Genomic DNA, 71,552 nt, shown 5'->3' with positions numbered 1-71,552 from the left:
ACTACATGTGAAAAAATAAATGAATTTGCACAAACATAATGATAAATGAAAGAAGCTAAATAGGGGCAACTGGATGGCTCGTCAGTTAAGTGTCTGACTCTTGATTTTGGCTCAGGTCAACGATCTCATGGTTCATGAGATTGAGCCCCACATTGTCAGGCTCTGAGCTTACAGCCTGGAGCCTGCTTGGGATTCTCTTTCCCTCTTTCCCTGCCCCACTTGTGTGTGCATGTGCATGAGCGCACTCATTCTCTCAAGACAAATAAATAAACATTTAAAAAGGAAGGAAGGAAGGAAGGAAGCAAGCAAGCAAGCAAACAAGCTAGGGGCACCTGGGTGGCTCAGTCAGTTAAGCGTCTGACTTCACTCAGGTCACAATGTCACCATTCCTGGGTTCAAGCAGTGCATCGGGCTCTGTGCTGACAGCGCAGAGCCTGCAGCCTGCTTCAGATTCGTGTCTCCCTTCCTTTCTGCTCCTCCCCTGCTCATGCTCTGTCTCTCTCTCTCAAAAATAAAACTTTTTTAAAAAGAAAAAGAAGAAAGAACTAAACAACAACAACAAAAAGAATATACACCCATAAAAAGTATACTTGTATACATTTTCTTCTAATATTTAAGAATAGACAAAACAAACATAAAGTAATAAAGGTAAGAATACTGGCTTCTCTGCAGCATCAGAAATTAGCTGGGAGGGATCATGAGGGGGCCTTCTCGGGGCATAGGTAATACTCTGTATTCTTGATCTGGTTACACAAAAACCTAAACACACACATATAAATTTAAATTGTACACTTGATATTTATACACTTCACTATATGTATGTTATAATTCAATAGAAATTTTTGAGAATAGGGGCGCCTGGGTGGCTCAGTAGGTTGGGCGTCCAACTTCAGCTCAGGTCATGATCTCGAAGTTGATGAGTTCAAGCCCCGCATCCGGCTCTGTGCTGATGTCTCAGAGCCTGGAGCCTGCCCTCTCTCTCTCTCTGCCCACCCCCACCCCACCCCCCAGTCGTGCTCTGTCTCAGTCTCTCTCAGAAATAAATAAACATTAAAACGATTTATTTTCAACAAGAAATTTTTGAGAATAAAAAAGAGGGAATAATAAAGAGGGTTCAAGAGGATGGTCACTGTGGTGGAGGAAAGGGTTGGGTGTGGAAGAAGGCAAACGGCTGTGAGGTTCTGTATTTTATTTGGGGATGGTGGATTCACAAGCGCCTACAAAATTATTTTAAAACATCAATTAAATAACTCAAAAGCACTTTTAAAATAAAATAATACAAATAATCCACATATCTGATAGAGTTGCTATGGAGCACGTCAATCAGAAATCTTAGTTGCAAAAAAAGAAAAAAGAAGAGAAATCTTAGTTGGAAATAAAAGAAACCAACTCTCTCCAGTTTGAGGAGGAAAGAAATTCGATAAAGGATCTTGGGTAGCTCACAGAAGGTCCCTGAGAGCCAGACCGCCTGTGAGAGCCAGACTGTGTACAGTTAGGGACAACTCCCGACCGAAAGCACCTCGAGACTTCAGGCCAGGAGCCGTGCCAGGATCGCTACTGTGGGGATGGGTACCGCAACTTGCTTTGCCAGCCCTGAGCTCTGGATGCTCCCAATAGCTACCACGCTTACTTTTCATGCCTCATTTGTGAAATAGAAACAATATTTTATATATGTGTGTATATGTATTTAATTCATGTATATTTAATATATTATATTAGGGGTGTGTGGACATGCATATGAAATCACGTGCAGAGAATGCTGGGCCAGATGCCAGGCACCCTTTAAGAACCCACTCAATCAGGGTTAGCGATGGTAATGTCAGGTAGCAGCTGACAGGACTTGTTTTGGAACACAGGAAAGACACCCCCAAAGCTTCTCAGGAATTCTTGCAGGAGACCTGACAGGCAAAACCAAACTGCTTTGGCTGACGGGGCTCAGGAAACATGTAATTCTTTTTAAAAGCTATTTTAATAAAAATGTGTTATACTATGATGCCCATGATTTCATTTAATTTTCATAATTTGCAAAGGAGAAGGACTGTGAGAGCTAACCATTCTCAGGATTGACTTCAGCTCTGCAACTTCCTGCCTGTGTGGTCAAGACAAGTGAGCATCTCTCTGAGCCTTTGTGTTCTCATCTGTAAAATGGATAAAATAATTAGATGTCATGAGGCCCAAATGAGAAAGGACATATTGCCAAGTTTGGTACAGAGTGGGTGCTTGTTAAAGGTAACAGGAGCAGGTACCATTATTATCATTGTCACTATTATTTCTCTTATAGTCCATGTCAGAAGAAGGCCTGGTCATGGGACAGGATGTGGCACCGCAGAATCTGGAGCTATTGCTCAGCCTCGAGGGTGAACAGGTTTTGGAGCAGAGTCAGCTAAGAGGGAAGAGAAAAAGTCCATGACAGTGAACAGAATGCAGGATTCAAAGATGATGGGGCAGGCGGCTGGGTTAAGCCAGCAGTTGGCATGTGGTAGCCTGGCCGAGGCCAGTCCTGCAGGAGAGGAGACAAAAGTACTTAGGGCCCCAAGCCTCAGAGGCTGAACTCACTGATTCAACAGAGCAGAGGTTTGACCCAGTCTCCACGATTAGGCAGAGCTGGCCTCAAATTTCAGTTCCAGCATCAACATCCCTGTGTGACCTTAAGAATGCTTGGGGGCCGTCTGAGTGGCTCAGTCGGTTAAGCGTCCAACTTCGGCTCAGGTCATGATCTCGCAGTTCGGGGGTTCGAGCCCCACATCAGGCTCTGTGCTGAGAGCTCAGAGCCTGGAGCCTGCTTTGGATTCTGTATCTCCCACTCTCTCTGACTCTCCCCTGCTTGCGCTCTCTCTGTCTCTCAAAAATAAATTTAAAGAATTAAAAAAAAACAAAAAGAATGCTCCTTGGGGGGCACCTGGGTGGCTCAGTCAGTTAAACATCCGGCTTCGGCTCAGGTCATGATCTCACAGTTTGTGGGTTCGAGCCCCACACTGGGCTCTGCACTGATGGTAAGGAACCTGCTTCAGATCTTCTGTCCCCCTTTCTCTCTGCCCATCCCCCGTGTGTGTGTGTGTGTGTGTGTGTGTGTGTGTGTGTGTACGTGCGCTCTCTCTCTCTCTCTCTCTCTCTCTCTCAAGAATAAACAATAAAAAAAGTAAAGAATGCTCCTTGCCAACTCTAAAATTTATTTTCTCCCCTGCAGAAAGCCTAGTTGTTTTACTTCTCACCCCTGTGCCTAACATCCTTCTAGGATGATTGGTTCAACATCACAGCCTTCCTTGGCCTCCTCATCCTCAATGACCTTGGTCTCCCAGGGTCATACCTGAACACCAAGACTGAACCCTTGATTTCCCTTCACCACCTCTTCTCCTTTCTTCTGTAGAGGCCAACGGCAGACCACCTAAAACATACCACAATGACATACTGATTATTTTGAATTGAAGCTACTTGGGAAGTTACCAGTGCAAGGACACTCAGACCCTCCTCTGTCCTGCTGAAATCTGGAAACAAATCTCTCATATGAAAAAAAAAAACTCTCTTGGGGTGCCTGGGTGGCTCAGTTGGTTAAGCGCTGACTTCGGCTCAGATCATGATCTTGTGATCCGTGAGTTCGAGCTCCGCATCTGGCTCTGTGCATACAGCTCAGAGGCTGGAACCTGCTTTGGATCCTGTGTCTCCTTTTTTCTCTGCCCCTCCCCAGCTTGCTCGCGCTCTCTCTCTCTCTCTCTCTCTCACACACACACACACACACACACACATACACACACACACATACACACACACACACAAATAAACATTAAAAAATTTTTTTAAAAAGAAAAGAAAAAACTCTTCCTGTACTAGGGAATAAAGACATCCTTATCACCAGAGATAGGAACTTTAAAGCCCTATTGCTTCTCAGCCTTTTGGCTAAGATCAAGTGTAGTATCTGTTCTTATCAGGAACTTTAAAGCCCAGAAAGCTGTAGAAATAAACCTTGATACTTTCTTTACTATCCTACTACCTCAGCACAAATTCCATTTAGAATTCCTTACCAATTAAAGTTCCCAAACATCTGTTTTCTTTCCCTGTCAATTCCTCACAAACTTACTGTCTCTTTGTCTAAACTGTATAAAAGCTGCCTGTGGTGGTCATTCATTCAGGTCTCAATTTCATCAGGCTTCTGTGTGCACAAAATAAAACTCCAGGACTTTTTTCCTGTTAATCTTTCGAATGTAAATGTGAGCCTTAGTCCAGGTGGAAGACCTTGAAGGGCAGAGGAAGAATTTTTCCTTCCCTAGACATCACTGACCTCACTGAAACCACCAATTCGCTGGCCCTGATACACTGCTCACACATCCCCTCGGTTCCATGTGCCTTCCATGGACTCCCTGCTCTGTCACTGTGGTCAGCTCCCTGCCCCACCCTCCCTTGGGTGATCCCCAACCCAGAATGAGCCCCATCATCTATCTGCCTTCTCTGGCAGCCATCTTGAATACAGCTGGAGAAAACCACACATCTTAGCTTTGTTTGACTTTTGACTCAAGTACATAAACACCAATGGGGTCTCAGCCTTACAGGATAACGCCTTTGGCTCGCTCTATCAGACACCTGCTTCATACATTCTCCTCTCCCTCAAACCTCTCTCAAGAACTCTCTCCATTTTCAGCTGGCAATGTTGTCTTAAACTCCTGGAGGAAATGGAAGCCAAGAGAAAGATTAAATGAGTCACTGTGTGTAAGGTACTAAACACAGTGCCTGGCTGTCTAGGAAAAATTCATGGTTTTCCTGTATTCTCATACTGCAACTATCACACTCACAATACTTCTGACACTAGATGTGTGGGTTTTCCACACCAAGCAATTCTGACACTAACTGTCTGGACTTAGCATGGTTCCTACAGGCTAAGGGCTCCCTCAGTCCAATAAGACACCGACATCAGACATCAATCACAAGTAGTGGGTCCCCAAGTTACCACAACTTCTGTCACACTTGGCTACAAATTGGAGGGTCCCATGACCCCCTTCTCAAGTTTGGCAATTTGCTAAAATGGCTCACAGAACCTAGGAGAATAATTGACTTACTATTGCTGATTTATTACCAAGGGTATTTTAAGGATACAAATTAACCACCAAATGAAGATACACGTAGTGTGACATCTAGAAACATCTGCCCTGTGGAGTTGGGGTGTGTCATTGTCCTGGCACATGGATGTGCTTACCAACTCAGAAGCACCCCACACTCCAAACTTCTGGGATTTTTATGAAGTTTTCATAACAGATTTAATGATTCTTCTTTTTTTTTTTTTTAAAGATTGTATTTTTAAGTAATCTCTACACCCAACATGGGGCTTGAGTTTACAACCCCAAGATCAAGAGTCACATGCTCCATTGACTGAGCCGGCCAGATGCCTCTTCTTAGTTAATGATTCTTGGTCATTAGCTCAATCCCCAGCACCTCTGCCTTCCCTGAGGTTGTGGGCTTGCAAGTTCCAAGCTTCTAATCATAGCTTGGTCTTTCTGGTGACCAGCCCCCATTCTGGAAGCTTTCAGAAACCCAACAAGAGTTGACTCATTAGAATACACTATCACCCAGGAAATTCCAAGCGATCTAGGAGCTCTGTGTTGGGAGCCAGGGTCAAAGACAAAATATTAGAGCAAAAGATGCTCTTAGTGCTTTTAACACTTGGAAAATTACAAGCGTTTTAGGAGCTCTGTGCCAGGAACCAGGGTCAGAAACTTATATATAATTTTTTTCTATTATTTCACACTGGAATATAAAAAATTATCCAATAAATATATTTTTGTTATTATTATAGCATCTATCTATGTCATGCGTGAGCTCTAAGCAGCTTCCAGTACAATTGTGGATCCTCCATTGGTAATGAAAAACTCTTCTCTGAGTCCTATGACACCTCAGATTCCAGCTTGTCTTCCCACCAACTGTTTCACCTGACATCTAAATGCTGCTGTCCTCAAGGACTGGTTATCTTCTCCATTAAAGTGATATAATTCATTTCCATGGCTTAACATGAATAAGGATTAATAGAGTGACTTCTGAACACAGAGAGTCTATATATTTAAGGAGATGTATTCCGAAGACCAAAGCTTCATTTGATGGGTTTTTTTTAAATTTTTTTTTACATTTATTTATTTTTGAGAGACAGAGCACAAGTGGGGGAGGGCCAGAGAGAGGAGACACGGAATTCGAAGCAGGCTCCAGGCTCTGAGCTGTCAGGACAGAGCCTGATATGGGACTTGAACCCACAAACTGTGAGATCATGACCTGAGCCGAAGTCAGATGTTTAACCGACTGAACCACCCAGGCGTGCCCCCATTTGGTATTTTTACTGTTACTATTGATATTGGCATGGTAATTTTGGAACTACTGAATGTATGTATAGTATAGGATAAAGCAAATAAGTAAATATGTTATTATTAAGAATGAGGATGGGGGCGCCTGGGTGGCTCAGTCGGTTGAGTGTCCGGCTTTAACTCAGGTCACGGTCTCATGGTGTGTGGGTTCCAGCCCCGCGTCGAGCTCTGTGCTGACAGCTAGCTCAGAGCCTGGAGCCTGCTTCAGATTCTGTGTCTCCCTCTCTCTCTGACCCTCCCCTGCTCGCACTGTCTCTGTCTCTCAAAAATAAAATAAAAACCATTAAAAAAAGATAAAAAAAAAAAGAATGAGGATGGATGTGAGGGCGATCTGGCTGCGACATCTGTCACCCCATTGATCGCCAGGGTTGATTCGGCTGATCTGGCTGGCTAGGCGGGTGTCCCCTTCCTCCCTCACCGCTCCATGTGCGTCCCTCCCGAAGCTGCGCGCTGGGTGGAAGAGGACGACCATCCCCGATAGAGAAGGACCGTTCTTCGGTCAAGGGTATACGAGTAGCTGCGCTCTCCTGCTAGAACCTCCAAACAAGCTCTCAAGAATGAGGAGCAGCTGGATGTTTCAGTCGGTTAGACACTAAACTCTTGATATCAGCCCTGACTGTGAACTCCCATCATGAGATCAAGCTCTGTGTAGGGCTCTGTGCTAGGTGTGGAGACTGCTTAAGATTTTCTCTCTCTCTCCCTCTCTCTCTCTCTCCTCTGTCTCTCTCTCTCTTACTCTGTCTGCCCCTCCCCAACTCATTCTCTCTCTCTCAAAAAAAACATAAATAATAATAATAAATAGACCCAGCCTGTCAATTTCTACAAAAAGCCCACTGGAATTTTTAATTGGGATAGCATTGAATTTCTAGGTCAATTTGGGAGGATTAAGTCTTGTAACCCATAACACAGTGTATTTCTCCATTTATTTAAGTCTTTTAGTGTTTGTCTTTTTAAAATTTATTTTCTCAATGTTTTATTTACTTTTGAGAGAGACAGAGAGAGAGAGACAGTGTGAGCAGGGGAGAGTCAGAGAGAGAGGGAGACACAGAATCTGAAGACAGCCTCCAGGCCCTGAGCTAGCTGTCAGCACAAAGCCTGATGCAGGGCTCGAACCCACAAACCCTGAGATCATGACCTGAGCCAAAGTCAGACACTCAACTGACTGAGCCACCCAGGCACCCCTTTAAGTCTTTAAGTCTCTCAGCAGTGTTCTGTAGTTTTTGGAGTACAGAGATATTTCATATCCTTTACCAAACTTATTTCTAAGTATTTCATAGTTTTGGATGCTACTATAATAATATTTTTATCCCAATTTCTAGTTATTCATTGCTAGTACAGAGAAATGCAATTTATTTTTGTACATTGATCTTATTATTAATTCTAGCAGTTTTTTAAAAAGCAGATTCTCCTCATTTATTTTTCTACACAGGCAATTATGTAATCATATTTGGAAAATTTTCAGTGATTATTGCTTCAAATAATTTTTCTCTCTCATCTTCAGAGACCCCAGTTAATGTATATTAGATTGCTTGATGTTATTTCACAGCTCAATGATGCTCTGTTCATTATTTTTAATTTTTTTATGTTTATTCTTTGAGAGAGGGAGAGAGAGAGAGAGAGAGCACAATCCAGGGAGGGGCAGAGAGAGAGGGAGATAGAGGATCTGAAGTGGATTCTGTGACAGCAGAGAGCCCAATGTGGGGCTCTAACTCAGGAACCTCATTGTCATGACCTGAGCTGAAGTCGGAGTCTCAACCCAATGAGGCACCCAGACGCCCCTGAGTCAGTTTCCATTCATTTTTCTTCTCATTATTTCCTGCTTAGCATTACTAGAACATTTTTCTATTGAATGCCAGCTAACAAGAATGTTACCTGTTGACTGCTGGATATTTTTGTAACTGTATGCATATTCTTCAACTTTGCTCTGAGATGCAGTTATTTGGAAACAGTTTGATCCTTTTGAGTCTTGCTTTTAAGAATAGATAGGACCAGGGGCACCTGGATGGCTCAATTGGTTAAGAGTCTGACTTCAGCTCAGGTCATGATCTCACAATCTGTGAGCTAAAGTCCTGCACTGGGCGCTGCGCTGACCGCTCCGAGCCTGGAGCCGGCTTCAGATTCTGTGTCTCCCTCTCTCTCTCTGTCTCTCCTCTGCTCTCACTCTATCTCTCTCTCTCAAAAATAAATAAATATAAAAAAAGAAAAAAAAAGAATAGGTGGGACCAAAGCAGTGCTTAGTCTAGGACCAATTTTTCTCCACGCTGAGGCCCCTCTGTATATTCTACTGACTGCCCTATGAATCATGAGGCTTGCCAGTCTGGCCAGTGGAAGTGGAAGCAGGCACTATTCTCTGGCCTCCATGAGCCCTCAACACTGTTACCTCTAACCCTTCTGTCTGGTTCTTTCATTGTCCTTGGATAGTTTCTTCACATGCATGTGCTAGTGAGTACTCAGCTGAATACTGGAGTAGGTCTCCAGAATCCTCGCTCTCTCCTCTCTGCAAACTGCAGTCTCTTTGGTCTTCTCAGAATCTCAACTCAGTCTCCCCAACTCAGAGGCTGTGGGCTCCATATGGGCCCCCCCTCCCTGCATCATGTAAGCCTGAAAACTCTTTCTCAGGACAGTAATTTGGGGAAATCATAGGTCCCACCTCACTGGTTTCCAGGCTCCTGGAGATCACTGTCTTTTATGACCTTGTGTCCAGTGTCTTGAAAACAAGTGTTTCATTCAGGGAGTGAGGCAGGGGAGCTTCTAAAAATCCCAATGTCCAAGACACACCCTAGATAACTAAATCTAAATCTCTGGAGGTGGGGTCCAGGTGTCAACCTTTATTGCTCAGGCTGCTTCCAATGCACATCCAATCTTAAGGTCAATATTCTCTACTGTGATTTTATTGCTTAGATTTTAAAATTGTTTATTTAAAACTGGTCTTTGACATAGAAACATGGTACCAGGCACATTTTTAACTCAGAGCTGAGCCCCTGATTAAAGAAATCAAATCTCTTTTAAATCCCCTGATTAAGAAACAAGGTTGGTCTCAGCCCCGAGCCAGACCAGAGCCTACATGTGAGAATTCAGTGGCCCTGGCTACAGGGAGAGTGGGGCAGAGCAGGGCAGCACCTGCCAGACTTGGGGGTAGTGTATTATTTCCACCTAAACCACTGATATTTCACTAACTTGCTTCATTTTCCCCCCAACAGCCCTGATGCAAAATTGTGTTTGGCAGATGAGGAAATGGGGCTCAAGAGGTTGAGTGACTTGACAAAGGCACAATAGTAAGACAGTTAAAATTTAAACTTGGTTCTCAGAGATTCATTAAGGAGCAAAGCAATCCTTAGTGATGTGGCTGCCAGTGGTAAGGGAACATTCTGGAAAGCACCGAGATAAAGTGAATTCTGTTGATAGGGCCTGCTAGCAGATGAGCAAGAAATTACTTGATAAGCTCCAGAGGTGGGGATGGTGGAGACTGAGACTGTAAGAGGGATGCTCCAAGGAGCAATGGATGGTTCTCCTCTTGCCTCCTCAGGAGGCTGAGGTTCCCCTCAGGACCTTGTTATGCCCAAGATTTCAATATCGTCCCCAAAACCAGAGACTGCTGGGGAAACCGAGTCACGCATGCAAAAGCAAAGGGCTTTATTATGGGCTTAGGCTGGCCGGGCCTAAACTTGGACTAACTAACAGACTTCACCAGTGCATTGGATCCGTGCTGAGAGCCCCGAACAAAGGCGGGGCAGGGCCTTTATGGGTTTGGGAAGGAGGAGTTACAGGAAATTGTGACACAGGTACAGGGGTCCAATCATTATCACCTAACAGCACTGGCAGTAACTTGAACCATACTGTCCAGAGTGTTCGTTACTTTTGGCAGGACCCAATCACAACATTTAGAGTGTTAACCAATTACAGAGTGCACCCAGGACCCAGGCCCCTCACGTAGGGTGTAACTAGCCTTAAGCAATAAGTGATTATCTATAGCTTCTACCCCTAGGCCTGCCCTTAGAAATGTTAAGGGTGTTAGCTGGCCTTTCCTGATTGGGTGTTACTAGGGTGGTCCCTGGTTGAGCACTCTGTGCCCTTTTATTGTCTAATGATTCTGAGAAACTTACACCTAGGCCTCCAAGGTCAGAGGGGAAACTTGAATCCTGTCCTGCAGTCAGTTTGATTCAGAGCTGCATCCTTACGTCTGCCTCTGTCTCTGAAGAGGATACGTGAGTACAGAGTCAGAACTGAATTGTCCAGAAAATCAAGGAGATAGTGGGTGTTGCTACTTCATCCTCCCTCGTGGCTCTCTTCCTTACACAGTACTTCATCTCTGCTCTCAATTAATAAAGACCATAAAATAATACAGTAATATTGGCCCCTATCTATGAGCATTTGCTAGAAGCCAGACCCTCACCCAGGCAATCTTCTTTTAAATCCTTGCTGTGATTCTCTGAAGCAGGTACTGTCTTTTTTTAATGTTTATTTATTTATTTTTGTGAGCGAGAGAGATCAGGGGAGGGACAGAGAAAGAGAGAGAAAATCTCAAACAGTGTCAGTGCAGAGCTCTTCACAAATCCTGAGATCATGATCTGAGCCTAAATGCTCACGACCTGAGTCCAAAATGGATGCTCAACCGCTCAACTGACTGAGCCATCCAGGCATCCCCCAAATCAGGTACTATTGTCATCTCCCTGTCAAAGATGAGGAAAGGGAGGCAAAGAGTGACTGTACTCATTACCTATTGCGGCTTAAGAAATTACTCTAAAGCTTAACAGCTTAAATCTACAATAATCATTTATTATCTTACACGTTTTCTGTGGGTCAGGAATTTAAGAGCAAATTACCTGATTCTAGCCTGGGGCACTCCGTGACTAGGCAAACTGGAAACCTGGGCTACAGTCCTCTTAAAGCTTAACTAGGGCTGGAGGATCCAGTTCCAAGGTGGCTCATGAACAGGGCTGGCAAATCGGTTGGCAGTTGCCAAGGGATATCAGTTATTTGCCATGTGGATCTCTCTATTGGGATGCTGCAGTGTGCTGACAACATGACAGCTGACTTCTCCTAGAGCAACCGATCCAAGAGAGCAAAGTGGATGCTGAAATGTATTTTCTGACTTAGCTTCAGAAGTCATACTATCATTTCTGTAACCTCTTAGTGGGAACACAGGTCAGCCCCAGTCATTGTAGGAGGGGACGGACTATACACTGGATAACAGGAGGTGAAAACAACTGAGGGTCATCACGGAGGCTAGCTACCGCAGTGGCAAAGTAATTTACCCAAGGTCATGCACATGGGAAGTATCAGAGGTGGGCTTTGAACCCAGGCAGTTACTATGTCACAGTACAGATTGGCTTGAAGGAGTGGGGGCAGGCAGGTGCCCACAGATCTCCCCTGTCCTGGAGATATTCTTACTTCAAGTCATGTGGATCTCATTCCAGTGATCAGGTGGGTCAGATACTTTACCCAATGCGTCAGACAGACACTGTCAAAACAACATGACCTGGGCATGTTTATAAAAGATTATACAAATCATCACTCAACATTGGACTCAGTGAGTCAGAGGGAACCTGGATTCTGGCTCTAGGTTTGCCTCTGACTTACTGTGTGACCTGGAGTAAGATTCAGCCCCTTTGAGGCCTTTGAATTCCTATCTCTACAATGGACAGTTTAATCCCACGGGCCCTCCAGTCCTCTGGCTAAGAGATTTGGGGATTTCATGCAAGACTAGTTCACTAGGAATGTTAAGGGGATCCCCTGCCCACTTTCCCTGGATCTCTCAGACCTCTGCCCAAATGGAGTGGACCCCTTAGGTACAAGGTCACTTTCTTGGACCTAGGCCAGGCTGCTCAGCTCTGCTTCACCCGCAACTGGCTGGCACCATTGTTCCCCTATAAAGCCGGGCCCTTTTCCAGCTGCTGCTGCCCTCGGGGCAGGCGGAAGGCTCAAAGAACTCAGTTGTATGGCTTCACCCCCTCCCGCAGGGCAGGCCTGGGTCACCCAACAGGCTGACTCAGCCCATGCAGGGGAATAAAGAAGATGAGATATGGGATACGTTTTAAGGAAAGAATTTGACATTTCCATTTCCCCCTCAAATACTTCAAAGTAATCATCACAGGGAAAATCCTGTTATGCTTAGTTTAATGGGACATTAAAAATTTGGGGTGAGGCATTATAATCTTTCAGACTTTTAGGGACCCATATTTTAATGATTTTACAAGGCACATCTGTTTGCCTTTTAATATCTTTGAAATTGGGGTGCATATAACACTTGGGATACATGTAAATATTACATAGTGTTACATAAAATAATGATGCGAACTGTAATGATGGATCTTAAATTGGATGAAATATGGTCCTGGGGCCCTGTTCTTGGAGCCTGAGCCCTGCTTCGTCCCCTCCTCCACTCCCCCACCTCCAGCCCTACCCCTTCCCACCATCCACTGGCCTGTCCTCACCCTGCTGTCCTTGTCTTAACCCTGTGTCTCCACTACAACCCTTTAAACTTTTTCAAGCTTTTCCTCTGCATAAGACCCTGAAAGAATTGTGAGGGGCTAGCTGTCCCCCGCTTCTGACCAAGACAGAGAAGTTTTAGCATAGTGAAAGGGCACAAAAGAATGAAAAATTTCATTTCACAAGTAAACACTAACAGTTGTCTTACACTGTGTTACAGGAATTATTCTAGGTGATTCATGTGTATGAGTTCATTTAATCCTCACAACCATTTATCAGGTAGTTAATAGCATACCCCCATATTAAAAATGGGGAAACTGAGGCACAGAGAGGCACTATGACTTGCCCAAGATCACATAGCTAGGAAGTGGCAGAGCCCAGGGATAAAATAGTGAAATTCTTTCTTAACACAGTGGGTACCACATACAGGTGGTACACATCCTGCCAGATCTTGGTTTTTATTGATTTGTGGCATAAACATATTTTAAAAATACCATTTTGGGGCACCTGGGGGGCTCAGGTGGTTGAGTGATGGACTCTTGATTTTGACTCAGGTCAGGATCTCACGGGTTTCATGTGGAGATCTAGCCCCTTGTCAGGCTCTGTGCTGACAACATGGAGACTGGTTCAAATTCTCTCTTTCCCTCTCTCTCTCTGTCCCTCACCAGCTTTCAAGAATGTTCTCTCTTTCTCTCTGAAAATAAATAAATAAACTTAAAAAAATTTTGCTGTCCAAGGGGGTCATGTTGTTCTGCAACTACTTTTTCCTACTTCACCTTAGGACTTAGTAATTTCTTTCCTTGGGGCACCTGGGTGGCTGAGTCAGTTAAACATCCAACTTTGGCTCAGGTCATGATCTCATGGTTCATGAGTCTGAGCCCCATGTCAAGTTCTGTGCTGACAGCTCAGAGCCTGGAGCCTGCTTGAGTTCTGTGCTTCCTCTCTCTCTGCCCCTCCCCCAGTCACACTCTGTCTCTCTCTCTCTCTCTCTCTCTCTCTCTCTCTCTCTCAAAAATAAATATTTAAAAAATTTAAGAGAAAAAAAGAAATTTCTTTCCTATATAAGTACCCAGAGATGTCCTACTTCTCTTTAACATGTATTCCATAGCATGTATGCTGTGAAAATACGCTCAAGGCCTCTGAAAGACCAGGCCCCATCATCCCTCTAGGTTCCATGTGTGTATCTCATTTCAACCTGACACCTTCTGGTCAAGAGCATTCTTTCCATTTTTTAAATTAATTAATTAATTAATTAATCTATTTATTTAAATATTTTATTTTTTTAAGTTTTATTTACTTATTTTGAGAGAGAGAGAGAGAGAGAGAGAATCCTAAGCCGGCTCTGCACTGACAGCAGAGAGCCCAATGCGGGCCTCGAACTCACAAATCTCGAGATCATGACCTGAGCTGAAGTCGGACACTTAACTGAGTAAGCCACCCAGGCACCCTGCAGTGTCCTATTATATACATAGTCCACAACTGATCTGTTCTGCTGTGGACAGGCACTTGTTTTCAGAGAAGAAGGCCACCATGAACACTCACATATATGCCTCTTGGTAGATGTATTTATTTACTCCAAGACCTAGGGGTATTGCTGAACCATAAGCGAGATATGTATTTAGTATGCATTGCCAAATACTTTTCTAAAGGGGGTGTGCCAATTTATTCTCCTACCAACAATGTATGAGAGTTCTAGTTGCTCCACATCCTTATCGACACTTGATATTGTCAGCCTTTTACATTTTAGCTGTTCTGGTGGCACTATGCTCTTGTAATCCTCATATCGTCCCTGAGAGGCTGGTGTGTGTGGATACTGTTTGTTAGTGACTGACTTCATCGATATTCCCCTCTCTAGCTAAGGAGGGCATTGTGACATAGTTCTGGCCAATGAGACAGAAGAGAATGTCTACTAGATAAAACTTCTGGGAACATGTTGACTTTCCAAGAAGAAACTCAGGTTGATCATCCTTCATTCCTTTACTTGTCTTTCTACTTCTACCTGAAATATAGACATGATGTCATCTATGGAACAACATATTCCATGAGGCTACAACATGAGGAAAAGGCCAACAGACTCACAGAGACACTGGGTATGATATCACTTGCCAGTGAAAGAACACGAGCAGCTCCCTGTGTCAAGACTTCTCATAAAACAAAGTCCCCTAACCTACTATTGGTCAGGTTTTCTATTACTTGCAACCAAGCGCATTTTTTGGCAATACTTTGACCATCTCCACTCTGCAACTGAGGAAAGAGAGGCTGAGACGGTTAAATTGAAACAACAATGTGCAAGGAACACTAGGGGGTGGAGAAGGTTCTGAGATGCATGGAGTTGACAGGAAATTAGAGGCCTCTGCTTGAGAGGATTCTAGGGGAAGTCGTATTCTTTTGAAGGCTCAGGAGGGGAGACAACGCCACCATAATGACACCTCTGTGAAGATCAAGATATCTCTCTGGACAAATTTTACAAAGGATCATTCCATCAAGTAAAGTCAACCTCAAAGCAGAGTCCCTCATTTACTCTTGTCCAGAGGCCCTGAAAGGAAACATTCTAGGAAGGTCAAGAAGTGTGCTTTGTATAGAAAAAGAAGTTCAGAGGCTACAGAGGAAACATCTAAGGTGGGGACCTTAGTAGGAGGGACCAGGGATGGGGAAGCCTGAAGCAGCAAGGCGTGATGGGATGGCTGGGTCAGGAGTGTTACAGGCAGGGTAGGGGTGAGCCCAGGGCGGGAATCAAATACAGATCCTGATGGGATGAGAGTTTTCATGCAAGAGTCTGGCACCAGTATCTTTACTCTACCCCAGCTTCCTTTGGTTGTAGCACCTGCTGAGGGCCCCTGAGATCCTGACCTGGTCTCAGAGTAGGGGTAAATTTCATAAGACTTGCAATGGGGCAGCTGGACTTTGAGCTGGTCATAGGCCATCTTTGTGGGCAGAGTATCGCTACACCCAAAACATGACTGTGCTTACCTCCCCATGTTTGGGGCTGCTTCAGGCCCCCAAGGAAGTTCCCTGAACAGGGATTATAACTAATATCCTTTTCTACCTCTAAAGATGAATACTGGATTGGGAGTAAGAAAACCCAAGCCTAACCTGACTTGTTCATTAATTTGTTGTGTGGCCCTGGACAAATCAGTCAGCCTCTATGGGTATCAGTCTCATTATGTCTAAAATAGAGCATGGACCTGAACTTTTTTTAATCCTATCATTTTACTTATTTATTTATTAATTTATTAAAGTATTTATTTGTTTATTCTGAGAGAAAGTGTGTGAAAGCAAACACAGGGGAGGGACAGAGAGAGAAGGAAAGAAAGAATCCCAGGCAGGCTTTATACTCAGCACAGAGCCTAACACAGGGTTCAATTTCACAACTGTGAGATCGTGACCTGAACCGAAATCAAGAGTAGGCCACTTAACCAGCTGAGTCATCCAGGCACCCCTGGACTAGATCTTTGAGGCCTTAATAGATCTACTACCTATAATTCTCTACCTCTTCTTCTCTCTAACCCACCTGGTATATATAGTTATATTACATGAGTGGACCACATGTTATTATTCTGTTGACAAACCTTCAGTCTGCTGCTTTTTTTTTTTAATGTTTATTTATTTATCTTAGGGAGAGAGAGAGTATGATCAGGGGAGAGACAGAGAGAGTAGAGAGAGAGAGAATCCCAAGTAGGCTCTGTGCCATCAGGCTGAGCCCACTGTGGGGCTTGATCTCATGAGCCATGAGAGCATGACCAGAGCTGAAACCAAAAGTCAGATGCTTAACCAACTGACCAACCAGGTATCCCACTTCAGGCTGCCTCTAATATTTTGCATTTACAAACAAGGATGCAATAAACAATATTGTACATGTCTTCTTGTGCATGTGTGTTGTTTTCTCAGATATAGACTTGGGAATGGAACTGGTGGGTCAAAGGGCACTCACAACTTCAACTTTGCAAGTTATTGCCAAATGGCTCCCCAGAGAAATTATAGGTATTTAATCCTTCCCTATCAGCAAAGCATGGGAAGTGCTGGTACTTCATCCTTGTCAACGGTGGTACTGGCAGTCTTATTAAATAAATTGTGACTGTGATATACAAACAGGTAAGTAAATAAAACTCACCTACGCGTCTGGCTTCATGCATTTCTACTTTTGTTAAGCCCATGTAACCTCTAGCCAGACTATTTCCAGACCACTAGATGGCTCCTTCATGTTTCTTCCCAGTTGAGAGTCTTCAATCCCTCTGCCAAAGTAACAACTATGCTTTCTTTTTTTTTAATTTTCAAAGTTTATTTACTTTGAAAGACAGAGAGAAAGAGTGTGCTGGGGAGGGGCTGAGAGAGGGAGAGAGAGACAATCCCAAGCAGTCTCCACACTGCCAGTGTGGAGCCTGATGTGGGGCCTGAGCTCATGAACCACGAGATCATGACCTGAACTGAAATCCAGAGTCAGACGCCTGACCGACTGAGCCACCAGGTGCTCCAAGTAACAACCAAATCTAGTTTCTATAAATATAAATTAGTTTTGCCTGTTCTTGAACTTCATACAAGTGGACTTATACAGCATGTGCTGTTTTTTACTTGGCCTGTCACTAACCTTAGTATCTGAGATTCACACATGTTACAAAACAGAGAAATTTATTTGGAGGAATTGGCTCACGTGATTATGGAAACTAAGAAGATCTCATGATCTTCAACCTGGAGACCCAGGAAAGCTGAAGGTGTAATTCAGTGCAAGGGCAGGAGAAGACCAATGTCCCAGCTTAACAAGAAGTCAGGAAGGGAACAAATCCTGCCTTCCTCCGCCATTTGTTCTATTCAGGCCCTCAATGGATTGGATGGTACCTACCCACATTGGGGAGGACCTTGTACCTTACTGAGTCTGCTGATTCAAATGCTAATCTCATCCAAAAAAACACAGAGGCACCCAGAAATAATGTTTAATTTGGACACCCTGCAGCCTAATCAAGTTGACACATAAAATTAACTATCAAAAAGGGTGAGGATGGCAGGTACTCTTTGCCAACCAGAGCAGCCTCAGGAGGGGGATCTGATGTTGGGTTTGCCCCTTCCTTTTTGACTCTCATGGTGCCTAGTAGAGGCTCTGCACTCAATAGAAGCCTAACAAACTTGATAAAGTAACTAATTTTATGGGGGACTTCCCCTAAATAATAATTCAAAATTGAGCCCTACATATGTGAGACACTATAGAACACTTTTTTTTTTTTTTTTTTTTTTTTATCCATGACACCATCTTTGCCTCTTGACCACTCTAGGACTATGCTATCATCCACTTTTACAAAGGTGGAAACTGAGACCCACAGAGGCCCTACTTGGCTCTGCCTTAGATCCTGAAGTGCAGAGGTTTGGCCAGTGGCCCCTCAAAAGATATACCCACATCCTAACTCCAGAATCTGTGATTGTGACTCTACTTGGGAAAAGGGTCTTTGAGGGTACAATTCAGTTAAGGACCTTGAGATGAGCTTAAATCCTAAATCCAATGACAAGCATCCTCAGAAGAGAAGAGAAGAGGGAAGAGACAGATGTAGAAGAAGAGGCCACACAAAGATGGAGACAGAGATCGGAGGGATGTGGCCATAAACCAGTGAACCCCCAGAGCCAGCAGAAGCCAGAAGAGGCAAGAAAGGATTCTTCCCTAGAGCCTTTGGGGGAAATACAGCCCTGCTGACACCTTGATTTGGGGCTCTAATCTCCGTAACTCTGAGAGAATACATTTCAGTTGTTCTAGGCCACCATTCCACAATAAGTTGGCACAGCAGCGGCAGGAAAGGAAAACGTGAGGTGGTGGAGAAGGCAAAGGAGAGGAAGGAGAGTCAGCCTCCCCTTCTGAGGCTCATGGTTCTCCGTCTCCTGGCAGCTTTAGGACCCAGTTTCCTCCCCTCTGCCCCCCAATTCATTTCACTGCGGCCTCATCGGTCTCCTCCTTGATCCTGGGATATACCAGGCACATTCTCACCCAAGGTCTTGCTGCTTACTATTGCCTCTGCCTCAAATGTCTTCCCCCAGATACTCAGTACTCTGCTCGAGAGGCCTCCCTGACCTCCTCTCTAGAATATCTCCTACCTCCCGAGTTGCCCCCATCCGATTTTTCTTCATGACATTTACCACTACTCCATGTTACATTTGTCCGTGATAGACGGTTTATGATTATAATACCCCTCCCACTGGGACATGAGCTCCTCTGGGCCTGGGGCTTTGTTCGCTGCTTTATCCCCAGCCTCTAGCATAGCTCCTGGCCCATAGTAGGTGTTTAATAAATGAATGAACGGCTCATTTCAGCAGCACATATGCTAAAGTTATAACGATACACAGAGGATTAGCGTGGTCTCTATACAAGGAGGACACACAAATTTGTGAAATGTTCCATATTCTGAAAAATAATTTTTTAAATTTATTTTTGAGAGACAGAGAGAGACAGCATGAGCAGGGGAGGTTCAGAGAGAGAGGGAGACACAGAATGCAAAGCAGGCTCCAGGCTCTGAGCTAGCTGTCAGCACAGAGTTTGATGCAGGCTCGAACCCACAAACGTGAGATCTGACCTGAACCGAAGTCAGATGCTCAACCGACTGAGCCACCCAGGCGCCTCTGAAAAAAAAAATTTTTTTTAATGTTTTATTTATTTTTTGATACAGAGAGAGACAGAGCATGAGAAGGGGAGGGGCAGAGAGAGAAGGAGACACAGAACCGGAAGCAGGCTCCAGGCTCTGAGCTAGCTGTCAGCACAGAGCCTGACGCGGGGCTCGAACCCACGAACATGAGATCTGACCTGAGCTGAAGTCAGAGGCTTAACCGACTGAGCAACCCAGGTGCCCCTGAAAACAATTTTCTAATGCTTATTTATTTTTGAGAGAGACAGAGTGTGAGTGGGAGAGGGGCACAGAATACGAAGCAGTCTCCAGGCTCTGAGCTGTCAGCACAGAGCCCAGTGCAGGGCTGGAAATCACGGACCACAAGATCATGACCTGAGCCAAAGTCAGATGCTTAACCGACTGAGCCACCCAGGCATCTTGCAAAAATGTTCCATATTTTGTATGTTAACCAACGGAATTAAAATAAAAACTTAAGAGGTACCTGCGTGGCTTAGTTGGTTAAGTATTGACTCTTGATTTCAGCTCAGGTCATGATCTCATGGTTGTGAGATCAGGCTCCACACTCAGTGTGGAGTCTGCTTAAGATTCTCTCTTACTCTCTTTCTCCTTCTGCCCCTTCCCCCAAAATAAAATAAAATAAATAAAACAAAATCTTAAAAAAGAATAAACTAGTTGACTAAAAAATATATTTTAATGAATTAACAAATTATCTACTAATAGCAACAGGGATGAGGAGGAAGAGGGCCTAGATGTGAAGCTGTCCTCCGAGCTGACAAGGCAACTGTGTGTGGGAAGCTGTTGGCCCTAACAGAGCCCCTGGCTCTCAGCCCAAGTGTGATTACGAACCTCAGAAAAGCCTTTCTCCACGCCTCTCCACCTGGTGTGCCTTGTCTTTCCAGCTGGCCACGGTCCCCAAGGGTTCATTTGATTCAAACATTCCTGAGAAGGTCTGAAAGCGTTCTTTGTTTCTATACTTTCTCATTTTTTCCAAGCATCACACATGGACAGACACCTTTTGGCAAACACACACACTCATGCACATATATACACACAATCCAACACATAGGCTTGGCCATCCCCCACAAGCTTGCGGACTTTGATGCCTCAATCTAATACATCCAGTACTAGTTGCACCCAGCAGTGGACACACACTCAGCCTTGGTCATTCTCTCTCCCCTGTCCCTCATACTCACACACACACACAGTCCTACATATGTCCTCAGGTGCACAGATAGGACTCCATCCAAATTCCCACCTCGATAAGTGCTCACATTCACACACACACACACACACACACACACACACACACACTCATTCAGCTCCTCTGGGCACGTGCACACAGACCCACTTGCACACACATCTTTGAACATATTTCCAGGCTTCCTCACACACATACAAACAGGCAGTGGCCTGGCAGGGTGACTCACACTCATCAGAGCCTAGCATGATGACCTGTCCCAACAATAGTGAGAGCTAGTAAGCACTGGCCATGTGCCAGTTACTCTGCACTTTGGGACATTGTCTCATTTAATCCTCACTGCAATTACATGAAATAGGTGCTATTATTAGTCTCATTTCACAGATGAGGAAACTGAGACTCAGAGCCATAAGGGTAGAACTGGGATTCTAACACAGGCACCTGACTCCAGAGTTACCCTCCTCCTGGTGTGGTGGAGTAGATTTGTCAAAAATGATCACATCAAAAAATGATCACATCAACATCTCCTATTCCTCCTGCTCTTCTAGAACCTTGCCACTCTCCTCAGTTGTTTGAGCATCCAGCTTCAGCTCAGGTCATGATCTCATGGTTCATGAGTTAGAGCCTCACATTGGGCTCTGTGCTGACAGTTCAGAGCCTGTAGGCTTCTTTGAATTCTACATCTCCTTCTCTTTCTGCCCCTTCCCCACTCATGCTGTCTCTCTCTTTCTCTCAAAAATAAAATAAAAAAGGGGTGCCTGGTGGCTCAGTTGGTTAAGTGTCCAACTTCAGCTCAGGTCATGATCCCCTGATCTGTGAGTTTGAGCCCCACATTGGGCTCTGAGCTGACAGCTCAGAGCCTGGAGCCTGCTTCCAATTCTGTGTCTGTCTCTCTGACCCTCCCCTGCTTGCCCCCCCTCAATAAAAAAATAATAAAAATAAATAAAAATAAAAAGAACCTTGCCACTCTTCAATCAAATGGTAGAGTTTATGGCCCTTCTCTAGAACTTGGGTGGGCCTTTGTGATTGCTTCAAATAACAGTATGGTGCCAGTGATACCAATATAAATTCCAAGGCTAGATCATAAAAGGTGATACATACAATAGCCAAGACACAGAAACACCCGAGTGTCCATAAATGGATGAATGGATAAAGAAACAATATGCCACTTTTCCCCACATAATGGAATATGACTCAGCCATAAAAAGAAGGACATTGCCATTTGGGATAACACGGATGGACTGGAGGGCATTATAAGTGAAATAAGTCAGACAGAGAAAGGCAAAGACTGCATGTCTTACTTGTGTGTGGAACCTCAAAAAGCCAAACTCATAGAAACAGGGAGTAGAACGGTGGCTGCTAGGGGCTGGGGTGGGGGAAATGGGGAAACGTTGGTCAAAGGTACAAACTTCCAGTTAGAAGATGAATAAGTTCTGGGACCTAACGTACAGGACGGTGACGACAGTTAACAACAAGGTACTGTATGCTTGAAGGCTCTTTAGAGGGTAGGTCTGACAGGCTCCATCACCACCACAGCAAAAGAATCACTGACCGCTGTGTGAGGTGAGTGGCCCCCATGTAGTTAGGTAACTAACCTTATTATTGCAGTCATCATTTCATAATATATATGTGTATCAAATCATCACATTGTATACTTTGTATATTTTAAAAATTCATTATTTAATTTTTAGCAAGTAATCCCTATACCTCACATGGGGCTCAAACTCACAACTCCAAGATCAAGATTCTCATACACCTCCAAATGAACCATCCAGGCACCCCCACATTATATTTTAAACTTACACAATTTTGGGGCACCTGGGTGGCTCAGTTGATTAAGCATCTGACTGCGGCTCTGGTCATGATCTCATGGTTTGTGGGTTTGAGCCCTGTGTTGGGCTCTGTGCTGACAGCTCAGAGCTGGGAGCTTGCTTTGGATTCTGTGTCTCCCTCTCTGCTCCTCCCCTGCTCACACTCTGTCTCTCTCTCTCTCAAAAATAAACAAACATTAAAAAAACAAAGAAATAAACTTGCACAATTTTCCATGTCAATTTTATCTCCATAAAGCTAGAAGAAATGTTTCTAAAGAATAGTTGGCTCAATCAGTTAAGCGTCCAACTCCTGACTTCAGCTCAGGTCATGGTCTCACGGCTCCTGAGACTGAGCCCTGTGTGGGCTTCACACTGGCAGCACAGAGCCTGCTTTGGATTCTCTCTCACCCTCTCTCTCTGTTCCTCCTCTGCTCACTCACATTCTCTCTTTCAAAATAAATAAACTTAAAAAAAAAAAGAATAGTTAAAAAAATAAAAGATGACACAACCTCCACCTGGCTCTCTCTTGGGACATTTCACCCTTGGAATCCAGCTACCTCCAGCTGGGAGGAAGCCCAGGACACACAGAGAGGGTGCACATTTCCTGCTGACAGCCAGCATCAGCTGACAGCCATGTGTGTGAGGAAGCCTTCAAAATGTCACCGGTCCAGCCACCATCTAACTGCAACCACACAAGAGATCAAGAGCAAGAACTGCCCAGCTGAGTCTAACCAACACCCCAAACCAAAAGATAATAATAAATGATTGTTGTTTTATGCTACTAAGCATGGGTGATTTGTGACATAGTGATAGATAACGCGATGCCAGGGCAGAGAATTACCCACACTCAGCCTCAGAACACCATGGGGAAGTGATGCTAAGCTCTACCCCAAGATCCAGGATCTGAGAGCACAATCCTCATCATCTGACCCTCATACCACATGACCCCCAGCACATCAAACTCCCCCTCCGTGTGAGCTATTCAAGCCCCAGGCACTTGTTCCCTGCTGACTCTGTGATGCTTCAGGCCAGCGCTCACCCATGTTTCCTCTTCTGTCAAAAGTGTAACCATTCCAGCCCCGCCCACCTGGGTGGCTTGCTTGGTTGAGTGTCTGACTTCAGCTCAGGTCATGATGTCACAGTTTGTAAGTTCAAGCCCCACATCAGGCTCTACTGCTGTTAGTGCAGAGCCCACTTCGAATCCTCTGTCCCTCTCTCTCTGCCCCTCCCCTTCTTGTGCTCTCTCAAAAATAAATAAAACATTTAAAAAAAGAAAGCTACAAGGATCCATTCTGTAAACTTGACATATATATATTTAAAGTTTATTTATTTATTTTGAGAAAGAGAGAGAGAGCACATATGTGTGCATGTGAGCAGGGGAGGTGCAGAGAGGGAGGGAGGGAGAGAATCCCAAGCTGGCTCCACACAGCACAGAGCCTAACACATGGCTCAAACCCACGAACCACAAGATCATGACCTGAGCTGAAACCAAGAGTCAGACGCCCAACTGACTGAGCCATCCAGGCATCCCAGGGATTATATATTTTTTAATAAAGATTTTATTAAGTAATCTCTATATCCAATGTGGGGGTTGAACTCACGATCTTGAGGTCAAGAGTTGCTTGCTCTACGGTCACCTGGGTGGCTCAACTGGTTGAACATCTGACTCTTGATTTTGGCTCAGGTCATGTTATCATGGTTGTGAGATGGAGCCCCATGTAGGTATTTGAGGTTGGTATTCTCTCTCCCTCTTTCTCCCTCCCCCACTTACGCACACTCTGTCTCTCTCAAAAATAAATAAATAAACATTTAAAAAGAGAGAGAGAGAGGGAGGGTTGTATGCTCTACAGGTGCTTCTAAGGGGTTATTATTAATGCTTACATTTTAGGACCCTGGTTGGCAACTAGAAGATAGACAAATCATAACCAACACAGGAATTCAGGAAGTCCTAAAATGTAGGGACATCTAGCATAGTGGCAAACAAGTCAGTGGCTACTATGCAAATAAGAATGTCAACCAATGCTCATTGGAATGATTCTGGACCATTAAGAAAAGTAGGTCAGAGATCAGACTGGCAGAAGAACTGAAGAGGGTAGGAGTGGGGATGTATATTGGCCGGGAGAACTCATACCCCATCTAATGAGGGCAATTAACATCCAGCTTGCCCACCCATTGCTCTATGACAATGTACACTCAGTCGCCAGATCTGAATGTTTTTTTTTTTCAAGAGAATCTAGAAATGTGGATTTCCATTTGAACTCCTCCAACTAAAAAAAAAAAAAATTGGCAACTGGGGTGCCTAGGTGGCTCAGTTGGTTGAGTGCCTGCCTTGGGCTCAGGTCATGATCCCATGGTTCATGGGTTTGAACCCCAATTAGGCTCTATGCTGACAGCTCAGATCCTGGAGCCTGCTTCTGATTCTGTGTCTCCCTCTCTCTCTCTGCCCCTCCTCCGCTCACACTTGGTCTCTGTCTCTGTCAAAAATAAACATTAAAAAAATTTTTTTTAATTGGCAACTCATTCATACTTCATGCTTTTTTTGGGCAACTAATTCAAAATATCAGAAACAACATGTACTCGGCAAACATTCCAAGGACTACCATTCCAGTCCAGAAACCTTAACCCAGAAGCTGGACCAGACCTGAAGCTGGAGGCTGGGATGTGGAGAAACCCAAAATTTCGTGGCTGCCCTGAGGGCGTCAAGGCGGTTCAGTCCTCTGTGAAGGAATCAGGTGCAGTACAACACACTTCACAAAGCTGTGTCCCAAAAACAAAACAAAGCAGCATAGTCTCCAAGGGCACACTACCGGGAAGTTCTCGGGCAGAACGGCATATTACGTAAAGGAGACACCAGTGTCCTTAGAGGAGTTGGGAGGGTGACGCTATAGTTTTGCACCTCATGGCATCCCCCTTAGTGCCAGAAGGAGAGGAAAGACGTGTATGTGTAGGAAGCAGAAGTGACGACAGCCAAAGCAGCAGAGCCCTGGGACCATGAGTCTCCACCTTGGAAAAAAAGAGGCGGAGCTGGGTTCAGAATCTGATTATGCCAACTACCAGCTGGGTTTTCCTGACTCTCAGTTTCCTTATCTATGGAATGCGGTTATTAATAATTTTTATCCCATAGAATTGTTGAGGGGGTTAAACAGAATAATCTACATAGAGGGTTTGAAAGAAGTCATAATGTTAGCTGCTATTTTTCCCCTACTTTTTACTCTGCCATGACTTTGCAAACGTCCCCATGTCAGGGCACATCTCTTTCTGCTTTCCCTGCCTGGCTATTTCTAGACCACGGTGGTGGGGGTGGTGGGAGTACCTCTTCCTCTGAGGAAACTCCACAGCTCTCAGGCTGGTGCTTCATCCCCTCCCTCTACACTGATCACTCTGCTCAGATGTGCCCTGGCTTCGCTGGTCTAAGTGGCAGTTCTTGGCGAGTCTTTCTCCCCCAGGGCTAGGAAGTTCCTTAAGGGCAGGAGCCAGCTGAGTCACCTGTGTTCTCCAGTAGCCTGCCATGAAGTGGGTAGCCAGCAATGTTTCTGGAATGAAGAAAAGGGAAGAGGAAGGAAAGGGTGTCACAAACAGCTCACAGATCACTGGCTCAACCTTGGGTCTCAGGGCTCTGGCAGTTAAAGCACAGGTCGATCCTTGTCTAACACCTAACTGTATGTGTGTCTGAATATATGTGAGCGTGGGATAGTGTGTATCTGTGTGTGATGGCGGGGAAAGCGTGTGTGTGTGAATGAATATGTGTGTGAGCGTTTATACGACTGCATTCCTGTGTAGACACACACACGTTCACTAAGATGGAGTGCCAGGGGAAAGGGTCTTTGAGCTGTTCCTCTTTGTGTCTTCCTCACTAGCATCTGGCACTCTCCAGTGTGTGGCTGGGGAGAGGGAAAAGCAAGATGGGAAAACAGCAGAGTACAGGTTACCCAGCAGGATCCAAGAGTCAGATGTCATCAGTGCTTCCTAGCTTTGGGCCATTTGACCACTATAAGCCTGTTTCTCATCTGTAAAATAGGTATTATTGCAGCATCTAACGTATAGAGTGGAGCATAAGAAGCACTTGAAAATGTCAACTAGTATCATTATCGTGAATGTCAGTCACTATCAACAGAGTGGACTAAAAGCCCTCAAAACAAGTCAGCAGACAACAAACCATATCCATCACAATTCTGAGCCTTAGTTTCTTCTTCAAGAGGGAGCAGTAAACCGTATGTATAGAAGATAACTGGACTGCAGGAGGCAAAAGCCAAACCTAGGCGCAGGGTGCCCTCTCCTGGAAGTATGGAGCGAAGGTTGGCTACCAGATAGGGGCTGACCTTAGGTGGCTGTCAGGACTGCCAGCTAACAGAGCCGGCAGGGCAGGTAGCCAGGTGGGGAGGGGACTTTTACGTCTCACTAGCAGGAGCTGCCTTCCCCCTCAAACCCCCTCCCACTTTGTCTGCTGAATTCCTCCTCCCTTAGATCTCACTTTAGGACAGCTTTCCTGGGGCAGCTGGGTGGCTCAGTCAGTCCAACTTCAGCTCACTTCAGCTCAGGTCATGATCTCACGGTTCGATAGTTAGAGCCCCATGTCTGGCTCTTGTGCTGACAGCTCAGAGCCTGGAGCCTGTTTTGGATTCTGTGTCTCCCTCTCTCTCTCTCTGCACCTCTCCTGCTCTCATTTTGTGTCTCCTTCCCTCTCTCAAAAATAAATATTTTAAAAAAAGATTAATATTGTTTAAAAGAAAAAAAAAAGGACAGCTTTCCTGACCCGCCCTGTTCCAAGTTCTCAGAGCAAACTGTCCATTTTGTATTCTTCTGTGCAAGTATTTAGACAGTGTCTATCTCTCAGGAGGGAAAGACTCAGCTGAGAAATGAAAGGGAGTGGCAACATCCCAGACCATTGGATTACTACGGTCCCTGGATGAGGCTCTTAGAAAGTGTTGGAATAAAAGCATCATGGAAACCCAGCCTCTAGTGCGCCAGAGTCAAAATAAGATTTTTTGACCTAAGAAAACATCAAGCAGGAAGGCTCCAGTCTCAGCTCGGGGCATTAGAGGCCCGGATTTGCAGAGCTGATCCCTGCCCCAAGGATAGCTGGGCCGGGTCTGTGGGCTGAAGCCAAGGATACCACAAGATGGCTTCTTGGGCCAACATCTGAGAACATTAACTCAGTCCACAAATATTGAGTGCCTTCTGTATGTCAGGCACTGAGCTGGACACTGGGAATACAGCAGTGGGCAAAACCAGATATATTCCTGACCCTCCTGGAAATAGTGGGACAGTCAGACACATAATCAGAAGATTTCAACATAATGATATATAGTTGCACACACCCTTAATTTGAGTCTGAGGGCTCCTCCAAGGGGAGAAGCCGGTTTGTGGTGGGCGTAGCCAGCTCCCAGGACTCTCACAGGCCGGTTCATCACCCCTGACAGAGCACTGTAAAATGAGAATGATTGTGGGGGCGCTCTGGGGAAGCCCTGTTCCAGGCTCTTCAAGAAATCCCCCAGCTCTGTATTCAAACGCCCAGCAGTGAAATCAACACTGACCTAAGTTACATTTACAAATCTGAGAGAGCCTGGAAGGAGGGTCATGAAAGGAGCTGGGGAGGTGGGGAGATGCCCTGATGGGGGTGGAACAGTAGGAAGGGTCTCCCCAGAACTGCATTACTCTGTCTCATCCCCATCAACGGGCATCTTCAGGATCCAGACCCCAACTCCCCATCCTGCAGCCTCCAATTAATTCAGAGTCTAAGTGCTGGACTCTGGAATGTGGGCAAGCCAGAGGGCCCCTCAACCAATGGGCAGGCTCCTTCCCTCTCCACCCCTCTCTGCCCTCCAAGCTAGTAATCTAAGTGTCTACAAAAGCAAACACTCGAAGGGCAGGTTCAAAGGGCAGGCAATGTGGCTGGCTGCGGGGCCTGGCCTGTCTCTCTGCCTATTATTTAAGGTGGCCTGCAACCTCCCCAGAGCCCTAGGCTGGTCTTTGGGCTGGGAGAAGGCCTGTCTGGCAATTATTTGGCTACTATGACCCTGAGTGGAGTGGGCATGGGTGGGGGACCGTCCAGGAAGCAGTATTAGTTGTTTGTATATTCAGTCTGGTTTTTTTTTTTTTCTTTACATATGGAGGCAAATACTTGTGGGTTTTTTCTCTTTTAAACAAATAATGACATACCAGACACACTGTTCTGTATGTTGCTTTCTTTTTTCTTCACTTAATATTTTATCTTGAAGTTGATCATTCCATATCAACAGATTAATACCTCACCTGCCCTTTTTTTTAAGTTTGCTTCATGTACAGTACAGGTGGTGGGGGGATTGGGGGGAGAAGGTTGAACTCGAGACCCTGAGATCAAGAACTAAGCTGAGATCAAGGGTCTGGCACTTAACCAAATGAGCCACCCAGGTGCCACCATACCTCCCTTTGAAAAAATGGTGGCATCTCAGTAACCCACCATTTGAACTGTACTGTTATTTATTTAACAAATCAACTGAAAGTCATTTAGACTGTTTCCAATCTTTTGCTTTTATCATGTGCTTTCTGTAAAATCAAACTAAGAAGTCGAACTGTTTGGTCAAAGGGCATGTGTTTGTAATCGTGTTGCCCATGAAAGCCGGGTCAATGTATCACAGTAAAGTCAACGTAGGAGGGGCTTGCGTCCCCATAACCTCACCAACAAATAACCAACAGTTAATACACTTTTTAATTCTTATCATTCTGATAGTAAATGTAAAAAGAAAACTGAGCACACCCTCCCCTCATAAGCCATATGGGGAGCCAAGTCTCCACCACCAGGTGGAATCCCTAATAAGGAATCCCTCCCCCTCCCTGTTTTTAAAAAATATTTTCCCCCCACTGTATAATGATGAAAGGGTCAGTCTATCAAGACGACAAAGCAATCCTGAATCCATATGCACAAAACAACAGAGCTGCAAAATATGCAAAATGAAACTGACAAAACTGAAAGGAGAAATAGACAAATTCATAATTACAATTGGGAGTTTTTGTTTTGTTTTGTTTTGTTTTGTTTTTGGTGCTAAAACCCAGGATGAATGGGAGATTTTATTTTATGTTATTTTATTATTTAAAAATTTTTAAATGTTTATTTATTTTTGAGAGGGACAGAAACAGAGCTTGAGCAGGGGAGGGGCAGAGAGAGAAGGAGACACAGAATCTGAAGCAGGCTCCAGGCTCTGAGCTGTCAGTGCAGAGCATGATGTGGGGCTAAAACTCATAAACTGTAAGATCATGACCTGAGCTAAAGTTGGACCCTTAACCGACTAATCCACCCAGGCGCAGCAGCTGGGGGATGTTAATACATCTGTCAACAACTGATGGAATAAGATAGAAAATCAGCAAGGATACAGAAGACATCAGGAGAATCACCAGCCACAATATCCACTTGATGCCTGTAGAATACTGCACCTAACAGTGGAACACACGTTCATTTCCAGTGCCCAAAGAACACGTACCATGACTGACTACATTCTTGGTCATAAAACAAATCTTAACAAATTTAAAATAACTAAAATCCTACAGAATGTGTTCTCTGATCACAATGGAATCAAACTTAGAAATTAATAACAGAAAGATAATGGGAAGTATCCAAGCACTTAGAAATTAAATAACAGACATGTCCTTATGTCAAAGAGGAAGTCTCAAGGGAAATTAAAAACCGAAACAAAACAAAAAAAACACAGAACTGAAGGAAAATAACATTATAACACGTTAAAATTTGTGCTAATACACTGCTGAGAGGGAAATTTATACCACTAAATGCATATATTAGAAAGGAAGAAAAGTCTCAAATCAATAATCTAAGCTCTTACCTCAAGAACATAAAAGCAGGAGGTGCCTGGGTGGCTCAGTTGGCTAAGCATCCAACTTTGGCTCAGGTAGTGATCTCCCAGTTCATGGGTTTGAGCCCTGGAATGGGCTCTGTACTGATGGCTCAGAGCCTGGAGCCCGCTTTGGATCCTGTGTCTCCCTCTCTCTCTGCCCCGCCCCTGCTCATGCTCTGTCTCTCAAAAATAAATAGACGTTGAAAAATTTGGGGGTGCCTGGGTAATTCAGCCAGTTAAGCGTCTGACTTTGGCTCAGGTCATGATCTCACAGTCTGTGGGTTTGAGCCCCATGTCAGGCTCTGCACTGACAGCTCAGAGCCTGGAGCCTGCTTCAGATTCTGTGTCTCCCTCTCTCTTTAACCCTCCCCCGCTCACTCTCTGTCTCTCAAAATAAAATAATAAAGACATAATAAATAATTTTTAAAAAAAGAACATAAAAGCAGAGCAAAATAAATCCAAAGGAAGCAGAAGGAAGGAAATAATAAAGAGTAGAAATGAATTGAAAACAGAAAATAGAGAAGTTCAATGAAACCAAGAGTCAGTTCTTTGAAAAGATTCATAAAATTGACAAACCTCTAGGACAGCAGACAAAGAAAAAAGAGAGAAAAGACAAATTACCAATATCAAGAATAAAACAGGGATATCACTATGGACCATTCAGACACCAAGAGAATAATAAGAGAATTCTACAAATAACACTATATACATAAATTCAGTTTCAACAAGATGGCTCACTCCTCAAAAAACACAAATTACCATATTCCTTCAATGTAGAATAGGTCATTTGAATAACCCTATAACTATTAAGAAAGTTAAATTCATAATTCAAAAACTCTCAAGAAAGAAATTTCCATGCCTAGATCGTTTCATTGAAGAATCTTATCAAAGTTTTAAAGAAGAATTAATATCAATTCATCTCAATCTCTTCCAGAAAATCAAAGACAAGGAAATACTTCCCAATTCATTTTATGAAACTATATTATCTTGATACCAAAATTAGACAAAGTCAGTACAAAGAAAAGTATAGCCCAACATCGTTCATAAATATAAATGCAAAATTCTTTTTTTGGCAAAATCTTAAAAAAGTATTAGCAAATATAATTCCACAATAATTGTAAAGAATTGCACACCATGATCAAGTGGGGCTTATTCCAAGGGTACAAAGCTGGTTTGATAATTTTATACCAATCAATAGAATCTATCACATTAACAATTCAAAGAAGAAAACCTCATGATATTAGTTGATATCAGAAAAAGCAAAAGACAGAACTCATCATCTGTTTGATTTAAAAAAAACAATCAAGGGTGCTTGGGTGGCTCAGTCATTTGAACATCTAACTTTGGATCTGGTCATGATCTCATGGTTGTGGGTTCGAGCCCTGCATGGGGCTCTGTGCTGACAGCTTGGAGCTTGGAGCCTGCTTTGGATTCTGTGTATCCCTTTCTCTACTCTTCCCCTTGCTCACATTCTGTCTGTCTGTCTGTCTCTCTCTCAAAAAAATAAACCAATTTGTGCATCCATATCAAGGAATATTACTCAGCAATAAAAAGGAATGAACTATTGATAAATGCAGAAACCTGGATGAATCTTGATGGGAAAGGCCATCCAAATAGGTTATATAGTATAGGATTTCCATTTATTGAAATGACAAAATTATAGAAATGGCCTACAGATTAGGGGGAATAGAAGCAGGAGAGAAGAGGATGTGGCTATCGAGAAGCAACATGAGGGATTCTTGTGGTAATTGAAATGCTCTGTACCCAGGCGCCTGGGTGGCTCAGCTGGTGAGTCTGACTCTTAATTTCAGTTCAGGTCATGATCTCATGAGCCCCATATTGGGCTTTGCGCTGGCAGTGGGAGCCTGCTTGGGATTCTCTCTCTCCCTCTCTCTCTGCCCCTCTTGCTCTCATGCTATCTCCTCTCAAAATAAATAAATAAACTTTAAAAAATGCTCTGTGCCTTGACTGTATCAGTGACAATATCCTGGTTGTGATATTGTACAGTTTTGCAAGATGTCACCATTGGGGGAGACAGGGTAAAGGGACCATGGGATCTCTCTGTATTATTTCTTACAGCTGCATGTGAATCTACAATTATCTCAAAATAAAAAGTTCATTTGTAAAAGGACAATGCTAGGGGTGCCTGGGTAGCTCATTGGGATAAGTGTCTGACTTTGCCCCAGGTCATGATCTCCTGGCTTGTGGGTTCGAGCCCCCACCCCACCCCAGTCAGGTTCTGTGTTGATAGCTGGGAGCCTGGAGCCTGCTTTGGATTCTGTGTCTCCCTCTCTCTCTTCCCCTTCCCTGCTCAAGCTCTGTCTCTTTCTCAAAAATAAAAAAAGAAAAAGGATAATGCTTATGATTGAAGAGTGTATAGCCAAGTGTTTTCTCTCGATAAATTAGAATATATTTTCTTAATTTAATTTCTAAAGTATTTTTTTAAGTTTTTATTTATTTTGAGAGACAGAGATAGCTCAAGGGGGAGGGAGAGGCAGAGAGAGGGGAAGAATCCCAAGCAGGATCTGCTCTGTTAGCTTAGAGTCCAATGCGGGGCTGGAACTCATGAACTATGAGATTGTGACTTGAGCTGAAATCAAGAGTCAGTTGCTCAACCAACAGCCACCCAGGTACAAAGTATCAAAAATAGGAACCAAATTTCTGGAGGGTAATTTGGCAAGTTGAATCAAGACTTTGACAAATATTGGTATTTCTTAAGCAAGCAATTTTATTTCTGTGAGTGTGAATGTATCAGAGGTAGGACACATTAATGTCGTTTGTAACAGGGAAACTGAAACAATAGAGGCCTGGCTACATAAATTGTGATATATCGATAGAGTGGAATATTCTATAATAAGAGAAACTGCATTATATAGGAATTAAGAACAGATTCTGGAGTCTGGCTACCTGGGTTGAATTCTAGTTCCTTTACTTGTTAACTGTGTAACAATGGCAAGTTACTTAACCTCTCTGTGCCAGTTTCCTCCTTTGCAGTATGAGGAAAACCTACTTAATAGTGTTATTAAGAATTATTATGTTACTAATCATCATAACTTAATAGTATTATGACAATTAAATGAGCTGCTGTTTACAAAGGTCTTTGAATACAACCAGGCATAAACTGAGAGCTTTATGAAGCTAGCTCATGTGATAAGATAATTTTAGGTAGAAAAAAAGAGGCAGAAGAAAGTCTATACAGGGGTGTCTGGGTGGCTCAGTCAGTTAAGCCTCCAACTCTTGAGTTCAAGCCCCAACTTGGGCTTCATGCTGGGCATAGAGCCTACTAAAAAAAAAAAAAAAAGGAAAGTCTATACAGTATGATCTCAGATATAGAAAACATGTATATGTAATGAACAGAGACCAGGAGGAAATTTATTAAAATGCTAATAGTCAGAATCTCTGAATAGTCATCTCTCTGAATTAGCTTTAGTTCCTTTTTTTATTCTTTTCTATATTTTTTACATTTCATATAATGTACCTGTTTAATAGAAAAAGTTACTAATTTTTCAACGTGGGGAAAATGGACTCCTAAGTGCTTTGTAACCTGTAAAGTGATCTATCCATATGAAGGTAATATGCTTTCTGATTAGCACGAACCCTCTAAGTTGATACTCTCGTTCCCATTTTTCAGTGGAGGCTCAGAAAGGTGATATGCCTCCCTAGGTTCACGGCAGGAGGGTCGACAATGAGGTGTAAGACCTGATAAGCAAAGTTGAGACAGGGACAAGTGGAAATTATCACCACCAGAGAAGTATGACCGTGAAAGAGGAATGCAAATCACCTCTGAAGAAACAAACTGGAAAATAAAGTACCTCACATTATAATGCACACAGACGATCAGAAACTTTCTGTGGGATGTTCTCACTAGGTTCATTATGGAGCAGGAACCTTTTATTCCAATGGGACAGAAATTTCAACAATATATCATTTTCATCTACTAAATTAGCAAAAAAAAAAAAAAAGAAAGAAAGAAAAGAAACCAAACCCACAACAACGATCAAGATAATATAAGTGCTGATAAGCATGCAGTACCATATACTCAGACACCACAGATAATTTTTAGAAAATATGGCAATAAAATCAGGAGTAGCCTTAAAAATGCCTATGCCCTTTGGGGCAGAAACAACCATGTATTTAGGGACACTTAGTCAATGACAGAGATGGCACCATAGGCAACGCGGGAAGGATGCAAGTGGTGCTAGGACAACTGCTTATCCAGATGGGAGAAAAAAACGAAACAGAACCCCTGTCTCTCCTACATGCATATTTGAATTACAAAACTTTGGGAGGACAGTACAGGAGGAATTGTTTACGACTTTGGGATATGTAGATTTCCGAGACAACACAAAAACTCCCACTAACCCTAAGGGAAAAGAGAAAATTGATTACATTAAAACTAAGAATTTCTTGGGGCACCTGGGTGGCTCAGATGGTTAAGCATGTGACTTTGGCTCAGGTCATGATCTTGTGGTTGGTGAGTTCGAGCCCTGCATCGGGCTCTGTGCTGACAGCTCAGAGCCTGAAGCCTGTTTCAGATTCTGTGCCTCCTTCTCTCTCTGCCCTTCTCCTGCTCACTTTCTATTTCTTAAAAATAAATAAACATTCAAAAAAAAGACACAGGATATTTATTTAAAAAAAAGCACACAAGAATTTCTTACTTATCAAAAAAACAATGTAGGGTAAGAAGACAAACCACAAACCCAGAGAAAGATATCTGCAACACATATGTTTAAAATGTGTAAGGGGCGCCTGAGTGGCTCAGTCGGTTAAGCCTCTGACTTTGGCTCAGGTCAGCTCTCACATACGTGGGTTCGAGCCCCGCGTCAGGCTCTGTGGAGACAGCTCAGAGCCTGCAGCCTGTTTCAGATTCTGTGTCTCCTCTCTCTGACCCTCCCTCTCTCATGCTCTGTCTCTCTCTGTATCAAAAATAAATAAAAACATCAAAAAAAAATTTTAAATGTGCAAAGAATTCCTGTTAATTGAAAAGAAAAAGATAACCATCTATTTTTAAATGGGCAAAGACATGACTGTAACTTTTACAGAGAAAGGATTCATATGAATAAATAACATATGAATAGGCGCTCACCCTCATTAATAGTCACAGAAATACAAATTAAAACCACAATGAGAAATTATTTCATAGCTGCCTGGTGGGCAAAAGACAACAATTTGATAATAGGATGTGCTGGTAAGGGGTTAGAACAAGAATTTTTATCTAAAGTTGGTGGGAGTACAGACTGATGCAACCACTTTGGGAAACGGATTAATATTACCTAGATAAGTCAGATATGAGTATAGCTGAAGAATGTTAGGGCAGTATTATTTGTAGTAGAAAAAAACAACTCAATGCCCATCAACAATTTATTACTATTATTTTTTCTTTTTTTAAAAATTTTTTATGGTTTTTATTTATTTTGGAGAGACAGAGACAGCATGAGCAGGGGACCGTCAGAGAGAGAGGGAGATACAGAATCTGAAGCAGGCTCCAGGCTCTGAGCTAGCTGTCAGCACAGAGCCTGACATGGGGCTCAAACCCACGAAGCGTGAGATCATGACCTGAGCTGAAGCCGGACGCTCAACCGACTGAGTCACCCAGGCGCCCCTATTATTATTTTTTTTAATGTTTATTTATTTTTGAGAGAAAGACAGAGTATGAGCAAGGGAGGGGCAGAGAGAGGAAGACAAAGAATATGAAGAAGCAGGCTCCAGGTTCGGAGCTGTCAGCACAGAACCCTACACAGGGCTCAAACCATGAGATCATGACCTGAGCAGAAGGCAGATGCTCAACCAACTGATATACGCAGGAACCCCTCCCATCAACAAATTTAATGAATTACTAAATTGTGGTATATTCAGACAATGGATGATACAGAATATAAATGAACCATAGCTACAGCATCTGCATGAATGCCTCAAAAACAATATTGAGAGAAAAGAAAGTTGCAGAAGAATATATACAGAATGATCTCATTTACACAAATGCAAAAACAGGCAAAACTACACAATGTGCTGTAGAGGGATAGTCACATAGGTAGTAAAACCCATTATGAAAAGCAAAGGAATGATTAAGACAAAATTCATGGCAGCAGTAACTACAGGGGTAGGGAGCCAGGGCTTGTGATCGAGAAGGGAAACAGGTGGCTTTCCAGGGTAGGGCAGTGTTTTACGGACGCATGGACCAACTTAATCAAAATGGTCGCAACAGCCGTAAGTGTGGGAGAAATGGCACAGGAAGAAGGAACAGAGTCAGAAGAAAAAGGAACATCAGCCCTTGAGGGCACTAGAGAAGGAGGAAGTTGCTATGGTCAGAAAAGGAACTACTAGGAGGAGAAACAGGAAAGTGGAAGCCGAGGGCATGATGTTTATGCCACAGGGAGACCGGAATGCATGCTGAGGCACTTCTTGTTGGATTCAGCCAGGACCCCTGATGCCCTCAGCTGCAGAAATTTCAGCAGCGCCTAGGGGTAGAGGCCACACAGCTGAGAACTGAGTGGGAGGTGTAGAAGTGCCTATCCAGAAAGGGGCAACTCTGAAAAAGTTTGAGAAGGGGAGGGAGAACATGGACAGCAGCTGGGGAATGGAGTGGGGCTGGGGTTCCTTGAAAGATAAAGGGTTTTCAGGTGGCTAGTTAAAATCACAAGAAGATCCATTTCTCACACACATCAGGTCAACAAAAATTTGTCAGGCTGACAAGTGGTGACAGATGTGGAAAAACAGGCCCTCTCAGATAGTGCTGGTGGGAGGGTAAATGGTTAAACTGCTTTGGAAAGCAATTTGGCAATATCTAGGAAAGCTACACATATGTCACTCATAAACTCCAAGTCTAGGTACATTTCTGCGCCAGAGACACCCACGCATGTACACTAAGACAAGTACAGAAATGTCCATTGCTCCATGTAGGCAACAGCGATAGACTGCATATAACTTGAGCAAACAGATAAATTAATCATGGAACGTATACAATGAAATACTATCCAGCAGCAAAAGCAAAAATAAATTTATACATGACTCGTACAAATATAATATTGACAGAAAAAAAGCATTTTGCATAAGGCTGAGCACAGTATGGTACCATTTATATAAAGGCCTTAAATACATAAAGACTTCTATGAAACGTTTGATTTACACATATGTAGTAAAAGCATTAAAATGCATACAAATTTACCTAAAGTCAGGATAGTGGTTACCTGGAGGGGAGCAGGGTGGAAGATCTGGGATGTGTGCTAGGTACTTGACATATTGCAACTTTAGGTATAATCCGTGTGGTAGGTATCATTTGGCCCATTTTACTAAAGAAGAAATTGTGGCTCAGGGAAATGAACTGGTTACTGAACTAATGAAAGAAAGAACGGCCTCAGGTTTGCTCTCAAGCCTCTTCCGGAGCTCCCTTCCAAATCCGGCGTGGACAAAACATGTTTTTCTCCGCAGCAGGAATCGAAGTCTGTTCGGGCCCCGCCCCCACCCCTTACGTTAGGCCCCGCCCCGGACCGCTCAGCTCTAGCGGGTCATGAATATGCAAACTAGGGGGGCATATTTAAAGGCGCCGGCGCCACGCACAGATTCCTGCCCAGCGCCGCCCTTTCTGTGCGAGTCTGTAGCTCCTAGGCGAGCCCTTTCGCCCGTGTCCATCACAGTGCGGAAGCACTGCCAGCATGTCGGACAAACTGCCCTACAAAGTCGGTGAGTTCTAGGAGTGCAGCCGGCAGGGTCGACTCCGCGCCCGCTGGGGTCCTCTTGGGGTAGTCGGCCGCGGGGCCCACGCGGGGTTCTCAGGACCCCTTGAATCGCGGGCTCGGCGCGATCGTGGCCGCGCGATGCCACCTGGGGGCTGGAGTTCTCATGTCGCAGGGAGCAGGTCGTCAGAGGCGGCCAAGGACTACAAGTCCCGGCATGCCGCGCGAGGCTCGGTGCCCCGGCGCGGGCTGCGGACCCGCCAACTGGCGGCGTGTAGCGCTCGGAAGAGGCTGAAACTAGCGGGAATCGCGCACCTGGCCGCGGCCCGGGACTTTTGGCACCTGCTGGGGCCTACTTCAGGAGGCCACGATCCTGCCAGTTGGTGTGGATCGGCCCCTTGGCCAGCTGGGTGGACCCGGACAAGTGCCCACCCTTCTCTGGGCCTCCTGTAGGGAAGGCGAGAGCCGTGAAGTCCCTCAAGCGTGGGAGGAGAGGCCTGGAGAGCGAGGCTGAGGTCTGCACTAGTCACTCACGGGGTACTTGAGTTCATTACTCGGCCTCTGGGGTCACTCTCCTGGCCAACAAGGACAGTCGTGCAGAGAATCTCGAAGAAAACTTGGAGTGCTTAGAAAAATCCTTGCACTCTGTCAAGTTGATAAACTGATAATTAATGTTTACCTGGCAGTTTACTGTGGGATGGGCACCACCTTCTACCTTTATTGTAGATTGACTCATTTTGTTTTCACGACTTCTTAGGGAAGGAACTATTTCTCATTTTACAATAAGTATACTGAGACACAGGAATAAAGATGCCTTGCTCAGGATCTTAACAGCTGCGAGGTGGTCGAGCAGGATATGAACCATAGGCCTTGTTTGCCTCTAAGCACACCTTTTCACAGCTGTATATAAGTGAACACACTTGGAACAAACCTAATGAACTCTCAGCACAAACCTGTTCAGGCTGCTAGCAGTATTTAAAGTAAATTCAAGACACCACTAAACCTGCAGAAAAGCATCAGTATTTATGGAGCACTTGGAGTGTAGCTGCTGATTTGTGTGTGTTTACAAGATCATCTTTGCAGGTGGATTTTATCCCATTATACAGAGGAAGAAACTGAGGCACTAGTAGGATGTACTTGCAAAGATTCTGTGGACATAGTAGCTTATCAAGTGGCCAGAATAGACAGTTGTTCCCATATAACTGACCAGAAAGGTTAAGTCAAGGTTACAGTGCCTGAGCTCACGAAGTGGGGAGATCAGGCAGTCGGGATTGAGGGCATTGGGTTGTGTGGGAGGAGATAAGGGTGCATTTGGAAGTAGGGGAGCTTGGGTTGATAGGACTGGAGGAAGGAAGCCCCCATCAGGAAGGTATTTTTATGCCAGACCTTGCCCATATCACAATTTTTTAAGTTTGTTTATTTATTTATTTATTTAGGGAGAATATGAGTAGGGGAGGTGCTGAGAGAGAGGGAGAGAAAGAATCTTAAGCAGGCTCCACACTGCGAGCATAGAGCACAGAACTGTGTGTGAGATCTGAAATCAAGAATTGCTTAACCCAGGCGCCTGGGTGGCTCAGTCGGTTAAGCCTCTGACTTCGGCGCAGGTCAGATCTCACATTCGTGTGTTCAAGCCCCGTGTCAGGCTCTGTGCTGACAGCTAGCTCGGAGCCTGGAGCCTGCTTCTGGTTCTGTGTCTCCTTCTCTCTCTGCCCCTCCCCCTCTGATGCTCTCTCTATCAAAAATAAATAAAACATTAAAAAAAAAAAGAATCGCTTAACCGAGTGAGGTACCCGGGTACCCCCCAAATCACATCTTTAATCCTCAGGGCTCATAGCAAGGTTAGAGATTATTATTTCTATTTTACAGATGAAGGAACCGAAGCTCAGAATGGGTATTGGCTCTTCCTCTTGGTTTGCCCTGGATAGGTTTTCCTGCAACTTCTATAATTCCTTAGCAGCCTGTGGACCAAAATACCCAGAACTTGGGTCACTAGACCTTTTTGTGCCCTTGGAGTTGAAGGACCTATGGAAAACTCAGGGGCTGGCATGGCTGTCTTGAGGGTAGTGAAGGAGTTATTTTTAGCTAGAGGGTGGCAGAGGGGATGGAGCCTAGCAGGATAGGACAGAGCCTACTGTCCGATACTGTTGGCCCTGGCCCGTTGGCCCGTCCCACCTTCCTTGATCCTTGAGAAGGGCCTCTGGCTGTAGCCCTGCCCCTCTGCCTGGCCACCCCCACCACTGCCATTGACTGGCTATGGAACCTGGGGCAAACCTCTCTCTGGGCTCTTTTTTCATAGGTAAATGCAAATGCTGGGAGTTGGGCTAGGTTCCCATTTGTCTCTTTTTTGCCACTCCTGTCTTGTGCCAACCCCTTTCATGGACCCTCTCTCATTCATTTCTAATAGCAGAAATAGTCAGTAGATGTTTGCTTACCTCTGTGCCAGGCCCTGCTGGGCACTGGAGATACAAAGGCGACTGAGGATAAGTGGAGGACAGGCATGCATCTGGACAATGTTGTGGTATCCTCCATTTTGTGAGATCTGCACACTTCTAGGTCTGTATGACCCGCTCTCCAGTTCTGGTTTCCCTCCTCCCTCCCTGGTCTCTTGCTCCACAGACACATGCAGCAACCAAAGGGGTCTTTTCAAAAAACAGATCTGGTCATGCTACTGCCCTTAAAACTTTGGAGCGCCCCACCTTACTGGGACTAAAATCCTGACTCTTCCTCTTACTCCCTCTACCAGTAGAGGCACCCTGGTGCACTCTGTTCCTCCAGCAAGAATACATACACCAAGTTCTTTGCTGTTTCTAGGTTTTTGTTGAGCATCTACTATGTGCCAGATACTATATCAGGTGCTTGGGGAGGAGCCTTCCAGGCTAAGAGAACTGCTTGAATTAAGTGGGAATGAATTTAGCTTCTCTGAAGGAAGGTGGTGCAGTTGAACATCTGGTGAGGGGGGAAAAGGGTGGAGAGATGGGGGAGAAGGGTGGGCAGTGAGTAGTTAGGATTTTATTCAAAAGTAAGGGGAAATCAGTGGAGATTTGTTTTTTACTTCAGCAGAAAAGTGGAGGTGATATAACTTAAGTTTTAAAATGCTTCTTTCTCTGGCTTCTGTGGGAAGAATAGCATGTGGGAGCAGGGAGACCAGTGAGGAGGCTGCTTCAGCAGCAGATGGGTTGGAAGGGGGCAAAAGGGGAAAAGAAGAATCAAGAAATCTTAAGGTTTGGGCTGGAGTGGCTGGTTGAATGGTGGTTTCAATTCCTAAAAGGGGAAAATTGGGGGAGTAAAAGTTTGGGAGGGAGGACAGGACGTTCCAGGGGCTCAAACCTGACATAATACATCTAGCTCATCATCCAAGTAGAAATACTGAGTAGATAATTGGATTATATGAGTCTCAAATTCAGGGGAGAAGTTTGGGCTGGAAGTTTGGGTAGGAGTCAACAGTTGCAGGGAAGGTATTTAAAGCCTGTAATGTGATGAGCTCATCTGGAAAGAGGGAGATGATGGAGCCCTGAGGGCTTCTGAACATTAGAGTGAGTGACAAGAAGAGGAGCTTAGAAAGCAGGAAGCAAACCACAGAAAGACAGGCAGAGAAGTCTAGAAAAGACAGGATTTCAGAAGGAGGGTGAAATTAGTTGGAACAGTGCTTCCGGGAGACAGTGAACATAGATAGTTGACCATTAGATGTAGGATTAGGCCAGTCTTGGGAGACCTTGGGAAGAAGAGTTCCACTGGAGGCGTGAGGTCTGCAAGGAGGGGAGAGTGCTGAGATCAAGCCCCACCCAGCAGAGACTGCTCTCTTGTCCCAGAAGAAGGCTCGGTGTGTAGCTACAGATGAGGAAGACCTGTGTGTTCCATGGTGGAAGCATGATATAGTTCTGAATTCTTCTCAATGAATTGTGAAGTGAGGTCATTAGTTGATGAGGAGAGGTGTTAGAGGTTTAGACAGAGTAGAATAGAAGAGTGAATTTATTATGGAAATGTGCTAGGATTGTGGAGTGTCCCTTGAGATTCATGGTCTTGGTATGGTTGTGATTTTCCTCCCACTGGGCTCTTTGGCTTGGGTGCAGTGGAAGGTTGGGTTTAACCAGGGGGGCAGTTTTGGCAAAGAGTTCTCAAAGGAGATGGTGGAATCTTAAACTGTGAAAGAAGTTGAGAGTAAGAAGGTGGTGTGGTGGTGAGGGACTGTGGAAATCAGTAGGATTAATGCATTAGAGGTTCTGACCTGACTGGCTATACCCTCTTAGGGCTCCAGAGGGGGAGAGGATTGGAAAGATGGGACATGGCCAGAATTGGTTGCTTGAAATCAAGATTTTCACAGGAGAGTAGCATTGGTCATGGCCTGCCAAGGTGGATCGGTGGGGGTGATGGGGGAAGGGGGTTGTGTGTTGAGGCACTGTGGGAGTAAGTCCCTCCCGTGGGAGAGGAATATTTCATCTCTGAATGTACAGTAGTTTTATTATTTGTTATTAAATTTTCTACAGTCCTTTCCCTCCCACCCGCCACCTCTTTGGCTGACTGGGAGGATCCAAATTTCCCTAATGATAAAAATTACCAGGAGTACCAGCCCTCCTCCTAGACCTATTAATCTTTTTTTCTTGGGGAGATTTACAAGTATGCCCAATGACTCTTATCAGGTAAGTTTGCAACCACTGACCTACAGAATGGCTTGGTGTGGCCTAGGAGAGAGAGAGGGTGAGATTATTAGAAGAGTATTGAGACGGTGAGAGAGCTCATTATAGGATCCTTCTTTCCTGTCGGAGAATTTGGACAAATTTGAAACATTTGGGGTGGCAGATACAAGCCAAAATTTAACCCTCGTTACTAATAGCATCAAAGCCAGAGGGTGTAGATTAGTGTTGAAGTCCCATGATCCTGTAGAGAGAGGCCAAGCGTGTTGGTTACACAGGTGAGTTTCCTCCAAGTAGAAAGAAACATCAGTAGTGGGGAAGCAGCATTTTCATATGGTCAAGGAGATGAAGCAACTGTGTTGAGCCCAAGGTGTTGGATGAAGTCATCAAGAATGATGACTTGGAAGATGGAGCACCAGGAGCTACAGTCGTTAGGGAATGAGGAGGTTGGTAGGTGGCAGCACATGGGTAGTGGAATGTATGTATAGGTTGATAGCTATTTTTTAAGGGGCACTTACCTGTGTTGTAATTTTCACATTCCTGTGTGGTTCTCTAATTAAATGTGTTCTCCCGCAAAGCTGTGAGCCTCTCAATTGAGTGTTTTGTGTTCACACGGGGATGAGTGAGAGTGGCAGTGCTTGTGGTTAGTGGGATGAGGCGGCTCATACAACTCCCTTCTTGGCCCCTGCAGCTGACATCAGCCTGGCCTCCTGGGGACGCAAGGCCCTGGACATCGCAGAGAATGAAATGCCGGGTCTGATGCGCATGAGGGAGATGTACTCGGCCTCCAAGCCACTGAAGGGCGCCCGCATCGCTGGCTGCCTACACATGACCGTGGAGACAGCCGTCCTCATTGAGACCCTCATAGCCCTGGGTGCTGAGGTGAGGCCCTCAGCAGCTGGGGCTGGGAAGTCCAATGTGGTATCCTTCTGGGGCAGGGCAGAGGCTCCAAGCTTGTCACGTGCCATCACCCTTTGTGGTGACTATTGTTATGCATATTTTCTCCCTGGCTGGGAAGATAGTTGCTGAGTTCCCTCAATTCACATCCTCCTGACTGAGGAGTTCCGATAGGAAAAAATCAACACCGAGGGCCCACCGAGTCATCTAAGAACTGGCTCTCATTGGCCCTCCCAGGGTCATGTGCCTGCCATGGACCAAACATGGTGCCAGAAGGATGGTTTGCTCTAATTATTTCAGCCTGGGTTAGCTCTGCCAACCTGTCTGGGAGTTTTGGTTTCCCAAGATGGGGCAGAGAAGAGCAGCCAAAACCAAATGAGTACACCAAGGCTCATCCGTTGGGCCTCTTATTTCAACATTCACACCCTGTGACCTGATTTTGTGGCCTTAAATACTGTCTGTACGGTGCTGACTCCCCAATATGTGTATGAGCCTGGACCTCTCCCTGAAACTCCAGACTTACATATCCAGCAGCTGATGTGTCAGTCCTCTCCACTTAGAGATCTAGTTGACATCTCAACCTCAACATGGCCACACTCATGATCTCCTGTTCCCCTTCTCTTCCTACAGTCTTCCTCATGTAAGTAAATGGAAACACCAGCCTTCCAGGTTCTCTCAGTTCAAAAACCTGAGCTCATCCCTGACTCCTCATTCGCTCTCATTCCAACTCTGAATCCTGCAGCAAATTCTGTCCTCTCAAACTTCAGAATATACCCATCATCCCCTCTAGTGCTACCATTGCATTTCTTGTCTGAACTCTTACAGCAGCTTTTTCAAGTGTCTCCTTCTGTGTGAAGCCCCACACCCTCCACATAGTACCAGGTGATGTTTTAAAGCCTAAATGGGGTCTTGGCAATGCTCTGGCTCCCATCCACTCACCAGTTGTCCCCAGCCTGTGGTTGACAGCTGGGCCTAGAGCCTGAGCCTCTTCGCCCTCGATCCAGGGCTTTGCTTTATCCCTGTCTAGTGACCCCAGTGCTTCTGAGCTCTCTGTGACCAGCAGCCCTGTCTTGTTGGCTATTGTAGGTACAATGGTCCAGCTGCAACATCTTCTCTACCCAGGACCATGCAGCGGCTGCCATTGCCAAGGCTGGCATTCCCGGTGAGTCCTGTTTGCTGCCGTGGGGATGTGGGAATGAGTGAAGGGGCTCTGCTTCTCCCTGTTGGCTTCACTGGCTCCTCCTGTGACAGGTTTTCCCCTGGCAGGGGAGATGAGTCCTCGTTGTAGAATTCTAGTCTAGTGATTTAAGGAAAGAGTTGTTTTGTCCCACTGTCCCCTAAAGTCCTATGGGATGCATTTACTGGCCCATCTCAAATCATGTAACCAGGAAGGGTGGGATCTTATGATTGGGAACCACATGATGTTGAGGAGAGGAAGTTCCTTGAAGGATGTAGGTCTATTTCCAAAATTAGGGAGGGATACTGGGCAGAAAAAGAGCCTCAGACGTCTGTCCGTTGCCTAGGGCCAGATGGTCTAGGAGCCTGAGGAAGGACTATCACAAGCTGCTTGACAAACAGGCACACATTTCCCGGGGCTTGGAGAGAGGAGTGGCTAACCCTGATGGTGATTAAATAGGACATTCACAATTCCTTCTAACCAACCATAGGTGGAAGGGAATGGATGGAGGAGGACCCTTCCAGACCCAGGACTGGCATGTCCTCCCCTATTCTTTGGCCTTATTTGGTCTCCATGACCCTTTTCTGGGAAAGGCCTTGTTTTCAAGACCATGTTCTGCTTTAGTCTGGGCCTCCTTGGCCAGTGTCGTTTGCTCACAGGAGATTCTTGAGAGCCCCATACCAGTGTCCCAGTCTGGGCTGGCAGTCAGGAGTCCTGGATTCTGATGCCTGTTCTGGAATGCTCATGCTAAGTGACCTAGGTGCTTCTTAGCTCCTCTCTGAGCTGTAAAAGAGGATGATTGTAATGCTTGCCTCAGAGTTTTTGTGAGGAAAAATTAGGTGGATTATAAGGCAGTCAGAATAATGTGTGGCACAGAGAAAGTACTCCTTGCATAGTAGCTGCTATTAGTCATTTTTTGGGCCAGACTTAGCCTTGGACAACCTACCACAGAGACTGTTAGGCAGTATAGAATGAATCTTGGCTCATGGGTCCACTTGAGTGTGGCTCAGCGACCCTGAAGGCCCTTTATCCCAGCAGAAGGCATTGTGGATGGGGGCCCTGGTCACTAGGTTGATGTTCCAGTTGTTGAGCCCCAGACAGAAAGGGGTAGGGAGGGAAATAATTATTTCCAGATACCTATATTTTGGCCTCTATCTCACTTAAACAGTACTATTGGAGATGAGGAAACTGAGGCTCACAGAGGTGAAGCAATTTGCTCAGTCACACAGCTGTTGGATGTAGAACCAGAATTTGCACACAGATCCAATTCCAAGGTGTTATCTTTTCATTGCCTGAGTCCTCAGAGGAGCCGGAGGTGGGATTTAGGTAGGTTACATTGGCCCTGCTCAGATGGCTCCCCGGAGCAGGCCCCCGTGGGGAGGGCCAGACCCTGATGTGCGGTACCACTCAAACTACAGTGTATGCCTGGAAGGGTGAAACGGATGAGGAGTACCTGTGGTGCATTGAGCAGACGCTGTACTTCAAGGACGGGCCCCTCAACATGATTCTGGATGATGGAGGTGACCTCACGAACCTCATTCACACCAAATACCCACAGCTCCTGTCAGGTAAGTGGGGCAGGTGGGTGGGCAGGGTGTTGGTGGTGTATCTGGGGTGCGCTTGCCCGTGTGAAAGCAGCAGGCCTGGCAGGACTCCCACTGCCTCAAGCAGCAGATTCTGTGGAAGATAGGAGGATGCCAGGCTCCTGCAGACATGCTGGGGCCTGGCCTCCTGATTTCTGATGGTGTGGGGCTGAGGTGGTGGTGGTGGGGGAGAGGCCTGGCTAAGGTCTGGTTCAAGGGCAAGCATAGGCCAGGGCTGGGATCAACTGGGAAGGAGTCTGCTTTGTTAAAAGCAGGGTGGGGAGGAATGTAGAGGCGGTAGTGAGTACAAAGGTCCCGAAGCAGGAAAGAATGGACTATTCTGGAAACAGAAAGGAAGTCAGCGTGGCCAGATTCCTTCACTGGGTAGAATTACAGGATGCAACTTTAATGAGACTTAACAGGCCAAGAGAGAAGAGTTTGGCTTGATCCTGAGAGCAAAGAGAAGTGATTGGATGGCATTAAAAAGATGTCTCTGAAAGTATATACATAAAAAATGGCTGCTGGCCCCGTGTGGAAAACGGGTCGTGGCTGGGAGATCATGCAAGAGATGATAGTGGTGGGGACTCGGGCAGTGGCACTGGGATTGCTGGGAGACGGAATCCTCAGCCTGCTGGTGGTGAGGACTCCTCTTGCATGCCAGCCTGGAGGATCGGGTGACTATGGTATCAGTCACAGAGACAGGAATTCAGAAGCAGCAGCAGCTTTGGGGGGTAAAGATAAGGAATTTGGGTGAGTTGAGGTGTGGGCTTTCTGAGGCTCTTGTGGTCTCATTCCAGAAGCACCCTCTTTATCCCTTGGGCAGCCCTTCCTGGCCTTGGGCTCATTCCTTCCTCTCTCTTTCAGGCATCCGAGGCATTTCTGAAGAGACCACAACAGGGGTCCACAACCTATACAAGATGATGGCTAACGGGAAGTTGAAGGTGCCTGCCATCAACGTCAATGACTCTGTCACCAAGGTGAGTCTGTGCAGCAGCATCGTGTTCAGCTCTTGGTTCCCAGTACAGCTTAGTAGGCCTCTGAAGAAAGGTCCTTGGGAAGGCTGTAGGCTAGGGACTTGAATCATTTATTTGAGGGGGGTAAGGAGCTAATAACTGAGGGTAGTAAGTCCATTAAAGAGGGAAATAACTATATAGTGAGTTTTAGGGCTAGGCACCAAGAGCTTTAAAGTGAAGCACGTTCTAAGCAAGTCTCTCCTAGCAGTTGATTCTTTGGAAGCCTTCTAGACTGGAATAGAAAGGCTAGAGAGAACGTCTTGGGCTGATCAGAGCAAGGGGGATGTGAGTGCCTTAGCTGGTAGAGAGAAGCGATCAGCCCAAGACCCACGAGGCCAAGATGCTGAGAGTAGGTGTGAGGCCCAGGGGCCTTGCCTGCCCCCATCACCCCTTTGCCCCTTTCCTTTCAGAGCAAGTTTGACAACCTGTATGGCTGCCGAGAGTCTCTTCTGGATGGCATCAAGCGGGCCACAGATGTGATGATTGCAGGCAAGGTGGCAGTGGTAGCAGGCTATGGCGACGTGGGCAAAGGTTGTGCCCAGGCCCTGAGGGGTTTCGGGGCCCGCGTCATCATCACGGAGATCGACCCCATCAATGCACTACAGGCTGCCATGGAGGGTATGATAGGGGGAAGGTTGGCTGTAGCCACTGGGGCCAGAGGAGGGACAGGGCCACCCTGGATGACCCTTGGATATGGTCTCTGCACAGGCTATGAAGTGACCACTATGGATGAGGCCTGTCAGGAGGGCAACATATTTGTCACCACCACGGGATGTACTGACATCATCCTTGGCCGGTAGGTGCCAGGTTGGGGGTCTCCGGAAGCGAAGGAGGGGGCAGGCTTGGGGCTGCTTTGTGTCCTGACTGTCTTCCTTGGGTTGGCGCTCCCTGACAGGCACTTTGAGCAGATGAAAGATGATGCCATTGTGTGCAACATCGGACACTTTGATGTAGAGATTGATGTCAAGTGGCTGAATGAAAATGCCGTGGAGAAGGTGAACATCAAGCCCCAGGTGAGAAGCCTCAGCAGGGTGGACAGATGGGAGCCTGGGGGGGACATGACTATGGCTAGTCACCAAGAAGGGTTGGTGAGAGGCTGTGGCAACCTGGGCAGTGGGACTGGAGAAGAAGAGGGCCCAGTTTCAGGGCCAATTAAATCAAAATCTGAGTGACACCAAGACATCCCCATTGTTTAAAGCACCCAAGATGATTCTGCTAGGCAGCCAAGGTTGAGCACCACTCCAACTTTTACTTAGCATGGTGGTTGAGAACATGGGATCTGTTCTTAGAATGTCCAGGCTCTCAAACTACAGCAATTTAACCCTTTATTTATTTATTTAGTTAGTTAGTTAGTTAGTTAGTTAGAGTTTATTTATTTTGAGAGAGCACGTGCATGCACACCCACCTCCCACACATACATACTCAAACATGCTTGCATGAGTCGGGGAGGGGCAGACAGAGAGGGAGAGAGGGAATCCCAAGCAGGCTCTACACTGTCAGCACAGAGCCCAATGCAGGAGCTTGATCTCATGACCTGTGAGATTATGATCTGACCTGAAATCAAGAGTCAGATGGATGCTAACCAACTGAGCCACTAAGGTGCCCTACGACTTAACCCTTTAGTTTCTCTTAACTTCTTTAGATTAACTTAACTTCAGTTTCTCTGTCTATGAAATGGGGATAATAATAGTACTTATAGGGTTGTTATTAGAATCAAAAGTGATAATTATACACATACACACGCCACACACACCTATAGTTTGTGTATGTTATTAGCCCGTGGGATTAATAATAATTACTAACCAATATTTAACCAGTACTTATTATCTGCCAAGCCATGTGTCAAGTACTTTACTTGTTTGGTTCATTAAATTCTCACAGCAGACTGGTGAGGTCTATAGCTCAAAGTTGCTTAATAAATATTAGCTCTTACTAATTGTGAGTGCGAAGCTCTTGCTGGAGGTTGTTCTAGGACAGTCCAGTCCTTCACAGACACTACTGGAGGCAGGAAGGCCTGCTGGACAACAGGGTAGGATGAGGCAGCAGTGGACATTGGGAACTGCCCTACCAACCCTCATTGCTGCTCTGCCCACTTGCAGGTGGATCGCTACTGGCTGAAAAATGGTCGTCGTATCATCCTGTTGGCTGAGGGCCGGCTGGTCAACCTGGGCTGCGCCATGGGCCACCCCAGCTTTGTGATGAGCAACTCATTCACCAACCAGGTGCTGGCACAGATAGAGTTGTGGACTCACCCTGACAAGTACCCTGTTGGGGTCCACTTCCTGCCCAAGAAGGTGGGTTTGCATCTCTGTCCTCTTAGAGTTCCTCACAGGGTCCTCCACAGGGCAGGAATCATTCTCTTCATTTAACAGAGGAGGAAACTGAGCCCCAAAGCAGGGTATGACTCCCAGAGAGTGGCTTGACTGGGGTTGGAAGATGCACTTCATGTCCGTGTTGGCAGGTCTCAGTTCCTCACCACATGGGTCTGTCTGCATAGGGTTGCTTAAGTGTCCTGATGAGAGGGCAGCTGGCCTTTCCCCTACACTGAATGATCCACGGGAAAGCAAAGCGGAAGCTGCAAGTGCCTTTCAGGACCTTGTCTCCAATTCCCATATCATTTCTGCTTTCTTCTGTTCATTAGAAGTAAGCCACTCAAAGGGTGAGGAATTGGGCTTCTACCTCGTGATGGAAAGGGTATTATGAATTTGCAGACAAAGAAGTTAAGCATATATTTTAAAACAATCACAACCATTTTAATCTAAAAAGGAAGTCTTGGCTATATAACGGAGGAGTCTAAGATTGAGACACTGGATCGAGGGATTTGTCTTTCTTTTCCTTGGCTGTTTTCTTCTTTACATTCACTTCATCTGTCAAATAGACTTACACTGATGAGCTAAGACTGATATTCTCACTGGTTAAGATTCCCTTCCTCTTTAGGAATTGAAGAGTCCCTCTCTCTACCTGTCATAGAAAATACGTTCTGTTCATAGATACCTTCCAGAGGAGCATTTGGTTAGTTGCTTGGGTTGGTGGAGGGTGAGGAAAGAGATGTAGTTGATGGTCCTACCACGACTAGTTAGAGGGGAGTATGTAGCACGGTTCTCTCTTGAGGAAGGGGAGCTGGGCAGCCAAAAAAACCAACACATTCACTGAGGCTGGCTGTGAGGATAGAATAAGGTAATATTTGTAACACATGACAGATACACCCACCGAATACTTCTTGTCTCTCTTGGTAGCTGGATGCAGGTAAGGGGTCCCCAGCGTGGCACTGATTCTAGGTGTTCCTGTGTTTTTCTCCAGCTGGATGAAGCAGTGGCTGAAGCCCACCTGAGTAAGCTGAATGTGAAGCTGACCAAGCTGACTGAGAAGCAGGCCAAGTACCTAGGCTTGTCCCGTGATGGCCCTTTCAAGCCTGATCATTACCGCTACTGAGAACCAGGCCTGTTTGCCTTGTAACTGCTGGCCTTGCTTGGGTCATACTTCTCTTCCTCAAAAGCAAATGGCACCAACTTTGGAATAGGTTTATTAATGTCCCCCATTGACTCCCTGGGGCTGGTCACTCAGTCTTTAACCTCTGCTGCATCCCTCATACTGCTCCAAGTGTGGCATGGTGAAATAAGAAGCCCCTTGTGAAGCCCTAGTCATGATAGAGGCACACAGGAGATACCCACAGGGAGCCATGAGCTCGGGGGTTTTGGAACTACTCACTTAGTCAGTCCTTAGGTTGGAAGTTGGCAGTACTGGTCACAAAGCCCATGCACTTTTCTATCTAGGCCCTCCCCTGGCCTATGGCCTTTATACCCATGTTCTCATTTACTGGTTTACTGGTTCCTCAGCCCATGACCAATGAGAATGAACTATATCAAAGGGCAGGGAGGAACTATTGGGGTTTTGTCCCTGAGAGACTGGCTTAGTGCTGGGTATTCTGTTGTTTAAGAGGTTTCTCAGAACAATGAGGTCAGTACTTTCAGTTCCTATTTTACAGAGGTTAGAATACAGTGTTACAGGACAACCAAAAAAAGGACAAGAGAAGTGACAGCCAGAAGTTGAGAGGAGCCAGGAGATCATAAAAGTAGGCAGAGATCTGCCACCTCTTTATAACATGATTCCTATCACAACCCCGGATCAAAAAAATTAATTTGGTTTATAATGTTTAATTACTGTGTATAATGTTAAAAGCAAGAAGATGGGTAAATAAAAAATTTGGTGCCTAAAAAAATTTTGCATCTTTATTATATAGGTAATCCACAGCCAACAACATATGGCCTGAGGAAGGAGTTATAATAGTTTTGTGCTGATGAAGGCAAGGGGTCATCTGCAGTGTAGGGTGATAAAAGGCTGCAGGCAAACTCTTGGGCTTGGAAGAATGGGTAAAGTGAAGAAAGAACTCTGTTTCTTCAAGTATGTCTCTTGTAAAAAGCCCATTTTTAATCTAAAGACTATCAATTATTAGGTGAATTTAGCCTACTTATATTTATTGTAATTTCTATTCATATTTTTTCTCTACCTTATATTTTTCTGTTCCAATTCATATTTTCTTTTCTCCCCATTTACACTTTGGGTTGATCCAGTGCTCCTTGGTGTGTGGGGGAGATGGTGGAGGGGGACTATTTTTGAGTACCTACTGGATACTGGGTGTTTTGTGGTTGGTTTTCTTTATTCTCACAAGCTTAGTAATAATGTTACCCTAATCTTATAGGTAGGAGTGGAGACTCACAGAGGTTAAGTGTCTTTCTTAACGTTTATAAGAGGCCACTTATAGGAAATTGAGTTCCTTCCTATTTGCATAAGTGGTCATATATTGAACTCTGTGCTGGTCTTGGATATCAAACCAAAACAACCCACCTGGATGGGTAACTGGAGACTATTCTAAGGGTCATCCACAGGATGGAGGGCCTGTTGCAAATATTGGGATGTTTGAGACCTGTAGCTTTTTGGAATCTTGAGGTAGAAGGAGAATGCACACACAAGACAGCTTTGCCATCTCCTGGCACTTCTCTTTTTCTGCCCACCTTTAGAGTTCAGTCCCTGGCAGCAGTAGGAGAAAAGCAGCAGGGAAGAGGTGATGTTTGAAATGGATTTTGAAAGAGCTGATAATTTTTAATAGGAATTGAAAGCGAAGGTATTCTAGGCAGAAGAACAGCTTAAGCAAGAGTGAATTGCAGGGATGGGGTAGGGAAGAGTTGTTTGGCTATAGTATAGTGGGAGATAGGAGGCAAAGGACTAGCAAGGTGGCCTAGGGGACAGGAAGAATAGGCCTTAAACACTAAGATGAGACCTCTGGTTTTAATCCTTGAGCTGCACAGACTCCCGAAATTTCCCTATTTGACTGAACATTCCACAAATGTGGCTGGCTCATTTTTGTATTTTTGGCCTCTGGCAATGAGGTGGTATTATTCCCCATGTTACTAATGAGGACAGAGGTTCAGAGGGGCAGAGTGGCCTGACCCAAGATCGTGTAACAATATGTTACATGCATATATGATATGACTCCACCATAAATAATTTTATAAATTTTGGTACTTCAACGATTACCAATAACAAATGATGCAGAACCCATTTCTCAATTGATCAAAAGTACCTGGCTTTTGTACTAGGTAGGATTCTGAGTCCCCAGTCCAAGCCCAATCCATACCCACAGGCCCATGTTTATGAGGGTCACCTAAAGGCAAGAGTTCCACCAAAAAGGCAGCACCCAGCTCAGCAACTCTGCCATGGTAGTCTTTGGGACAATAACTTCTCAGTGAAAAGAGGGGCAGGCCACTGTTCAACTGAGCCAGAAAGGTTAAACACTTTACGTCATGTGGTCGGATTCTCTGCTCCTTCTGAGAGGCCCCTGCCTGTGTGTAAATGCACTTCCATCCCTCAAGTCTGTCTCCTTCCAGACATAGGAAGTACCTTTCCAGGTATTCACTCCTGGGAGATCCCATGCAGTCCCCTACTTCCCTTCCTCTTTGAGTTCTGGTTTCCGTCAGGCCCTCCCCGCCGCCCCTTTCCTCTTTGGAGATGTCCTGTCAGTTCTTAAAAAAACACTGCACTGTGGTATAATGTGCCTTCCAACATTTTCATTAAGATATAAATGTTTGTATACTTATTTATAAAAGCATGTGGGAATGGCCTCAGGTAAACTCAATAAAACTACACTGTGTATAAAAAACAAACTCAAAACCAAAATACAACCCTCTCCTTTCACATCCGGTCTCAGCCTTACCTCTGATCTCAGGTCTGCTAATCTGTCACATATGTGACACTGACCAGGTACCCAAAATGAAAGATGATGTGTCCCCTTGCCCCACTCCTCATGTCTGGGCTCCACCATCAAAGCTTCATGGAGAAAAGAAGGAACTGACTAAGGGTCCTGTAGTGTCTCTAGACTGGTCATGGCTGCAATTTTTTCCCCCCAGGAAAGGCAGAAAGGAGGTTAAGGCCCTTCAGAGGGGGTGGGGGTAGTGGGGCTGGGCTTTAAAAGGAGGAGACATGGGTCTGCTGTTAACACCCCTGCTACCTGGGGCAGGGATAAAAGTATCTGCCTCATGTGGCTGTTTTGAGGATCAAACGATACAACATGCATGAAGAGTTTTGTGTCAAGTTTTAAGTGCGGTGTCAAGCACAGTGGGTGTGAGAGAGCTGTTTGTGAGGGCAGAGAATTTAGAATACTTCGAAAATTGGACAATGCTTTAGAAAAGTAATAGGATCTTAGAACTAGGAAGGACCTTAGAGCATCTATAGAGTCAAATCCACCATTTGTATACAGACATGTGGAGGCCCAGAGAGCGTAAGTGACACACAATGTCACCCTGTAGATCCAGGTGTCCAGCTTGCCTCCAGGATACCAGGCTCCTCTGCCCACATCCATGTGGTGGGAGGGCCCTGCTAAGCTGGAGTTGCTGGCATCCTTATCAAGTCCTGGTGGGGACAAGTAATGAGCTTGGAAGGGTCATGGGGGCCTATTGATACCAGTGAGAACTACAAGAGGCAGCAGGCAGGGGTCACCTCTGCTTTGGGGAGGCCTGGATTTTCAGGAAACCTCAGGAATCCAGATTCTTATCCCAGAGACCCACTTGGGACTACCCCAAGGGACAAGGCTAGGAAACACTTGAAATGATTGAGGCAGTCAGGGGTGACGATGTGATCTAGGCCTTCTCAGTCAGCTTCAACCAGTTCCCTATCTGTCAACTCTCCAGACTGGCTCAAGGACAGGTACATGGCTCAAGTAGGTCCAGACTCAACTGTAGGCTCTTTAGGACTTTTACTATAAATCTGGTGTGGTGCAGTGTAGAGAATTGCCCAACAGTGACTGCAGGAGCTTACCATGGGCTGCCTGGACCCAGATTCCCCACAACCACTGGCTTCCTCTCCTAGGCTGGAGGAGTTACAATGCCACAAGAGTCCTAAAGGTCTCTAAGTGGTAGGCAGTGGGCTTTTTCTGACAACTCCCATAAATATATTTGGTACCCAAATCTACCCTAATGGTCTTCCTGCACTCACATTCATTCTCATACTTGCCCTATTACCAGGAAGAGAAACAGGTGGGTGGGAACATACACCTACAGTGTATCCAACAGAGTGTCCTGCCTCAGCATGTGTCTCCATGGGGACCTGTGCCTGCTCTTCTACTAATTGCTGACTTACATGTAACCCCACTAATGCCTGTTCCTTAGCCCAGTAGTCAGTAAGCTTGGTGTGCGTCAGAACCACCTGGAAGGCTTGTTAAAGTTGCTGGGCCCACCCCGAGAACTTCTGATTCAGTAGGTCTAGGATTGGGCCCTATAATGTGCATTTCTAACAAGTCCCCAGGTGATGCCTATGCTGTATAGCAATCATTGTACAATTTGCCTGTTGCACAGCAGATGGCAGCTGCAGAACTGCCTAAAAATGGAGAAGAGAGCGCTCTTCGGTGGGGCTCCCAGGACTGGCAGGAGTGTGAACCCAGACCTGCTTCTTTGCCCCCATGAGGGGAAACCTACCTGAGGGTGATACCACACAGAAGTGGGAGACAGAATGATAATTCCAGAGGACCTGCATGGAGGCTTTATACTAACTAGAAATACCCTCTGGACTTTTTAGTGATGTGAACAAAAGTTCCCTTTTTCTTTTAGCCTGTTGGAACTAGGTTGCTGTGCCTGGCAATTTCAAGAGTCCTCCTGAAGTGGAAAAGACATGGCATCAGATTGTAGGAAAATTTAAAAAATGAGAAAATTAGTCTGCTGTAAAGCATTAGCTCTAGGCATTATCTCCTATGCCTTGCTTTCAGTGGCCTAGCGATTAAGGTGGGCTGGAGGTGAATTAGCAGTGAGATGTGAAGTCTAGGCATAATACTTAGCCTCTCCGAGCCCCAGTACCCTTATTTACAACAATACCTACCTCAAGAAGTGAATCTGGGGGCGCCTGGGTGGCTCCGTCAGTTGAGCAACTGACTTCGGCTCAGGTTATGATCTTCTGATTCGTGGGTTCGGGCCCTGCATCTGGCTCTGTGCTGACAGCTTGCTCAGAGCCTGGAGCTTCTGATTCTGTGTCTCCTTATCTCTCTCTGCCCCTCCTCCATTCATGCTCTGTCTCTCTCTGTCTCTCAATAATAAATAAATGTAAAAAATTTTTCTTAAAAAAGAAGTGAATTTGGGAACTTGGGTATCATCCAGGCATGAAGTAGCTGCTCAATCCATAGTCACTGTTGGTGTGATATGATAATTGCAGATCACAGGGCCTCAGTCTGTGAGTAGCAGGTCTAGGTCTGTGGCAGAAGTCACGGAACAACCTCAGAGGCATCCTGGGGGAAGGGGGCATGTCTCAGACCCTCCAGAGGTATTGGCAAGTGCAGGGGTTCCACGATTCGGGCTTGGGTGAAACTACTGAAGATTACTTGGGTTATTGGGCCTTCAGGGGCAGGAGCAGGTGGGGTAATGCTCTGTCAGATGAAGATCAACTAATTACCAAATCATTTAAGACTGGTAAATGGGCTTCCTTGGGATGCCCAAGGGGCAGCTCTTAGCTCATCAGTGAATTGACTATCCCTTGCCACTCATCAAGTCCCCTCCCCCTTTATTTCCCAGCTCCCTAAGAGCAGCACTCTGTCTCCTCCCCCAGACCCCATCTCTACATTCCCTTGCAACCTCAGACATGCATATATATGCAGATTTCCAGATATTGATAGATACTGGAATATATAGAGAAAAAAGAGAAGAAAAAACAATAACGTATGCAGGAAGAAATTAAGAAAGTAATCCCCACTGGCAATTGCATCAAAAAGAATAAAATTTCTAGGAATAAACTTAACCAAGGAGATGAAAGCACTGTACTCTGAAAACAATAAAACATTGATGAAAGAAATTGAAGATGACACAAATAAATGGAAAGTATTCCATGCTCATGGATTGGAAGAACGAATACTATCAAGATGTCCATACTACCTAAAGCAATATTCAAATTTAATGCAATCCCTATCAAAATACCAATAGCATTTTTCACAGAACTAGAACAAGCAATCTTAAAATTAGTATGGAACCACAAAAGACCCCCAAATAGCCAAAACAATCTTGAAAGAAAACAAACAAACAAACAAACAAAAAACTGGAGGTATCACAATCCGACTTCATGATATACTACTGGCACTGGTACAAAAATAGAGAAAAAAATAAGTGAATGGAACAGAATAAAGAACCCCAAAATAAACCCATGATTATATGGTCAATCTTCAACAAAGGAGGCAAGAAAATGCAACGAAAAAAAGTGTCCAACCAAGATGTTGGAAAAACTGGACAGCTACATGTAAAAGAATGAACCTGGACCACTTTCTAACACCATACACAAAAATAAACCCTAAATGGATTAAGGACCTAAATGCAAAACCTATAAAACCATAAAAATCCTAGAAGAGAGCACAGGCAGTAATTTCTCTGGCATCAGCCATAGCACCATTTGTCTAGGTATGTCTCCTGAGGCAGGGAAACAAAAGCAGAAATAAACTACTGGGAAATCAAAATAAAAAGCTGCATAGCAAACCACCAAACCTAAGAGACAATCTACTGAATGGGAGAAGATATTTGCAAATAACATAGTCAATAAAAGGTTACTATAAGATATATAAAGAACTGGGGAGTCTGGATGGCTCAGTTGGTTAAGCATCTGACTCTTGGTTTCAGTTCAGGTGATGATCTCATGGTTCATGGGTTTGAGCCCCACATCAGGCTCTGTGCTGACAGCATGAAACCTGCTTGGAATCCTGTCTCCCTCTCTCTGCCCCTCCCCAGCTCCCACGCACGTATGCTCTATTTCTCTCAAAAATAAACATTAAAAAATATATATGGAATATAATTCAAGAAGCAATTCAGTCATTACAAAGAATAAAATCTTGGGGCACCTGGGTGGCTTAGTTGGTTAAGCGTCTGACTTCAGCTCAGGTCATGATCTCATGGTTTGTGGGTTTAAGCCCCACATCAGGCTCTGTGCTATAGCTCAGAGCCTGGAGCCTGCTTCTCTGCCCCTCCCCCTCTCATGCTCTGTATCTCTCTTAAGGATAAATAAACACTAAGAAAAAAAAGTTTTTCACTGGGTGTTATATGGAAACCAATTTGACAATAAACTATTAAAAAAAAGAAAAAATGTTTAAGTAAACATTAAAAAACCTACCAAATATATAAAGAACTACAACTCAACACCAAAAAACCCCCAATCCAATTTAAAAAATGGGCAGAAGACATGAACAGACACATGAACAGATGATCAATATCTCTCATCAGGAAAATATAAATCAGCACCATAAGGAGTATCACCTCATGCCTCTCAGAATGGTTCAAATCAAAAACACAAGAAACAAGTGTTGGCAAGGATGTAGAAAAAAAGGAACACTCATGCATTTTTGGTGGGAATGCAAACTGGTGTAGCCACTGTGGAAAATAGTATGGAGGTTCCTCAAAAATCGGGGTGCCTGGGTGGCTCAGTCAGTTAAGTGTCCAGCTTTGGCTTAGATCACAATCTCATGGTTGGTGGGTTTGAGCCCTACCTTGAGATCTGTGCTGACTGCTCAGAGTCTGGAGCCCACTTTGGATTCTGTCTCTCTCTCTTTGCCCCTCCCCTACTTGCATGCTTGCTCTCATTGTCTCAAAAATAAATATTTTAAAAGATTCAACATAGAAGTGGTGCCTGGGTAGCTCAGTTGGTTAAGCATCCAATTTTAGCTCAAGTCATGATTTGTGGTTCATGGGTTCAAGCTTTGCATCGGGGTCTGTGCTGACAGGGCAGAACCTGCTTTGGGTCCTCCGTCTCCCCCTCTCTCTACCCCTCCCCCGCTCATGCTCTCTAAAAAAATAAATAAATATAAAAAAATTCCATTGCTGAGTACCCAAAGACTACAAAAACACTCATTCAAAAGGATATTGCCCCCTTATATTTATTGCAGCATTATTCACAATAGCCAAATTATGGAATCAGCCCAAGTGTTCATCAATAGATGAATGAAGGAGTGGGGTTCAACATGGTGGAGAAGTAGGGGTCTCCGTATTTCCCACCCACATCTCTCAAACAAAGAAGGGCTGAAGCCAAAGGATTCTGAACCCCAAGAGTCTGGGAAGAAAGGAGACAGAGCCTACTAGGAAGACAGCCTCATAGGTGTGTGATTGCAAACTGGTGGAGATAAAAACAGGCCAGGACACGGAGGCCCTGAGGAGAGGGATCCCCTTCTGTGGAGAGACAAAGGGAAGAGAAAGAGTGGCTGGGGAAATGTAGGACTGTATCTGGACAAAAGAAAAACCTCAGGCTAGGACGAAGAAGGATCCTATCATTCCATCTCTAACTGCAGGAAATTCTTTGGACTGGGGCTGTTTCTGCACTTGGGGACAAGGGGAGTCCCCTCCAGGTTTGGTGGTACCTCAGGGGCGCAGTTGGCATCAGGAGGAACTCATATTCTGCTCTGAAGTGCTGTGGCTCGCGGGATTACATTTCAGGTGGCATCATTAACATGCACAGAGTGGGAGCTTGGAATGTGGCTGGGTGTGGGCATAGGAGACGGCCCACCTTGTCTGTGCCCATGGCACAGTGAGGATGGATCCAAAGGAGTGATTTGAAACACCTGGCCTGTGGAGAAGGAACTGGGGGGTTGCCATTTTTCTCCCCACAACCACCACGGTGAGGCCTCAGTGATTGGTCTGTGGGGCCCACTGTGGAGATGGGGCCCATCTACACCAAACCATACCCATCCATCCTGGGTAGCTGATTATCTACAGGAGCTGGATAGATCCTGTGGAAACAGACGGCCCCCTCCTCCAGACAAGCACTACTGCATTGCCTGGATTAACTCTAGGGCTACTTCAAGAAACATACCAAAGCACACATGGTGGAGAGTATAAAACATCACTATGAGTAGGGAAATAAATAACCAAAGTCACAACAACAGAGAGTGAGTGATACCCTTCAAAAAACACCTCCTGAACAACCAGGCCCTGGACAGTCTATGAGCCTCCTTTAATATAGGAGTACTCGCAGGTGCAGAGCACATAATAAGCTCTTAAAACTTGCAAGAGATAGAAAGCTAGCCAAAATGATGAAACAGAAGAATTCTCCTGAAAAGAAATTCCAGGAAGAAATGATAGCTAAAGAATTGATCAAGACAGATATAAGCAACATAACTGAACAAGAATTTATAATAATAGTCAAAATTAATCACTGGGCTTGAAAAAGGCATAGAAGACAGCGGAGACTCCGTTGCTACAAAGATCATAGATCTTAAAAATAGTTATGATGAATTTTAAAATGCTATAAAATGAGATACAAAACAAAATGGAGGCGGCCACTGTGCAGATTGAAGAGGCAGAGAGGAGAATAGGTGAATTAGAAGATAAAATTATGGAAAAAGAGGAAGCCGAGAAAAAGAGACATAAATTGATCCAGGAGTACGAAAGGAGAATTCAAGAACTGAGTGATGCAATCAAATGGAACAATATCCATACCATAGGAATTCCAGAAGAAGGAGAGAGAGAAAGGGGCTGAAAGGGTACTTGAACAAATCATAGCTGAGAACTTCCCCCAACCTGGGGAAGGAAACAGACATTGAAATCCAAGAGGCACAGAGAACTCCTCTCAGACTTAACTTGAATCGATCTTCTGCATGACATATCATAGTGAAACTGGCAAAATACAAGGATAAAGAGAGAATTCTGAAAGCAGTTAGGGAGAAATGGGTGCTTAACATACAAAGTTAGACACATAAGGGTAGTAGCAGACCTATCTACTGAAACTTGGTAGGCAAGAAAGGAATGGCAGGAAATCTTCAATGTGATGAACAGGAAAAATATGTATCAATAGATGAATGAATAAAGAAAATATGGAGTATTTATATACAATAGAATATTACTCAGCTATTAAAAAAAATGAAATTTTGCCTTTTGCAAGAACATGGATAGATCTAGAGCCAGAGAAAGAAAAATGCCATATGATTTCACTCATATGTGGGATTTAAGAAACAAAAACAGGGATGCTTGGGTGGCTCAGTTGGTTAAGCATCCGACTTTGGCTCAGATCATGATCTTGTGGTTTGTGGGTTCGAGCCCTGCGTTGGGCTCTGTGCTAATAGCTCAGAGCCTGGAGCCTCCTTCGAGTTTTGTGTCTCCCCCTCTCTCTGCCCCCTCTCATGCTCATGCTCTCTCTCTGTGTCTCAATAATAAATAAAAATGTTTTTAAAAATTAAGGGAAAAAAAGGAACAAAAGCAAACGAACAAAATAAAAGAGTCAACCCTCCCCCCAAAGCCTCTTAACTATAAAGAACAAAATGATAGTCACCAGAAGGAAGGTGGATGGGAGGATGAATAAAACAGGTGAAAGGGATTAAGAGTATGCCTAGTTTGATGAACACTGAGGAATATACAGAATTGTTGAATCACTACATGTACACCTGAAGCTAATGTAACACTGTATGTTAACTATACTGGAATTAACATTTAAAAATTTTTTTTAATAAATTGGATTGAGATTAAAATTTTATTAAAAAGAGAGAGGAAAAAAGACCCCAAAACTTTCCCCCAAAGTCACAAGGCTCTACTTTTTATTTGGGGAGACATCAGCTCACCCAGTGACTTGTAAATATGATTTTACCAAATTAGGTGACTTGGGAAAGTTATTTTTTATCATCATCATTATAATTAGATTTTCCTTTTTTTGAAGCTTATTTATTTATTTTTGAGAGACAGAGAGCACAAGCGAGGTAGAGGCAAAGAGAAAGGGAGACAGAGAAGCCCAAACAGACTCCATGCTGTCAGTGCAAAGACCCATGCAGGGCTCGATCCCATGAACTGGGAGATAATGACCTGAGCCAAAATCAAGAGTTGGTCACTCAACTGACTGAGCCACCCAGGTGCCCTGTATTAATTTTTCTAGTAGCTGTGTTTTTATTATTGGTCTGGCAGTTTATACAGCCATTGGGTCCAGCATTCTAAAGAGGAGTTCTAGAGGGTGTGAAAACCTCCAGGAGCTTGAGGAATGAAGCTGTTTATGGGGCTCCCCAGCCGACAAGAAGGCACAATCATCACCATTATGTGGTGACACCTCCCAGATTCCACAGCTCCCATAGCCAGTTGAGAGAGCTGGCAACAACTACTGTCTCTGCAAGCCATTGGTAGAATGCTTTCTGGAGTGAACATAGCATTTGATAATTTTTACCAATAAAACATTTCTGCCCCACTCTCAACCCTTTCAACATGCATATCTCATACCCCCATGGTAAATATATTTGGGCATGGAAGAAGAAAGAGATGAACAAGTTTATTTCAGGCTAATTTGAAATTTACTACAAATGATTTAGCTAATTCAGTTAAAATAAAATAATTATTATTATTATTAATTTTTAACCTCTCCCGTCTCTTCCACACATGGAAGTTAGCTCTCACAGTTAAAATCCTCTATAAAGTTTCTATTGTATGACTGAGGGTAATTCTCAACAGTGCATGGAGATGCTACATCTGTGGTTGTTCACACAGATGAAGGATCTTATCATCAGTAAGGATCCAAAGACTGCCCTATGCCCTATGGTTAGGTTGCCCTATGGTCCACAATCCAAGAAGGAGTTGAGGCCCTGAGGTTCTGCTACTTCTCAGGGTCGTGGTTTTTGAAGAATATTGTTTCTGGAGAACCATAAGCTTTAATTTATACTTTTAAAAACATTGAAGCCTTGGGGCACCTGGGTGGCTCAATTGGTTAAGCATCTGGGTCTTGATCTTAGGGTTGTGAGTTCAAGCTCTGCAATGGGCTCCATGCTGGGTGTGAAGCCTATTTAAAAAAAATTTTTTTTAATGTTCTTTATTTATTTTTGAGAGACAGAGACAGTGGGAATAGGGGAGGGTCAGAGGGAGAGGGAGATACAGAATCCGAAGCAGGCTCCAGGCTCTGAGCTAGCTGTCAGCACTGAGCCCGACGCGGGGCTTGAACCCAAGAACAGTGAGATCATGACCTGAGCCGAAGCCGGATGCTTAACCGACTGAGCCACCCAGGCGCCCCAAGTGAAGCCTATTTTAAAATAAACAAACAAAACAAACCATTGAAGCCTTTTAGAAGATGTAGGAAAACCATGAATGTTTCTTTTTAATTATTTATTTTTGAGAGAGAGAGAGAGAGACAGAGCATAAGCGGGGGAGGGGCAGAGAAAGAGGGAGACACAGAATCCGAAGCAGGCTCCAGGCTCTGAGCGGTCAGCACAGATCCCAATATGGGGCTTGAACTCACAAACTTTGAGATCATGACCTGAGCTGAAGTCCGATGCTTAACTGACTGAGCCACCCAGGTGCCCCCAAACAAGCATGTTTCAATGTGCTATGCACTAGATTTTAACATGTCAGCAAACCCCTGGATCAGATTTTTGAAATAAATCACTTGCTGTTTCTATTTAATAGAAGATTATTCAGAGGTCACAGGGTGAGCTGTTAAAAGTTCTCTGTGTGAATTTGACCTTTCTCAGTACTGTGCAACCCAAACAAGACAAAAACAAACTGGCTGCTGAGGCTGACATAGGAGGCAACTGTTAATCTTGAATCCCCAAAACTGCTTTAATGTGTATCATGTAAGGAGGTTCCTCCTTAAGATTTCACCTGAGGAAGGGTAACTCTTTAAAACTAAAGCAAAGCAAAGCATTGCTTTAGATTATGTTGCAGAATTTCTGGGGGTGGAAGCATCCTCGGAATAAATCTGGAGGTCAGTTCTCTCATCATGGCCAGCTGCAGATTTTACCCCCATCTTTGATTTTCTCTTGGAAAATTACCTCTCCTACATCACAAACAGGATTTGTGGGACTCTTAATCAAGTGGCCCATTCTTTCCTGGGGACCACTTCAGGTCAATCAGATCTTCTCTCCTGGGAGTCTGAATTATGAGTGGTCCAGAAAGTGGTTGGAGCTGACCTGTCCCATGGCCATGACCTGTCCCAAGACATTGTCTTTTGGTTTCTTTGACCTGGCTGCCTTAGCACCCCTAAGGAGACGGTCCTTTCTGAGGCCTATTATATGGCTTTTCCTTTGATTCTTTGAGGTACCCAGATCACTTTAGTAGATTATTGCCCCCTTTATTTTTTGCCTAGGCTAGGCAGAATTATTTCTGTTGTTTACAATCATAACACTGACTGATTTACTCTTCATTTTTCCAAATGGGAAAGTGGTAGCAGCATCAAGAAGTCAATGACTTGTCCAAGGCCATGTTGTGAGAACTTAGGGCACAAGTTTAAGGCCATGCCCTAGGGAAAGAAATGATTCTGAATCAATAGTCACAAAACCAGAACAAATCTTCCTAGGACAAAATTCACCCTGTGTGTGTGTGGGGGGGGGGTGCGGCAGACAGGGGGAATGAATGAATAATACTGTGGTAAATTGGGGAGGGGTAGATCTTCACAATGGTGGAATCAAAAGTCTGAGCCACAGATGTGTTTCAATTATGGTCATTCAGGCAGTGTTTTGCAGAAGCCCAAAATCATGTTATCAAGATGCCAAGGTTTGAGGAAGAATTCCGAAAAGGTAGAGGAACCTAAGGATCTCAAGCTGAAGGAGAACTTGGGTATATAAATACCTAACCAGGGATCTGATACAACAGAAGCAAGAACTGAGAATCTGAGGGAATAGACTGTGTATGCTAACAATGGTTCTAGCCTCTAACAAGAGACAATGGTCATGGACCACTGAACCTTAAGTTCTTAAAAAGAGGATCCACACTGGAGTTGTTCACCAATAGTATTCACAGCACTTGGCACAATGCTTGGAACATAGTTGGTGCTCAATACATATTTGATGAGTAAGTGAGTGGATTGGTCTTCCATGTAGCGGTCTGGACCCAGCAGTCAAGTGATTTTGTCACTAATGGACTGGATCTTTGGCTTTGCATCCCTGGCCTTATTCATGGAGCCAAATGGTGCCTAGTTGGTGAGCTATGTCTGGAAAACACAGGAGCAGCAACTGCAATATATTCCCAATGTTCTCATTACTGATGACATTTACTCAGTGGCAGCTGTGGTACAATGAACAAAAGGTTCTTGCCCTGTGGGTTTGTTGCCTAAATGACAAAACAAAACAAGCAACTGACAGCTATTCTTTCCCTCTGTGTATTTATCTTTTTAAGGTATAAGGAGCAGCATTATCTCAGATTTATAATGAGAACGGCAGAAATTATTATTTCCCACTTTACACACAAGTAAATGGAAGCCCAGAGAAGCACAGAGACTTTCCCAGTGCACAGAAATGTGTCACCAACCTTGCCTGTAGTGTCCATCATTTTCCTTGTGCTCTATCCAGTGGTTCCTGCTCTGTCCAGCCCAGGGTTGGAGGTCTGCTTCCTCTGCCCCACACCGGCTATGTCACTACAAGCACAATCTGGGTCTCTAGCTGGGAAAAGGTCCTCAGAAAAGAGGGAGTTTTAAGGAAGTTGAAAGATAGAAAATTGCAAGTGGGCAAGTGGACAAGTGGGCTAAGGAGGTGGCCTCATCTGTGCTGGTCCTTGAGCCCCACTATCCTCACATCCAAGGACAAAGATACATGGTAGTTATCCGGACTGAGGCACCTGCTCCACATTACTCTGTCTCATAGTCTCTCTCTAGGATCTTTCTTGTGCACAGGCCTTTTAAAATCATCTTCTTAGGTCATTATTGTTTGCGGCTTCCACTTTCTTGCTTATATTGATCCCTTGGGAAAGAGCTCCAGTTGCTGGGGAGCAGTGGTAGATGACAGCTCCCCCACCTTCCCTTTTCTCCCCCAGCCATGTAGGGCAAAGTAGATGATGTCATTTGGAGCCCTTGCCCTTCAAGCTTTCACATGACCCTTGATCTTGGCTGGTCCCTCCTCATAGTCCCTGCTTCTTCTTTTTTTAAAATTTTAAATCTTTTAATGTTTATTTATTTTTGAGAGAGACAGAGTATGAGCAGGGAATGGGCAGAGAGAGAGAGGGAGATACAGAGTCTGAAACAAGCTTCAGGCTCTGTCAGCACAGAGCCTGACTCGGGACTCAAACCCTGCGAGATCATGATGTCCAAGGTGAAGTCGGACGCTTAACCAACTGAGCCACCCAGGTGCCCCAATCATAAACACTGCTTCCACCTGTACCCTCCTCCTGAGTATCTCAGGTGCTCCCACTTCCAGGGTCTTTCTAAAGGCATAACGCTGTACTCAGTTTCTCACAGATTTAAAGAATCTCTAAGAATGGAATTTCAGGCAACTGCTTCGGACATTTTAGGCATCAGTCCCCTTGATAATCCTGGACAAATGTTGCTGCCTATTCACCAAGCCCGGGCTCACTGCCTGGTTACTGGGCTGACAGAGCTGGCGTGGGGAGTGAGGAAGTATTCCTGAACTTTTTACTCGGGAGTACACATTCTAGGCCTTCAGAGATAAAAATGCCTGGGACCTATGGTCAGTGTTCATTTCACCTAGGAGCGGGAAAAACTTCTCCCAGGCCCCAGAACCTCTGGGAACCCCTAGGAGAAAGGGAGGAGTGGGCACAGGGGCACCTTTGTTCAGGAGCCTCCTAAAGCTCTAGGATCCTCAGGCCAGAGACTTCTGGCCTAAAGGATCCATGTCACAACAAGCCACCCCAGTTTTCATCTGCAGAGCCCCTAGGACAGAAAGTCCAGTGAGACCATATATGGAGTTATAGCCTTTCTTATTTTTTTTCAGGGCTAGGGGAGCTCCTTAAAAGGGAGAAAGGGTAAAAGACTCCTTAATGTTTACTTTCTGCCTACCTGGTCTGCATTCTCTGGTTTTGGAGGCAGTGTAGAGAGCAAGATGGAGTCACTCAGGTCAGGCAGGGGCCTGTGTCTAGCAATGACGCAAGCAGCTAAGGGCACTGCAGCTATAAATCTAATCTCCTTAGATCTTTTCATGCCTACATGGTATAGGACACAACTCTATTGCTCCAACACCGTTTCTATCTATCTTTCTATACATCTTCCTACACATCTTTCTGCAAATTACTTAATATGACTGGCACATATAAGTCAACCTACACAACATAATAAAGGAAGTGGATTATAGGGGTAAGTCCATTATAACAATTAGATTCAATACATTTTTACTATCCTTTGATTAATAAAACCTGAATTATACAAGGAAAATCACCAGCATGGTGGGGATATTAGGAGTTGATTTTCATTCAAATTTGGTGACATATTTTGATCCAGGTATGCAACAATATTCCTTTTCATCGATTCAACCATCATATGCACGAGGCATGGAACATACATGGTCAGCAAGGCACCTTATCTATGAGAATATAACCAGAACTGATCATCTATACCAGTTTACATAGCTAAAGGAGTCACCTTTGACAAATGTGATGTATTACCCAATAGTCCAGGCCCATGTATTACTGAGAGAAGATGCTGGGGTATTACACACTGTACGAGAACTTTCCACTGGAAACCACAGTGGGCACATGGCATTACCAACCCAACACCAAAACTTAAGCCAAGTGTGTTTGAACCTAATTACTTGACCCTATGACAACTGTATACAAACTTATGCCACAGAGAGTTGAAATAACCTTCCAAAAGGAACAATTTAATTTGTGATATATAACCTGATTGTAATATTTATGCCACAGAGCTAGGAAGAATCATCCATAAATGGCCTGACCGACCACTTATCAACAGGATTAGACTTAGAAAGCCTACAATCCAGGGGTACCTGGGTGGCTCAGTTGGTTAAGCATCTGGCTCTTAATATCAGCTGTGGTCATGATCTCATGGTTTGTGAGATCAAGCCCTGTATTGGGATTAGGATTCTCTCTCTTTCTCCTCTTTCTTCCCTTCCCCCAATTCACATGCACGGTCTTTCTCCCTCAAAATAAATACTTAATTTAGTAGGAAATTTGGGTTCCAAGATCTCCTTAGCATTCAGATAATTATATTCCATTGTCTCAACTACGCATGACTATCATGCCTACCAACTGGAATTTAACTAATAACAATGACCATAATGTTCAGGCCTTCCAAGGAAAGTTACTTAATCTTAGAAATTTCTGCATAAGAGAACAATTTAAAAATAATTGTTGCAGAATCAATAACCTTCTGGACAAAGCATGGAATGATATTAGAAACATTATTGTAAAGTATTCTTCTGACTGGGTGGAGTCTCTCTTCCATTCAGCCACCTCCAGACCAGGTTGTGACAATTTAGAACAATGTCAACTTTCATTATTAAGACTATTAGGGGGTCAAAGCTTATTAGCAATTGACACATATTCTGTACCACCAAAAATACATTATTTACTACCCAAAGAGATAATATTTCACTGGTCTAATAACATGTATTATACATGGCATGAACTGGAAATCAATGCTAATCTTTTCCCTTTAACAAGAGCATCCATTGAAAACTTACATTTGGACATGGGACACTTTCATTGTCCCATAATTTGTGTCAATAACTTCTCAGAGGCCATATTCTTTAATCATATAGAATGAATCATATCATCTATTATCACCATAGGCAATGAGTGTGTTAAAATATTGTATGCTAATAGGGCGCCTGGGTGGCTCAGTCAGTTAAGCGGCTGACTTCTGCTCAGGTTTTTGGATTCGAGCCCCGCGTTGGGCTCTGCGCTGACAGCTCAGAGCCTTAAGCCTGTTTCACATTCTGTGTGTCTCTCTCTCTCCGCTCCTTCCCCGCTCACTCCCTATCTCTCTCTATCAAAATTAAAAAAAGACATAAAAGAAACTAAAAAAATATTGTATGCTATTAATGTAATATTTAGTAACGTTACCAAAATGGGTACCTTTGTCTCACAATATTCATATAAAATTTTTTTCAACATCTTATCATACTAAAGTAACAGAAATACCTTGGATAAAAATTAACAAAATTGATACATTTCTAGATGAAAACTTAGAAAAGCTCAAAGCAGCCCATAAAACCTCGACTAACAAGCTAACCTAACTTTAAACATGTTCCACAGGCCACTCATGTGGCCTCAAGAGTCATTAACACCAACTTGGCTGCATTGAACAAAATATACAAAAAATATATAATAAATGTTCCTTTCCAGAGTTGTTAACAAAACCCTCCAAACATGTGATTTGTCATGGCCTGACTATAACCCTTTAAAATACTTAAAGGGATTATCTCTCTGTACATGTTTGGGAATTCATTAAAGGAATCTTCTCTTGCTTTTAGCTATTATTTTTGTTATATATCTTATTAAACATGCTATTAAAATATTATGCACCCTCAGGCTTAAGAAGAAAAAAATCACAAAAAGACTATGATTAACCATACCTTCACCATTCTTTTCTAGATGTTCCAAGAGCCTATGTTGAAGATTCCATGTGTATTTTCGACTTTTATCTGCCTATAGTTGGCGATATGATTCTTATTTCATTTATCTGACTGCATTGTTGATTTGTTAACCTACCTTAATTCCATTTAGATTTAGTTTTTCTCCTCTTTTTTTGACTTAATTCTTATTAGATGTCACTTTAAGTTGGATTTTTAAAAGTTAATTCTTACTTAATTTTGCTTTATTTGATTCCATTTAATGTATCTAACTCATTTAGAATTGACATGATCTTTGTTTTATGATGTCAATTGACATTTCATATGATTTGAGATTTATTTTTGCTTGATTCTGATTGAAAACATGATTGAAGGATTTGGATTTACCTTCTTCCACATTAGCAAACTAGTATTGCTGACTGGGTTTAAGACTTACTTGATTCCTGTATGACCTTACAGATTTGTCATGAGCAATCACGGGGTGGAATGTAGAGAGCAAGATGGAGTTGTTCCTGTTAAGCAGGGGCCTGTTTCAAACAGGCAACTGTCAAGCAATGATCCAAGCAGCTAATGGCACTGCAGCTAAGACCAGGTATCAGAGACCAGCACCAGCTTTCGACACATTCAGGAGTTATAACCAACAGAAACAGAGAAGGTCAGCAAAGACCTAAGACTGATTAAATCCCTTTAAAAAAGAGAATTTTTGCAGCAAACTGTCAGACTCCTCAGACACTGACCTCTCTATGTCTAACACTTCAAAAAGGCAGCTGAAGGGGCACCTGGGCGGCTCAATCTGTTGAGCATCCGGCTTTGGCTCAGGTCATGATCTCGTGGTTTGTGGATTCGAGCCCCAGTTGGGCTCTGTGCTGACAGCTAGCTCAGAGCCTGGAGCCTGTCTTCAATAGTTCTTTTTTTTTTTTTAATGTTTATTTATTTTTGAGAGCCAGAGAGAGACAGTGCGAGCAGAGGAGGGCCAGAGAGAGGGAGACACAGAATCCGAAGCAGGCTCCAGGCTCTGAGCTAGTTGTCAGCACAGAGCCCGATGTAGGGCTCGAACCCGCGAACCGTGAGATCATGACCTGAGCTGAAGCTGGATGCTTAACCAACGGAGTCACCAAGGCGCCCCTGGAGCTTGCCTTCAGATTCTTTACCTCCCTCTCTCTCTCAAAAATAAATTTAAAACATATAAAAAAAAAAGGCAGCTGAAGGCTCGGCCTGATTAATTTCTGGAAAGAACACAGATCCTTCATTGCTTGAACATGGTAAGCAATAGTATGTTCCATGAGCTGACCCAAGGGAGAGGACCCAGACCAGACTGAGGCCTTATCCCAACTGCGTGCTCAGATTGATTCCTATGGTTCCTTAGCTTCCTCCCCATCCCGTTCTACATGGTTTGCTGTGTGACTTGTGACTGCGTGCTTAGATTGATTCCTATGGTTCCTTAGCTTCCTCCCCACCCCATTCTACATGGCTGTGTGACTTGTCTTGTGCTTTGCCTGATATGTAAAAAGCCAAGTTAAACACGTGGTGAAATGTCATTGAATTTGGAATCCTGAATCTGCTTTATAACTATGTTAACCTTGCTTTATGACGGAATAAAACTGACATTGTGGAAAGCCACAATTGGAGTGTGCGCCTTCACAGCCAGCTCCGGACTGGCAGCTTCGTGTGTTCCCAGGTTTAAAGGTAGGGGGCAGCACTTTTCTCCAACCGACAAGCGCTTAAAGGGAGTGCAGCCCTAGGGTCTGGGAAGTGGGGTTTCTCAGGCCCCTCCCACCAGGAGTTAGAGCATGCGCAGTCCAGGTCTCCCGCAGCGACGGGTACTCGAGGAACGGAAAAGGATCTCTGGAGTCCTTTAAAGAAACAGCCACACAACTCGGAGCAACCTACATATATTTGGATTTTAGCCAAATCTCCATGCCAAGCCAAGTCTCCTAGAAGCCCCGCCTCGTGAAAGCTCCTTCCCAAACTAAGTATCTACGCCCGCACCTTGTCCTAGGAAGCCACAGCTGTTAGAAATCACCCACCCCAGGAAGCGCCCCCCTCCCCCCGACCGAGAGCCCCGCTCTACCCGCCTCCTCCCCCCCCCCCACTAGCGCCCCACCCCACCCAGCTGGCGCCCGGTCCATCCCCGCTGGCCTGGAGGCGGGCGCTCTCAGCAGTTGGGGTTGAGCACTCGGCAAGAGCAGTAACTGCGGAAGAAGCGGCACTGGCAGGAGGCGCATGGGTCACAGCACGCGGGCGCCGGGCGCTTGCAGCTGTCGCCTGTGGCCACGCAGGGGGCGGGCCGCGGAGGTCTGGGCCGCCGAGGCCGAGGAGCCTTCATCGAAGCCTTTTTCTGTGGGGTAAAGCCCGGGCTGTTAAACCCGGCCACACCCGCCCCACCGCCTCTCACTTCTGTCTGGGACCTCTTTGTGCTGTGGAGGCCCCAGACCAGACATTCGTACCCACGGCCCACCGTCCGTTCGACACTATGCCCACAGGGGACCCCAGCGGATCCCTGACTCACCCAACCATCTATCCCTTGCCTCCAAACCCAGTAACACTTAACTTGGCTGCACCTGGCCCACTTTTCTCACTGGGGAAATCCCACTCAGTTCTGGGTGTTCCTCCTTCCAGTATATCCCCAATCTCTGTCAGTTCTACCTTCCCATTA

General features: G+C 44.7%; 2 protein-coding genes, 1 long non-coding RNA gene, 1 other non-coding gene and 1 pseudogene across 6 annotated transcripts in view; 4 read left to right on the top strand and 1 right to left on the bottom strand.

Moving 5' to 3' along the window:
• Nucleotides 1-3,874: 3,874 nt before the first annotated feature.
• On the top strand, nt 3,875-4,024 carry LOC115275629 (annotated as a pseudogene).
• A 15,020-nt stretch (nt 4,025-19,044) lies between these two features.
• Nucleotides 19,045-19,149, top strand: LOC115275566. Its single transcript, XR_003901634.1, has one exon. It is a non-coding gene; the product is annotated as a U6 spliceosomal RNA (small nuclear RNA).
• Nucleotides 19,150-37,743: 18,594 nt separating this feature from the next.
• On the top strand, nt 37,744-51,394 carry AHCY (adenosylhomocysteinase). Its single transcript, XM_029918512.1, has 10 exons — nt 37,744-37,881; nt 43,197-43,387; nt 44,489-44,564; nt 45,998-46,147; nt 47,027-47,139; nt 47,586-47,793; nt 47,884-47,971; nt 48,071-48,188; nt 49,275-49,469; nt 50,476-51,394. The coding sequence occupies exons 1-10, from the start codon at nt 37,854-37,856 to the stop codon at nt 50,605-50,607; spliced, it is 1,299 nt and encodes a 432-aa protein (XP_029774372.1). The 5' UTR covers nt 37,744-37,853; the 3' UTR covers nt 50,608-51,394.
• A 19,114-nt stretch (nt 51,395-70,508) lies between these two features.
• LOC115274312 overlaps nt 70,509-71,552 on the top strand; it is a 76,189-nt gene continuing 75,145 nt past the window's right edge. The window contains exon 1 of the long non-coding RNA XR_003901178.1: nt 70,509-70,582. This is a non-coding gene — a long non-coding RNA (uncharacterized LOC115274312). The remainder of the gene's footprint in view (nt 70,583-71,552) is intronic.
• Nucleotides 70,991-71,552, bottom strand: part of ASIP (agouti signaling protein) — a 95,419-nt gene continuing 94,857 nt past the window's right edge. For 2 of the 3 annotated variants that reach the window (XM_029917776.1, XM_029917778.1), the window contains exon 4: nt 70,991-71,234. In XM_029917776.1, coding sequence (XP_029773636.1) covers nt 71,052-71,234 — 183 coding nt within the window. In that variant the 3' untranslated portion in view covers nt 70,991-71,051. The remainder of the gene's footprint in view (nt 71,235-71,552) is intronic. The other variant, XR_003901177.1, reaches the window with a different exon arrangement.

This window comes from Suricata suricatta, chromosome 12 (assembly GCF_006229205.1).
Source record: "Suricata suricatta isolate VVHF042 chromosome 12, meerkat_22Aug2017_6uvM2_HiC, whole genome shotgun sequence".
NCBI lineage: Eukaryota > Metazoa > Chordata > Mammalia > Carnivora > Herpestidae > Suricata > Suricata suricatta.
This window is presented reverse-complemented; position numbering and strand designations above follow the sequence as displayed.

Bases quoted from the DNA above. Each gene is read 5' to 3' on its own strand.
- AHCY (XM_029918512.1), top strand. From the start codon at position 37,854: ATGTCGGACAAACTGCCCTACAAAGTCG. The intron at 37,882-43,196 runs GTGAGTTCTAGG...TGGCCCCTGCAG, and splicing joins CAAACTGCCCTACAAAGTCG to CTGACATCAGCCTGGCCTCC. The intron at 48,189-49,274 runs GTGAGAAGCCTC...GCCCACTTGCAG, and splicing joins AGGTGAACATCAAGCCCCAG to GTGGATCGCTACTGGCTGAA.